This window comes from Littorina saxatilis, linkage group LG3 (assembly GCF_037325665.1).
Source record: "Littorina saxatilis isolate snail1 linkage group LG3, US_GU_Lsax_2.0, whole genome shotgun sequence".
NCBI lineage: Eukaryota > Metazoa > Mollusca > Gastropoda > Littorinimorpha > Littorinidae > Littorina > Littorina saxatilis.
In genome coordinates, this window is record NC_090247.1 from 13,470,489 (window position 1) to 13,542,577 (window position 72,089).

At 41.5% G+C, this 72,089-nt stretch overlaps 2 protein-coding genes and 1 long non-coding RNA gene across 8 annotated transcripts; 1 reads left to right on the forward strand and 2 right to left on the reverse strand.

Annotated features, from left to right (window-relative positions):
• Positions 1-7,935: 7,935 nt before the first annotated feature.
• LOC138961664 (uncharacterized) lies at positions 7,936-40,868 on the reverse strand. Of its 3 annotated transcripts, XM_070333338.1 has the most exons (4): positions 39,496-40,868; positions 39,177-39,322; positions 15,930-15,960; positions 7,936-13,436 (listed from the first exon to the last, which is right to left on the reverse strand). In XM_070333338.1, exons 3-4 carry the CDS (start codon positions 15,954-15,956, stop codon positions 12,099-12,101), a joined length of 1,365 nt encoding a protein of 454 aa, XP_070189439.1. In that variant the 5' UTR covers positions 15,957-15,960; positions 39,177-39,322; positions 39,496-40,868; the 3' UTR covers positions 7,936-12,098. The 3 variants fall into 3 exon arrangements, with proteins under 3 accessions (XP_070189439.1, XP_070189440.1, XP_070189441.1); XM_070333339.1 differs by lacking the exon at positions 39,177-39,322; XM_070333340.1 differs by lacking the exons at positions 39,177-39,322; positions 39,496-40,868 and adding an exon at positions 34,370-35,428.
• LOC138961665 (uncharacterized) lies at positions 25,719-30,430 on the reverse strand. Its single transcript, XM_070333341.1, has 4 exons — positions 30,221-30,430; positions 29,374-29,463; positions 28,824-28,920; positions 25,719-28,205 (listed from the first exon to the last, which is right to left on the reverse strand). The coding sequence occupies exons 1-4, from the start codon at positions 30,230-30,232 to the stop codon at positions 28,102-28,104; spliced, it is 303 nt and encodes a 100-aa protein (XP_070189442.1). The 5' UTR covers positions 30,233-30,430; the 3' UTR covers positions 25,719-28,101.
• Positions 40,869-51,583: 10,715 nt separating the features above from the next.
• LOC138961667 (uncharacterized) lies at positions 51,584-58,097 on the forward strand. Of its 4 annotated transcripts, none has more exons than XR_011454270.1 (7): positions 51,584-52,070; positions 52,402-52,577; positions 52,900-53,074; positions 53,693-53,899; positions 54,725-54,833; positions 55,770-55,882; positions 57,296-58,097. It is a non-coding gene; the product is annotated as an uncharacterized lncRNA (long non-coding RNA). The 4 variants fall into 4 exon arrangements; XR_011454268.1 differs by having other exon boundaries at positions 51,616-52,070; positions 53,785-53,899; XR_011454271.1 differs by lacking the exon at positions 54,725-54,833 and having other exon boundaries at positions 51,615-52,070; positions 53,785-53,899.
• Positions 58,098-72,089: the final 13,992 nt, after the last annotated feature.

The following is a 72,089-nucleotide window of genomic DNA, read 5'->3' on the forward strand; positions in this document are numbered from 1 at the left end:
CCCACTACAAAAACAACAAGTCGCGTAAGGCGAAATTACTACATTTAGTCAAGCTGTCGAACTCACAGAATAAAACTGAACGCACTGCATTTTTTCACCAAGACCACATACTCGTAGTTTCGGCAGAACACCGCTCGTGGCTAAGGCCCGTCCAGACACTCCCGGCCGACCCTGTCCACATTTGACTTATGCTCAAAACGGCCCACGTGGGAGCGCCGCAGCGTGCTATGATCGCGAAGCGTTATTTGCAGAAGAATAGCGCGTGTTCTAATTTCTATGACACAGACATAGAACGACGGAAATTTGACCAATCAGAGCAAACCAGAGCGATGACGTCAGCCGCTCGCGGCGCAGCAGTCGAATGCAACTGAACCTTCTTGTCAGCTGACCCGCTCCACTGATACCGCGTTGTGAAAAGAATCGTCGATGTGTGGCCACTCGGCAAATCCCGCGCGACGCACAAAACGGCCTGCGGCGCATAGAGCGTAAAACGGAGGCCAAGTCTGGACAGGGCTTTAGGCAGTGAAATCGACAAGTCAGAATAGTGCGGTAATGGTCGCGCTAAGCGGGATAGCACGCTTGTCTGTACCTCTCTTCGTTTTAACTTTCTTAGCGTGTTTTTAATCCAAACATATCATATCTATATGTTTTTGGAATCAGGAACCGACAAGGAATAAGATGAAATTGTTTTTAAATCGATTTTGGGCAATTTATTTTGATCATAATTTTTATATTTTTCATTTTCAGAGCTTGTTTTTTTTTTTATCCAAATATGACATATTTTTATGTTTTTTGAATCAGAAAATGATGAAGAATCAGATGAACGTAATTTTGGATCGTTTTGTAACAAAATAATTTAATTAAAATTTTCAGATCTTTAATGAGCAAAGTCATTAATTAATTTTTAAGCCTCCAAGGTGAAATGCAATACCAAAGTCCGGCCTTTGTCGAAGATTGCTTGGTCAAAATTTCAATCGATTTGATTGAAAAATGAGGGTGTGACAGTGCCGCCTCAACTTTTACAAAAAGCCGGATATGACGTCATCAAAGACATTTATCCAAAAATGAAAAAAAAAATGTCTGGGGATATCATACCCAGGAACTCTTATGTAAAATTTCAAAAATGATCGGTCCAGTAGTTTACTCTGAATCGCTCTACACACACACACACACACACACACACACACACACACACACACACACACACACACACACACACACACACACACACATACACACACACACACACACACACACACACGCACACATACATACACCACGACCCTCGTCTCGATTCCCCCTCTATGTTAAAACATTTAGTCAAAACTTGACTAAATGTAAAAACACCCGTGCACGTAGACGTTCAAAAATAATGCGCACAAGAGACCGTGAATCTATACAAAAAAATACACTGCCGCTGGCGGCAGTTACAGCCGTGTTTGTCTCACAAACTGTCAATGTATTATTACATTTGAAAAGTGAGGTCCAGCGCCATCACGAGGCGTCTGATTCACACGGGTCTATCGGCACGAAATACATTCTTTGAACAATTTCTCACAAAGCAGCCAGGATGTTCCCGAGCGGTAGAAATATGTTTGTACTGTATGTAAAAGCTCGAGGAGCTCTGTGATCAGAAACAAATGGTTACATCCTAGCAGGTACGGGGGGGGGGGGGGGGGGGGCTCTCTCTCTCTCTCTCTCTCTCTCTCTCTCTGAGAAACTAGTCTTCTGCCAGACTTATGAAATAGGATCGCTTTGCAAAAGTCAGGCAGAAGTCTAAATACAAATGGGATCTGTTTATATATATATATTACCGCTCTCTCTCTCTCTCTCTCTGTCTTTTCTCTCTCTCTCTCTCTCTCTCTCTCTCTCTCTCTCTCTCTCGCTCTCTCGCTCTCTCCCCAGACCATGAAGATTGTCTCTGCAAGTGCCATCCACGGAGAGTGTCAGAACACGCAGGCTGTCCATGTTGGAGAGAGAGAGAGTGAACATGGTTTCATCGTGACGAATAACGCATGGCTCATCGATAGCTCCCAGAAGGGTTATTAACGCAGAAACACCACGTGGTAATGCAGACATTCCTTCCCCTATAATGAAACACGGACACACACACACAGGCGCACACACACACATACACGCGCGCGCGCGCACATACACGCACATACACAAACACTCACACACAGACACAGACACACACACACACAGACACACACAAACAAACACATACACGTGGAGGAGTGGGATCACCCTGGGGACCTGATCGCAGATCGGTTGTTCTCGTACAGCGCGGAAGGCAGCACGTACAACGATTACGGGCAGAAAGGTCACAGCAATCGTGATACGAACGACCTTCCTAACCTTTGAATCTGCTGCATGTCAAGTTTGAAGGCCAAGATCTTGCACTAGTCTCCATGATGCCTGAGTGTGATATGGAACGAGCAGTCTTTTCTGTAGTTAGGAAGGTTTATTCCCACTTGTGAGACATCCATGATGCCTGAGTGTGATATGGAACGAGCAGTCTTTTCTGTAGTTAGGAAGGTTTATTCCCACTTGTGAGACATCCATGATGCCTGAGTGTGTTGGAACGAGCCGTCTTTTCTGTAGTTAGGAAGGTGTATTCCCACTTGTGAGACATCCATGATGCCTGAGTGTGTTGGAACGAGCAGTCTTTTCTGTAGTCTGGAAGGTTTATTCCCACTTGCGCGACATCCTCTGGAGATTTTGAAAATAACGCGCCAGGGGGGGTCGCGCTAGTGGGAGTCGTGCCATTTGGATGTTGAGCTATAGAGAATGTTCTGTGTTACTGGCTGTCGCGATGCATACGTGTACTACATGTAGCATGAACAGGTTTGAACATTGACGTTTTCCGGAAATAACTCTGTCAGGTATTTCAGCGGTCTGGAAGAGTAGGAGCCCCTTTACCTCGGCCAAGCTTTTCACAACAAGGCGGAGCATGTTCTACGCTTCCGATCGGCTTTCTCCTGCGATCGTCTATTCACGACTTGTAGGACCCCGTGACCCACATTAATGAACAGACCCAAGGTAAAGGCCATACGTGGTTTTTTTGTGTGGTGGTGGTGGTGGGGGGCAGAACTTTCGTTTAGAAAACACAAGGAGAAAACACGTTGAAACTTGCCTACAACATGGATCGCTTTGAAAGACTGATCAGCTCACATAAGTCCTGCACGCCGTGACCTAGCTGCAAACACTGACTGTGCACACGTAGGCCTACATCCCCAGTGAAACGTCCTCGCATACAATTATGCTCACCCGCTTTGGAAACATAATTATTCCTTTCCGATTATTATTACCGCAGAGACAGCGATAGAGTCCAAGTATACCAGTTTAACAGTTCCGGTGTAGCGATGTCAGATTTCTCCCGATTTCAGCTTCCTTACTCGATACAGTCGAACCTGCTCTGGAGACCACCTGTCCATAAAGACCACCTGCCCATGAAGACCACCCCAACGGATCCCCGACGGTTTTTACGACTATGTAAATCACCTGTCTAAAGAGACCACCTGTCTAAAGAGACCACTTTTGCTCAGTCCCTTGGGTTGTCTCTTTGGACAGGTTCGACTGTATATACTCGAGACCGAAATGTTGTTTCCTGGTCAAATTAAAGAAGTAAACTTATTTGAGGACGAAAAGTATGTCAGTTTCTTGCAAGTGAAGCAATTGGTGGTGACATTTAATAGATTTCACCGAAAAATCGATTTCTTCGAAAACGTGCACGAGTGGTTACGTCCCTTAAATGAGAAAGGACACATTTTAGGATGAATCAAATGTCTAAGTTTAAATTTTAAAAATTGGTTGGAAAAATTTGACCCCTTGAATGTTAAGTACCCTATGTCGATCGTCGGTACTATCGAAGGGTCTCTTTTTTTTTCAGTGTTGAGTTTATACAAGTTTAACGAGGCCGAATGAGAAAGCTGACATCGGGAGAAATCTGACATCGTTACACCGGCGCTACATAGATAAAAGAAGGAAACTCACGTGATACCTACAGCGATTCTGATTGGTGGAGACGTTTTCGTCGAGCATCTTCGCGTCGTCTGCACAGCTTCTTCTTCTTCTTCTACGTTCATGTGCTGAGACTCCCTCGTACACTCGTGTTTTTTACACGAGTGGGGTTTTACGTGTATGACAATTTTTACCCCGCCATTCAGGCAGCCATACGCCGCTTCCGGAGGATTAATGCTTGGTATTTTCGTGTTTCTATTACCCACCAAACTCTGACATGGATTACAGGATCTTTTTCGTGCGCACTCGGTCTTGTGCTTGCGTGTACACACGAAGGGGGATAAGGCTTTAGCTGGTCTACACATGTGTTGACCTAGGAGATCAGAAAAATCTCCACCCTTAATCCCACCAGGCGGTAGCGGCTGGGATTTGAACTCACAACCTTCCGATCAACAGGCCGATGCCTTATCCACTGAGTCACTGCGTCCGTCGTCTGCACAGCAAAGAATGGCGATAGTGTGAACGATACGATGCATTTTTTTTTTTATCAAGTTCTAGCATACAATTAAAGTTCAATCCATTTTGGCATATATACCCTTGATCAATTATTGGTTGCAGTAATGGAGATGACCGACTTCGGAAATGGGGGTCCACATTTTGCAGAATTCACAATGTTCCTCGGGAGTCGATCGAATGAGATTGCGAACCCAACATTCATACAGGCATTACTTTTGCTGTTGTGAGTGGCTGTGTGGATCTGTTTTGTCGTTGTTTTGTGATAAACCTTTATGACGAACGAATGGGGAAAAAATCTGTGGGGAAAGTTACCAGTTGTGTGTGTGTGTGTGTCTGTGTGTCTGTGTGTTTGTGTGTGTGAGTGTTTGAGCGAGTGTGTATGTTTGTGTGTGTGCTAGTGATTGTGTGTGTGTGTGTGTGTGTGTGTGTGTGAGTGTGTGTGTGTGTGTGTGTTTACGCGCGCGTTTGCAGTGTGTGTGTGTGTGTGTGTGTGTTTACGCGCGCGTTTGCAGTGTGTGTGTGTGTGTGTGTGTGTGTGTGTGCGTGTGCGTACAGCGCGCGCGCGTGAGTGTGTGTCTGTCTGTGTCTGACGTGTGGTTGTTGATCAGGCAAATATTTATCTCCCGCCCTATTTTACGCCCCAGACATTCTCATTTTCCTACTGTTTGCCGCTTGACATTCGTGTCCAGGTGTCATACAGAAATTTACGTTCAGAGAAGTCAGTTCATTGTCCATTTTGACTACCACTGTTGGTTACATCTTTAAGCCAAAGCCTATGCAATACCAAGAAGACACGTGTGTGGCACGTAAACGACCTCTGTCATTCTGCCATAACTGCATGTGGCTGATCATCCATAAACACGCAAACACTTGGGTAGCGCGACTCTCGTTAACTTCGCGTACCAACTACACTAATAACTTCACGCAACATAGACTTGAAACAATAGATTCGCGAGTCAAAAACATCTGAAGTTTTACTTTACAGGGCGGCGTCTGAAGATGGATGAAGAACGTCCGAGTGTTCGCCTGTTTCGATCCCTTCACACTGCCATGATTGGTTTCACACTCCTCCGATGTTCATGCATATGTCCATTTTTATTGGCGGCTCAGGCGGAACCGAATACACCTGGCTTGCCTGTTACCATGGAAACCACGCACACTTTACAAAACCTCAAAATCAATGATGGTGAAATGGTTTCCACAACTAAAAATGCAAGCGACCCAATTCGCACTCTTCCTTTACAAACAACTCCAAATGATGAAATGGTTTCTACCTCCGCTAAGGCAAGCGACCCAATTCGCACTCTGCCTTTACTAACATCTCTAAATGATGAAATGGTTTCTACCTCCGCTAAGGCAAGCGACCCAATTCGCACTGTGCCTGTACTAACATCTCTAAATGATGAAATGGTTTCTACCTCCCCTAAGCCAAGCGACCCAATTCGCACTCTTCCTGTACTAACAACTGTTAATAATGAAATGGTTTCTACCTCCGCTAAGCCAAGCGACCCAATTCGCATTCTACCTGTACTAACAACTGTAAATAATGAAATGGTTACTACCTCCGCTAAGCCAAGCGACCCAGTTCGCACTCTACCTGTACTAACAACTGTAAATAATGAAATGGTTTCTACCTCCGCTAAGCCAAGCGACCCAGTTCGCACTCTACCTGTACTAACAACTGTAAATGATGAAATGGTTTCTACCTCCGCTAAGCCAAGCGACCCAGTTCGCACTCTACCTGTACTAACAACTGTAAATGATGAAATGGTTTCTACCTCCGCTAAGCCAAGCGACCCAGTTCGCACTCTACCTGTACCAACAACTGTAAATGATGAAATGGTTTCTACCTTCGCTAAGCCAAGCGACCCAGTTCGCACTCTACCGATACAAACAACTGCAAGTTCACATTGCCTATTGCGATTATACGGGACAGAAAACGTGACGGGGGGTAACATTGCCTGGGATTCTGCCTCCAACGACTGTGACTCGGGCATCACGTGGATCATCCACGTCCCTGAAAGCCACGGTATTGTTGTGGATTTCCATCACGTGAAGATGGAGGCAGAAGACTCTTTGACGCTCTACGCCATGAAGGATGACTTTGCTGAAATTCTCGTTCGAGAATTCTTACCGGTAAAGGCATCCTTTGTATGGCTTCAAGCTGTGTGGGCGCGGGAAAGCAGCATGAAAATTGATCTCAGAACCCCAGACGGTGCAGGAGGGGAAAACTAGGGCAAAGTTCCCACTTCAACATCACCTACACGGCTCATCCCAAAGCAGGGCTGCCCTCACGTCTTTGGTACCCACGTTTTTCGGAAATAGTTGACAACAGGTATACGTACATCTGCAGTGGGATCACCCATCTTCCCAAAGTTATCACGTGTGACCGAATTTTTCAGTGCAAAGACGGGGAAGACGAGAAGGGCTGCGTGTATAGTGACGAGGGATGTGGTGCCTGGCTACCCTCCGGCAATCACTGCTACAAAGCCATCTTCGATATAGTTGCAGACGATCTAGGTTTACCCAAAAATCCGGCATCAGTAAGTAAAGCTGCTCGTTATTGTAAAGTTTATTTCGACGCGACTTTGGCAACTCTCCAGGAACCAGAAGTGAAGGAAACGGTGGTGAAAATGATACGTACACGCGGGTTTTCAACTGCTGTGGTAGGCCTCCACAGACACAAGCCTGTTTCGCCGAATTTGAAACACTTGTATAGATTTATGTGGCAGTGGAGAGGCCGAGGAGGCCCGATAGACTATGAACACCCACGCGTGCAGATGCAAAGCGTCTTGCTTGACTGTGTAGTTCTAAATGTGACGAGTGACCCTGTGTTTCTACCTGAGTCCTGTATTTTCCCATCCGTTGCTCCTGACGGCTTCATCTGCATGAGACCAAACCCAGCTCGTAGCCAAGTGAAGCTGACACTTTCAGGACTTGCTCTTCCACCAGCGTCTGATTTACGCTATGCTTTTCTCACCAAGGCGTGCCCCGATGGCTCCGTGGTGCACACGTTTCATCGGTGTCAGTGGGAACAGCGGGACGAGGACACGGACAGCGGGTGGTCCCAACACGGCTTCCCCTTGTTCCAGTGTCGGTACGGTCCGGCTGTCCACTACTCGCTGCTCTGTGACGGGAAGGGCGACTGTGCTGACCGCAGCGACGAAATGGACTGTCAACAACCGCAATTTCCTCCCCTGTTGGACGTTTCCTTCATATGCACAAACTTGCAGGCCATTCCCGCTGACAAACTGTGTAACGGTGTCGGGGACTGTTTTGACGAAAGCGATGAAGACTCGTGCCATTATTGTAAAGGAAACCTGTGTTCTGACAAAAAAATAATAGATCATTTAAAAAATGCACTTGACTCTATAATTGGAACGGTAACGCTTCCGCTCCTCAGGATTCCTCCTTTTCCTGCCAAAGTGTTCATTGAGGGTATTAAAGGTGCATACATATGGTTTAAACAAAACTTTATTCAATTTTAATCATGACAAGAACAATGCATGGATGATTACATACTCAAGCATATAATGCTTATTTTAAGCAATCATAGTAATTACAAAACAAAGGTTAGCATGATGGCGGAATAAATACATTAACTCATTTCAGGAAACGAAGAAACAAAACAAAAAACAAAACAGATACACAGACAAGCAGAAAATGGGAAGGGGTTGGTGATACAGGAGGTGGGGAAAGGGCACGAGAGAACAGGAATAGGAGTTAAGCCCGCCACCGACCACAGCCGAACCAGCTCGTCGAACGTTCGGCGAACATTCCACCAAACCAGTTCTGTGTACTAACTAATAGGGGAATCCCCTGATTTGATGACGTCGGCGACCGTTCGCCGAACCAGCCCGTCGCGGCCCGGCCGTAGCTAGCAGCTAGCTTAAGGGGAAAAGAAGAAGAAGAAGAAGACTTGGAGCGCCAACATTTGAGGAGAGTGGATCTCATTTCAATTGTAACAATAAGTGCACATAAGACACTCGCACAAAGTTAATGCATATTGTTAACAGAGGAAAAGTCACTACATTGCGCATAAATCGAGACATAATTAATAAGTCGAAAAACAACAAAAGAACATGAGAGAGGTTATGGGGAAAGATTTGTCAGGCAGCATGTCACATGACAGTGTCTAATAAATGTTATGAGTGAAATATAGAGGCTCAGTTACGGAACCTGCCCGTCTGTCTAATATAGTCCTATGTGTCTGTTAAGGTTTCTCGTGATACACACGTAAACGTAAGCACATTTACACGTGCGCATTATGTTCGTTTTTGCACACACACACACACACACACACACACACACACACACACACACACACACACACACACACACACTGTTTCGCTCTCAAGATCTCTCTGTCCTCTCTCTCTCTCTCTCTCCCGCTCTCTCTCTCTCTCTCTCTTTCTCTCTCTCTCTTTCTCTCTCTCTCTTTCTTTCTTTCTTTCTTTCAAAGCTACTTCCTTTATCCTATACGTAAATCTGCTGCTTGTAAATAAAGTCGTGGAGGGTCTTGAGCTTTTTGCACAGTTGAATACATTGATTTTGGGAAGGGTAACTGTTAGGGATTGTTGGCCCCTCTGAAGACCTATGCCAGGCCTCATCGTGGCCAGAGGGTGACACCAGAGTAGACTGAAGACCTATGCCAGGCCTCATCGTGGCCAGAGGGTGACACCAGAGTAGACTGAAGACCTATGCCAGGCCTCATCGTGGCCAGAGGGTGACACCAGAGTAGACTGAAGACCTATGCCAGGCCTCATCGTGGCCAGAGGGTGACACCAGAGTAGACTGAAGACCTATGCCAGGCCTCATCGTGGCCAGAGGGTGACACCAGAGTAGACTGGTGGCTGACTGGCACGGCACCGTTGCTTCTTCCCATTGCTGCTTTTCTTTTTGCTGTCCGTTTGTTGCTGTTACGGAATTCGTATGGCTTGCAAAACCCCCTTTGATGCAAAGCGAATTTAAATTACAGACAAATGAATGCGTGCATGCCAGAGCATTTTTATTGCATGTTGTTTTTACTAACATCAAGATTTATACAACGTTATGTTTTTGCTTGGTTGATGGTATCGAATTTACGCTTTCTTTCTTTCTTTATTTCTTTATTTGGTGTTTAACGTCGTTTTCAACCACGAAGGTTATATCGCGACGGGGAAAGGGGGGGGGGGGGGGGAGATGGGATAGAGCCACTTGTTAATTGTTTCTTGTTCACAAAAGCACCAATCAAAAAATTGCTCCAGGGGCTTGCAACGTAGTACAATATATTACTTTACTGGGCGGGAGAATGCAAGTTTCCAGTACAAAAGACTTAACATTTCTTACATACTGCTTGACTAAAATCTTTACAAAAATTGACTATATTTTATACAAGAAACACTTAACAAGGGTAAAAGGAGAAACAGAATCCGTTAGTCGCCTCTTACGACATTCTGGGGAGCATCGGGTAAATTCTTCCCCCAAACCCGCGGGGGGTGAATTTACGCTGTTTACTGTTGTATTTTGCTTCATTTGTATTTACTTTGTCGATTGTTTTATGTTAAATTAAGTTGGCCGGTCGACACTGTCTAAACGTTCGACAAAGAACGAAAAAAAAACCACCCGATTATCTTTTCATAAACAATCAAAAAACAAAACAAAGACAATGGATATATAGGCGTGTATGAAACGAAACTCATTTCGATGACGACATTTCTATTTACGTTTTTGTATCAAGTCGACACTTGACTAAATGTTTTGATATCGCTTCACGCGACTTGTTGTTTTATGCTGATAACTAGCTTGTTTTCTTGCGAAGAAGTTTCATTTCGTGTTTGGTAGTCCTTCTCTCTCAGGTTAACCGTTAGGCCTAATTAGAGTGAAATAGCTTTGACAGACATTCAGCAAAAATTAAATACAGAAAAGCCTGCCAAACGGTTGTGTGACGTGTCTAGTGTGTTGGCGAAGTGTCTTGTGCTTGTCACTTCTCACTTTCAGCCCTCACCGCTGGCTAGCACCGTCTGTCCTTTTTCGGACAATGCGAAAAGAGAGCAGAATGCGTCAGTCTCTCCTGCCAGTACAATAACCTCTCCACAACAAGCCCTATGTAGTGCCTCCATCGCGGCGACAGGCGTAAACTGGGTACCGCAAGGCCCCAGGCTAGACTACAAGGACTCGGAGGAGGTTGGCCCCTAGACGTGCGGCATGCGGGCCCACCGGTGTGTGGAAACGCCCAGGTGCCCACGAACCAACCTCCAGCTATGGGTCAAATAGCCGGGCAGGATAGGCTCGTCAACCCTGGCAGGCAGCTATCCTAAGAGAAGACCACTCTGAATTCAAAACGAGGGTAGAGGAGGCTCATCATCCATGGAAGGAAACTCGCCTAGGAGAAGGAAAACTCCGAAATGAAACCCACGCAGTCCCTCGAAGACGGAACGGCACTGGCCTTTTTTAGGCGGGGAGCAGACCGGGTGCCTACGCTACCCTCGACAAATGGTTGTGTCATCAACGAATCAACGTGATGGTGTCGTCTTCATGGGTCGCAGCCAGGTGAAGACGGTGCCGGGCCCTCAGCCTCAAAGGGGCCCACCCAATGCGACTGGCGACTCCCACCCATCTGACGTGGCCGGGGATGGGCGGAGTAGAGCTACCGGCTACCAGATCAAAGTCAAATACAGAAAAAATCACAAAGGGTCCATATTAGGAGCCTGGGCGCCCAATATGGATAAGTGAAGCGGCCTTCACGTATCACTGTAAAAAGCCCCCTATACTTCAAAATAACATGATACAACTTAGTGTACAAGTCAGACTAATTCAAATAATTATGCATTAGATTTATCTGTTTCGGGTTGATGAGATCATTATTTGAAGCACACCAGGAAACTAAAAAAGCTTATGAAAAACAGAGTGAAAATAAGTGAAATTATCAACTTCCACGAAAAAAAGACTTTTCGTTATATTTGTTTAAAATCTCGAGGGCTAATAATAGGTTATTTCCAGCAAGTTTCTTAATGAATTAATAAAACTAGCCTTTAGCTTTTATTTTCTTCGATTTGTTGAAGGTGGTCCGTATTAGGGGACTCGCACATACTTTGAGATTTTGCTATTATGTTTTGTTTGCAGCAGAAACTCGGGGTCAACACTGCTCAAATGTAACCAATGCGGCCTTAGCTGTCATAAATTGCAATTTTTGTGTGATAAAAAATTTGGCTGTGGACAGAAACGAGTCCGTTTTAGGCGGCAAATTTAGATAGAACGCTGCCAAAAGTGAAAAAAAGAGAAAAAGCCTAACGGTTTTGAGATTTGTGTTTCTGCAACTGTTTTGACATGTGCAAGTTATCCAGAGAGGGTGAATACAGCGAATACAACTTTTTTGAGCGCTCTAGCGGCGTTAGTTTGTCAGAACAGGAGCCGGTCCATATTGGGAGCCCTTCCCCTATATTAGTCCCTCTCTGGGCGAGGGCTGGCTCTATTTCTCTCTCTCTATCTTTCTCTTTCTCTATTTCTCTCTCTCCCTCTCTTTCTCCCTCTCTCATTCTCTCTCTTTCTCTCTCTCCCTCTCTCTCTCTTTCTCCCTCTCTCATTCTCTCTCTCTCTCTCTCTCTCTCTCTCTCTCTCTCTCACACCAATCCCACAGTCTACCCCATGACGTGATACAGCTGTCTGAGATGACGCCGCTGACACTGGATGAGCTGTCCCGTCATCAGGATACAGTACAGTCCGCTGTCCGTGCCCCGGATGTAGGCCGCCTGGCGACTCAGACCACTCATACTGACCACCAGCACGTCACAGCGAGCCAGCAGTTGCTGGTCAACCAGCACCTTGGTGAAGCCCTCGCACACCTCCTGTCCCCGTTGTCCGCCCTTCCTGTCCACGTGCACGAACTGACCGCTGGTTCGGACGAAGCGCGCGCCAAACACCTCCCCAGCCTGGTCAATGTACACCTTGGAGTCGGACGTGACGAAGAAACGGTAGTTGTCTGCCTTGGCGTAGGAAGGGGGTAGGGCAGCAGTGGCGGTGGCGTTGGAAGGGGGGAGGGCGGCGGTGGCGGTGGTGACGTTGAACAGGGGACTGGCGGGGTCGAGACTCTGCAGAAAGCGAAGCACGGTGTGTCCGTGGTCCGTGGTGTGACGCCTCACGCTGTCTCGCAACATCTCCGAGTTGCTGGCGAAGCGCACGTGCCCACACAGCAGCCTGTCGTCCGGGGAGGGTTTGGCTGAGGCGAGCGCGGACTGCAGAGCGCGGTCAACACGTGGGGCCGGTCTGAACAGCTGGTGGAAGATCCGCGCGAAGATCTGGTCGTTGGTGAGGGGCCGCATCCACTGTAACTGTCTCTCGTATCGCGCGTTCTTCTTCAGCAGGTCGAAGTAGTCCAGGTTGGCCTTGAAGAGAGTCACGCGTGCTGTGAAGACCTCGCTGAAGTTGACAGACGGCATGCTGTTGTAGAACGCCACCGACCCGAGCCTGTTGTACATCTTGGCGTCAGACTTCAAGTCCAATGAGTCGGGCAAGTCCCAGGGCACCTCAGCGGGCAACAGGAACTCTCTCAGCGGGCACGGGATGTCGTTGATCCGGATCCCGAACCGTCGATGAGTCAGGTTAGCGATGACGTAAGCAATGGCGATTCCCTTGAGCCGGTCGGCCCAGCCGCCGCATGCCCCCTTGCAGTCATAGATCATGTAGCGGTCAGTGGCCAGAGGGGGTTGAGACGGCTTGCCCCCCGCTGTCACGTTGTCTTCCTTGTGGGTCCCTTGTGACGGTTTACTCAGCGCTGTGACGTTGTCTTCGTTGTAGGCGCCCTGTGACGGCTTACCCTCTATGACGGCATTGTGTGATGACACCATGTGTCGCAGCGCAGTGACGGAGTCTATAGGGGCCAGTGGTGGTGCGGCGTTTTGTCCGGGGAGTCGGAGCGTCCACCACTGGGTGTAAAAGATCACTGTCACTGCCGACAGCACGATCACCAGGCTGGCCAGCTGAAAAACACACAGAAAGAACGCTACATGTTCATGGCTTGCTGTGTCAGACCAGCTGAAACACACACAGAAAGAACGCTACATGTTCATGGCTTGCTGTGTCATACCAGCTGAAACACACACACAAAGAACACTACATGTACATGGCTTGCTGTGTCATACCAGCTGAAACACACACACAAAGAACACTACATGTACATGGCTTGCTGTGTCATATCAGCTGAAACACACACACAAAGAACACTACATGTACATGGCTTGCTGTGTCATATCAGCTGAAACACACACACAAAGAACACTACATGTAAATTGCTTGTGTCATATCAGCTGAAACACACACACAAAGAACACTACATGTACATTGCTTACTGTGTCATACCAGCTGAAACACACACAGAAAGAACACTATATGTAAATTGCTTGCTGTGTCATACCAGCTGAAACGCACACAGAAAGAACACTACATGTACATGGCTTGCTAGCTGTGTCATGCCAGCTGAAACACACACACAAAGAACACTACATGTACATGGCTCGCTGTGTCATACCAGCTGAAACACACACAGAACGAATACTACATGTACATGGCTTGCTATGTCATACCAGCTGAAACACACAAACAAAGAACATTACACGCACATGGCTTGCTATGTCATACCAGCTGAAACACGCACACAAAAAACACTACATGGACATGGCTTGCTGTGTCATACCAGCTGAAACACACAGAAAGAACACTGCATGTACATGGCTTGCTGTGTCATACCAGCAGAAACACACACACACAAAGAACACTATATGTAAATTGCTTGCTGTGTCATACCAGCTGAAACACACACAGAAAGAACGCTACATGTACATGCCTTGCTGTGTCATACCAGATCTAGATTTACAGGCGTTTTTTGTTTTAAATATTGAAATGCGAGTGAAAGCGATACGACTTGAATGCCGTCATGTGTGTTATAGTGTTAGTGTTAATGTTAGTGTGTGTGTGTGTATCAATAAGACAGATAGGCCGGCGACCAAGGTAAATTTATACATCAAGGAAAACAGACAGGTACGTAAACACTACACATTTAATACGCATCTATATCTATATACGGTTTGTGTCTGTCTGTCTGTCTGTGTGTTCACGATGCACGGCCAAAGTTCTCGATGGATCTGCTTCAAATTTGGTGGACATATTCAGGTAGACCCCGGACACAATCTTGTCGATGAAAATTTTCAACACGTGCTCTCAGCGCGCAGCGCTGAATCGATTTTGGTTGTTATGGTTTTTCTGTACATCCATTCCCAGTAACTCTTCCTTATCTTCTCCAGTGTTTTGCGCGTTTATCTCCCTTCCTTCGTGCGGCGTCAATCGCGGGTACCCGGCGAAGCAGGCGTACGGTGCGCAACTCACCCGGCGAAGCCGGGTATTCGGCTCTACTTCTTCCCGGCGAAGCCGGGTATTCATACTCCGTCTCGCGATCATCCCGGCGAAGCCGGTACCCGGCGAAGCGGGAAATCATCAAGTGAATTCATATACAAGCAAACAAACAAACAAGTCGCGTAAGGCGAAATTACTACATTTAGTCAAGCTGTCGAACTCACGGAATGAAACTGAACGCACTGTACTTTTTCACCAAGACAGTACAGCCGCTTCGTCAATCCCCGCGTGAAGGAAATCGCTCACCTCCCACGTGCAAAACGTAGTGATATTGATACGCCAGATTAGCGCGGTAGCGTATTGTGCTAAGCAGGAAAGCGCGCTTTTCTGTATTCTTGTTAACTTTCTGAGCTTGTTTTGAATACAACCTATCATATCTATATGTTTTTGGAATCAGGAAATGATAAAGAATAAGATGAAACCATTTTTGGATCGATTTCTTAAATTTTAATCGTAAGACTAATTAATCTTTTTTCGTTAATTGTGATTACATTTTAAGAGTAAACATGACATATGTATATATTTTTAGATTCAGAATGTGATGAAGAATACGATGCAATCAATTTTAAATCTGTTTGTGAAATATCGATTTCAATGACAACTTTAATGAGCAAACTCATTAATTAAATGTTAAGCCTCCAAGCTGAAATACAATACCAAAGTCCGGGATTCGTCGAAAATTGCTTGACCAATTTTTCAACCAATTTGGTTGAAAAATGAGAGCGTGACAGTGCCGCATCAACTTTCACGAAAAGCCGGATATGACGTCATCAAAGACATTTATCATAAAAATGAAAAACAACGTCTGGAGGTACCATACTCAGGATCTCTCATGTCAAGTTTCATGAAGATCGGTCTAGTAGTTTTCTCCGAATCGCTCTACACACACACACACACACACACACACACACACACACACCACGACCCTCGTCTCGATTCCCCCCTCTACGTTAAAACATTTAGTCAAAACTTGACTAAATGTAAAAACCAATAATAAAACAAACCAAAGCAAACCAAAGAGAAACAAATAAAGAAAGCTTGGCAGTTCAACCTGTCGCTCTTACCTTCATATAATACAATGACGTGAGCATCCTCCTGAAAACAGACGAACACTCAAAATTACTATCTTCACTCTCACTCCCCCCCTTTCTCTCTCAGAAAGACACACACATACACACACACACACACACACACACACACATACACACACACACACATACACACACACATACACACACACACACACACATACATACACACGCGCGCGCGCGGTGCACGCACGCACGCAAGCACACACACACACATAGTCTTTGTCTCTCTCTTTATCTCTCACCAACCCCCTGCTAGTATATATATATATATATATATATATATATATATGACGGCCATACTGCCGTGTAAAGGCAGGAGGTAGCAAGTCCATGAAACATAGTTTCGAGAAAATCAACTTTTTCTGTTTGCATCTATGTATTGAAATGCAAAGCTTTAAATTATATCTTTTTTTTACTGATGAAATGCAGGGCAGTGTTTTGCGTTTCTGTTATGAATATAAAAACCCACATTTGATTCATCACTTAGAAATAATGATTTTTTGTGGACTTGCTACCTTTTGCCATATTAATACACAAAACTCATTCACTTAAAAAAAATTGTAAAAGGCAGTAATAGGACATACTGCTTTCTGCCAAATTATGTCCCAACTTAAATCTTGTTAAAAAAAAGTAGCTAAAGGCAGTAATGGACTTAGTTACTGCTTTCTGCCATTTTATTTTGGTCTGGCTGAGAAAAAGGGATAAAGCAGGAAGTGGACTTACTGCTTTCTGCAAATTTATTATAAAAAAAATGCAAATTTGGGAACATATTATCCCATACACACACATACCACACACATCACACACACAAACACACACGCACGCACGCATGCACCCACACACACACACTCTCCCTCTCATCCTTTTTTTTGTCGTCTGTCTGTCTGCCTCTCTCTCTCTCTCTCTCTCTTCCCCAGGGCCGGATCTGGGGGAGGGGGGGTGTTCCTGGGGTTCCGGACCCCCCCCCCTGGCCATCCAATGTACCTCTCAGAGAAAAGAAAGTGGACTTTTTAAGCTCTTCCCCCAACTCCCTCAGTTTATTTGGTCTTCCAAAACTATTTCAAATTATGAACAACATCAAGTCGACAACGGCCTGCCCTCCCCGTTATAAGTCCATCATCATAGTAATATTCAAAGTAAAGAGTCCTGTCAGACTTATTTACTAGGCATATATGTCTTTGGGATTATTCCACTGAACCACTATGGTAAATGAATATATGAAGTATTTTGTTACTGTTGAAAATGTGTAATTTTGATTCCCAATTGCAAGGAAAGACCAAAAAATGACCCCACAAATGCAAAATTTTCTCGGCTTCTGGGAGGCCCCTGGACCCCTGCCTTCAGTTGGAACCCCCCCCCCCCTCAAACGAACTTGGTCCGGCCCTGTTCCCCCCTCTCCCTCTCTTCCCCTCTCTCTCCCTCTCTCTCCTCCCCCTCTCTCTCCCCTCCTCTCGCTGTCTCGCTCTCTTCCCCTATCTCTTTTGCCCAGAGTTGTCAGTATTTTTCATTAATTGGTCTCTCCGAGTGTCTACACAGCGTGACTTGTGCCCAGCAAAAAAAAATAAATGCATAAGAGAAAATATCCCAAAGACATATATATACACGTATGTGCCTTCGGAGGTAAGTACAAGCTGTTCATTGTTGTGTTGGCTGGGGCTATCATAACCTAGCTACACTTCCATAATTTCAAAAAGCTGTTTCAGTAGTTTTCCTTTTTCGTTGTCGATTGCTAAGCCGCAGATGTTGATGTTCATGCAGCAATGCCTGACTGACTCCTTATTGCGCAACATCGCTTTTATGAAATCACAGCTGTTGTTCGTACAAAAACACGAGCAATTCGATTTATTTCATGTTTATTAAAAACTTAATTCGTTTGATGCTTTCACATGTTTTGAGGCATAGTCTCTCTCTCTCTCTCTCTCTCTCTCTCTCTCTCTCTCTCTCTCTCTCTCTCTCTCGCTCTCTTAACTGGAAATGTCACTTAAACAATATGAACAAAACGTTATCGAGAAACATGTTTTTGTTCTCGCAGCTACGATATTATGTTGACACTTCAGTTCTAAAATTGTTTTACCATGCACATATTTTGTCACATCTAAGTTAAATTATGCTTCCACGTTGTGGGACAACTGTAGTGATGTCCACATGATGAAACTAAATTCTCTCCATCGTCGTGCAGCTAAACTGATGGTACCTAACTCATCAGTCACTACTGACAAGAAACTAAAACTGCTCGACCTCCTTCCGTTAAACCAGCAGCTTAAACTGAATAAAGCATTGTTCATGTTTAGAGTTACAAACAAAGAAGTCCCTGAGCACATTCAGTCACTATTTCAAAGGGCAACCAACAGGTATGGTTCCAGTAAATTCATTCCACCTCGCCCTCGAGTAGATTTGTACAAGTCTAGTCTTGCATTCTCCGGATCTCCAGTATGGAATTCGCTTCCAACTGTACTTAAACATATTCCATCAGTCAAGGCCTTTAAAAAACAAACACACAGACATTTGTTCGAAGTCTGATTCAAAGTGACATTGTAACATTGTGGCAATTCGTAAATTGGTTTATTCCGATATCTTAAACCACCCTAATTTAATCAATACATAAACGTTATCTTATAGCTTCACATGTATATTAGCATGCGTGTATGCAATTTATGCATGGAAAAAGATACGGGATACGATTCTCTTTTTATTATTGTTGTTTTTCTACACTTGACTTGCTATTTGTTTGCTTGCTGTTGTTGTTTTTATTCAGGACCTCATGTTCTTATTGAACGTAACTTTGCACTCATTATTATCATTATTATTAGTGTTATTATTATCATTATTATTATTTTATTGTTATTAATCTTATTACCATGAAATCATCATCATTGCCTTCATTGCTATTATCATTGTTACTTTTGCTATCTTTATACTTCATAGTTTTTATTTAGTTAATCTATAACTTTTGATTTGCTTTTGAATGTTACTTATTACCATATGTATGTTTCGTCAAATTCGTAGTGTCCATATACTCTTTTCATGTGTTGTTTTGTTCTCGTCTTTGTTTGCAAGGACAGATTGTAAGACTTGGCAATGCCTAAAATCTCCATCCTTCTGTAATAAAGTTTAATCAATCAATCTCTCTCTCTCTCTCTCTCTCTCTCTAGATCTCTCTCATCCTTTTTTTGTCTGCTTGTCTGTATGTCTGTCTGCCTCTCTCGCTCTCTGTGTCTCTCTCTCTCTCTCTCTCTCTTCTCCTCACGTGACGAGGCCGTCGATTAATTTTCTGCTCTGAGATTTGTCGCTCAAAATGTCAATTCCTACTTGCAAAATGGAAGTAACTGGACTACCAGCTGCTCTTAGAGCATCACTCGACGCCCTGTTTGGGAAAAATGAACTTTCTTCATGGAAGATTAAATCGGAGGGGAAGTCAACCGTGGTTATACTTTGACTGACAACACCACAGCAAAACAACAATGGCGGACACACTACTGTGTTTAGAAAGAAAGCTCCGTGTCAAATCAGAAGAGACAGACAGAGGGCAGAGCAGCGTGCAGCACACAGAGAAGAAAAACATCAGACAAACATGAAACAGGCAAGTTCGGAATTGAATGTGAATATGAATGTTCAGTCAAGTGCGGAGAGCAATGGCAATTTAGTGTCAGTAGTTTCAACTTCTGAGAGTGGAAGGCCTGACATGTTGTTTGGAAACTTTGACACAAGCTCGTACACTGCTGCACGGCACGACATATCGCTGTTGCCTACACGTGAAATACGTGGAGCGCTTTATCCGAGCAGTGTGTCACTGGATGGCAGTGAATGTGGGTAAACTGGTCAGCTGTGACAACAACACTGAACTACATGATGTGGCTTGCAAAGACGATGCGTGTACAAGTGTCAGGTTTTCTAGAGGTGTAAGTTTTCCAAGACCAAAAGAAGGCTTTGTGTTTTCACCAGTCGCAAAGTATAAAGACCCAACAAGCCTCAGTGAAGCGGAACATACAGCTGACAATTGTGGTCACTGTGTGCAGACACTCGGGAACAAAGTTGGTGAGGTTTTTGACAAACCAAAACAAACACTGCTCCGTTACCACGGTCGTAATAACTGCTTGACGAAAGTCGTCCCTGATTCCAGAAACGAGGACATGCTGTATTTTAAGTCAGATGACTTGATCCTCGTGTATGACTCCTCATGTCAGGCAGTGACTCACTGGCATATCGAGCACTGCAGTCGTAGCAAGCTGTGGACACAGACGTAGTTGAGGGCTTGGAACTGTCTTTCACAAGGAGCCTCCCCTCCAGCCTGACCAACTGGTGGACATCAAGGAAAGGCTGACGCAAGACCTTCTCATCATCGCTGCTGCAATCAGGACCACGCTTGGTTGATGAACTTACTGTCGGTCGCATGAATGATCAAGTGTACAAAAAGACGTTTCGAGAAAAGCCTAACCGCGATCGATACGGTATTCGTGACGCGTTATTCCAACAGTCGGACTTTCCAACTATTGTGTTTTCCCCCCGATTTTTTTGTTTATTTCCCAAGCCCACTGTTCCCGTTTTGCAATGGGCCAACGGCCTACGCAGTAAACCATTCGTTCGTTCTCTCTCTCTCTCTCTCTCTCTCTCTCGCCCTCGCTCGCGAGACCTGCTGCCGACAGGAAGGAATTGGAAAGCTCTCGCTTGTTTGAAAGTTTTTCTGCTTCTATTCCACCATGTCTCCAGTTGTTGGCTTCCCAACAGCTTTGGACAACCTATTCGGCGTCCGGCTGGCAGAGAACACACTGACGTCGTGCAAATGCATCGCTGAAAATGAAAACACTACCATTGTTATCCGACTGTCTTCAACCAGCCCACCCCAAAATGGCGACCAACAACAACAGCACACAGTCAACTCGTACAGACGGAAACCTCCTAGCCAGCTTCGACGGAACCACAAACGAGCCCAGCAGCGACATGAAACACGTCACGTTGCGGAGAAAGAGGCAAGTTTATTTTCACTAGAACCTTTTTTTTCGCCACCATTCTCAAAAGCAACTGTTGAATCCGCCGATGAAGTAGGCCTTCACGATCAAGAAAGTGTAACGCAGCAGAGCGACACACCCCCTTCTCCATCTGCACGTGAAACGCGTGACCACGACAATAGGAGCAAGGACATCAACATTCCTGACCTTGAAACCACGAGTGTGACACGGTGTGTTCGGAAAGTGAGGAAAGTAAAGACGAACAATTTCTGTCGTTGGCTGAACATTCCGGATATGATCTGCACACCATCAAAGAAACTGTAGCTAGCAACAGAGACAGGTCCCTACAACGCAGACTGAAGGACTCCGACAGAAACAATTCTTTCAGGAAAGTAGCGTTAGACTCGCGACATGGCAAGAAGCATCTCCTCCTTGAGTCTGATGACATTGTTTTGATCTTGGATTGTGCACTAGTTGAGAAAGACCATGGAAAACATGCCATCGTGTACTTGTTTTTCAAGCAGGATGAAAGATACCTGCTAGATAAAGAAAAGGCAGTTCTCAGTAACATTCATACCTGGCGACCTGTGCAAAACAGACATTACAGTATTACCAAGAGATCGATGATGCACGCGTGTCGCTTCTGACTGTCATCAAAGTAGCTACTATCTACATGGGCTAACTCTGCGAGACAAATGTTGCTGGTAAATCCGCGATGTATAGAAAAGATCATTGACTTTGAGCGGAACTGTGAAGTAATTTTTACCTGGCATGGGTACCTTGCTAGAGAATGTCTGTAGATATTTCATGTAAAAATGTTCATTTTCATTATTTCATGTAAATACGTTCATTTCTAAGAGTGTGTATTACCAATTGTCGATAAGGCTTTAATTAGCTAAAGACATTAAACTATCAAACCGTCAAACCGTCTCTCTCTCTCTCTCTCTCTCTCTCTCTCTCTCTCTCTCTCTCTCTCTCTCTCTCTCTCTCTCTTACTTTTTAAAAGAAATAGGAGGCAAGATTTGACAATAAGGTGTTCAATTTCTCGAACCAGACAAAGGTTTTCAAGTGATACATTGCAAGAACAGAGAGCAATGAAACATGCATTCACGTAATGATGCTGGCAAGGAAGTAAGTCCAGTGCAAGGCTAACAAGTCGCGTGAAGCGATATAAAAACATGTATAGTCAAGATTTACACCACAAACCTATCATCGCCGAGACTACATTCAGATAGTCTCGGCTAACCATACCGAAGACATAGACCGGTCACGGTCGCCGCCGCGAAGCACGCGTCCGTAGTACTTACTGAACCTATATTCTTTCATTCTGAGCACATTTTTAGAGTAAACATGACATATCTATATATTTTTGAATTCAGGAGAAGATGTGGAATGCGATGCAATCAATTTCACATCTGTTTGCGAAAAATCGATTATAATGACAACTTTAATGAACAAACTCATTAATTAGTTTTTAAGCATCCAAGCTGAAATGCAATACCAAAGTCCGGGCTTTGTCGAAGATTACTTGACCAAAATGTCAACCAATTTGCTTAAAAAATGAAGGCGTGACAGTGCTGCCTCAACTTTCACAAAAAGCCAGAAATAACGTCATCAAAGACATTTATCGACAAAATGAAATAACGAAAAAATGGAGAACAAAAAACCAGGAACTTTCATGTGGAGTTTCATGAAGATCGGTCCAATAGTTTTCTCTGTATCGCTCTACATATACAGACACACAAACACACACACACACACACACACACACACACACACACACACACACACACACACACACACACATACATACACCACTCCCTCGTCTCGATTCCCCGTCTATGTTAAAACATTCAGTCAAAACTTGACTAAATGTAAAAACCAAGAAGTCCATGGACTTGCATCCATTTGCCATTTTTTTCCTTTGATTAAATTTGTTTTCTCTGAATCGCTCTACACATACACACACACACACAGTGTTTAAGTGGACTTACTTCTTTAAAAAATTAATAATAATTGATCGCACAACTTAGACATTTTGACAGAAGATGCCCCTTTGTTTTCTATGCAATATGATACGATAATCTTATTTTGACCAAATTTGGACTTACTGCCTTCTGCCAATACACGGCAGCATACCACGTTGAAAGCACCGGTTCTCAGTCCAACATGTAAATCTGAATGTTGAACTTAATGCCGCATGTACACTTTTGGAGTTCTGCTGCATTTACACCAGCATCTTTCAGACCAACACTCTCACACAAGGCAGCTTTGCAAGTGCATTCTGGTCACATTCAAGTCGACTGAAATTAACCATACTGAAATGTCCTCACAATGTTATTTGTCTGGCAGATGCAATCATAAAGCAAATAAAGATTGAAACACATACAATTATAAATACTCAACATCCAAAATTGTGAAGGACACTAAATGACAAACAGAAAAAATTCAGTTACATTATCAAAAGGAGCCAGTCTGTCCATCATACGTTTGATTGTATGTTTGATTTTACTAGTCTGATTGGTGTAAACTATTTTATGACTTATGCCACCTGTACCCCTGCCGGTTACCCGTGGGAGTTATGAGCAGCTGAGTGCGACTTGAATGCACCTCCCTCCCTAATATTTTGGACTTTTCGTGACTGTTTCAACTGAAATTTAGCTTGAACTTAAGACATATTTATCATGTTTGCTCCAACTTCCATACAAATTACTTATTTATTTTCAGAGCTATAAAGCCAAACAAAGCTAGAATGACCATTTGATCGCTAAGCCTAGCTGGCCTTTTTTCACCTTAGCCAAACACCATTGGGCGGATAGGCGTAGTGGTTAGTGTGCTAGCCTATAACGCTGACCCTTTGTGGGATCGACTCTCACTCAGTGTACCTGATACTAGTTTATTTATTTATTTATTAGCTGTTGCTTTTTGGGTCCAGCGGACCATATAGGCCAAATCAGGACCCCACAAGTTTAACATTACACAAATTTAAATTAAACCAATTTCAAAAAACAAAGTCAATGTATCACAGTAACATTATTATCACAGTAAAACTTATCACAGTCGTGGCACCATGGTGCCTCTTCTCTTTTAAGCAGGTGAACATGTTATATAAGTGTAACCAGTGTGTAACCTAGCCAAAACACTTTCTTTTTATCTACTTGAAGCCATCAAAACCATACAAGATACGCCCTGAGAATAAATGTGTCAGCCACTCATCCCCTGATCACACATGACAAACTCAGGATTCACAATATTTTGGGAAAAAAGGTGGAGGCAGGTTTCACAGTATTGTGTTCAGCAATTTACTATTTACACACTCAAATTCTACAAAATAAATGTTGGCACACAATTCAAAGGACATGTTTTTCCAACAAAGTGAGTTTGTTACAACTAAAAACAGTAAATTTTTTATAGTCCTGGTCCTTATTTATATCTAAAAACCAGGCGCAAAGCGGCATACCCTGAAAACGCAAAAAAAGCAATACGGTCATCCTATGCATGCATATAGCTCATATAGCCAAAACCGTTGAAGATAGAAAGACATTTATTGAACAAAAAATATGCCCCACATCATTCTTAACAAGTTTTGTTCTTGTATGTACATCAAAATATTGATTCTCAAATGAATGGTTTGAAAAAATACGACTTCCGGCAGACCTAGACCGTTTTGAAGGAAAAAACCGTCTTTTTTTTCAAACCATTCCATGGCCATCAATATTTTCATATACATGTAAGACCAAAACGTGTTAAGACTGGTGTTGTGCATCTAGTTTGTTCAATAAATGTCTTTCTATCTTCAATGGTTTTGGCTAGATGAGGTAACAAGAGAAGGATATGGGCATTGGAATTACGTCAACATTTCGAGCATTGTCACAGATGAAACATTTACTGCAGGGTGCTCCTGATTAACAAACCGAGAAAAACTGAAAATTATTGAAGAGAAGACATGTCTGAACAGTTTATAAAGAGACAAGTTTGCAATCATTTGTAAACACCATTATTGTATGGAGGAGTAACTGTTCCCCTACCCCCAAAGAAGGTATTTCTGTCCGTCAACCACGTGAGCGATCGCCACAAATCGAGGCATCACTCGCATTTCAGTTTGGACACACCGGCTGATTGCAAATGCACAGTACGTGTTTCGACACTGAAACGTGACGATTGAGCGTCAAAATAGTTTCTTAAAACAGTCGAAAATGGAGTTAAATGTGACTTTAACACTCAGTGGCGATCGCTAGAGTGGCGATTGTTACTAGACGGACACTAGAAAACCTCAGAAAATGTAATTACTTTGCGATTTTTTTAACTGAAAAACTGTTGCGGTCTTTTTCTGTCGAGCGCGAGCGTCAACGTAAAACAACGTGAGGTCACTTCCTCCCCAAACGGTTAGTTTTTGAATGAAAAGAAAAATGTGGCGATCGTTACATTGTTTAGACGGACAGGATCGCAACTTTGAAACTCGGGTCACCGTGCCTCGATCAAGGGCAAATTGACCTCGGCAACATTATAACTCACTTCAAGGGTGCACAAACTTGTATTTACAGTATACAAAATTAGGTAAACTTGTGTTTTTGTCAGGACTGTGAAATCACAATTAGTTTCGATGCTCTTGATATCGCTATGCGGACGGACAGATCCGAATCCCCATACATTTTTTTTGCGGAGCTAGTATAAGTTAGAATTTGTGTTATGGATATCGATTGTTGTTGAAAAACAATCATTTCAATGTGTTCTGGCACTCTCAACCACCACAGCATTGATACTTGTGCATGTGTGTGTTGGAATTTAGTTCTTTGTTTAGTGATGCTGTGGCAAAAGTAAATTCATCCGTCCGTATTTTGACGATCGCCACCATTCACACGCACATAAATAAACACATTATAAAAAATTTCAACTTTTATTTTCAAAAAAGTATTTAAACAACAACTAGTTTGCATGTTAATACAACAAATACAGCAGATTCTCACAGATATGGATTTAAAAGACTAAGCAAATCTGAGACTATCAAAATGGCCTAATACCATGAAACCTGCCTGGAGAATTTTATGGGTTAGAAAAGGTAAGTGAAAGGGCTTAGGGGAGGCAAAAATAGAGAAGAGACAAGAAAAATATCCTAATTAGGTTCACGGCATCGAGAGTGATGTGACCTTCTCTCAGAAGTTAGTAGAGAAGGCTCCCCCATCCACCACCCAAGCGACGCGCCTCTACGCCAATTAGGGGGCGCGAGGTGATACTAGTTTGAGCGCTGTGTAGTTTAACCAGCTCAAAACAGGTGGTTGTGTAATGTGTACAATAAAAACAAAATTAAGGGTCTTTTTCTCGGTAAAAGTGCTGGTAGCTGTTATCAGAGCGTGAGCTATAGAAAAGTGATTTATTATCATTATTATTCAGGGTCAGAGAGGGGGAAAGCAGCTAAGAAAAGGAGATGAGCATTGCCTTCTGAAAGCATGTAAACTTGCAAGGCATTGCTATGTGAATGCTATGACAACAACCGACTCTGTCAAGAGCATCTACTGGAGGGTGAAGATGCTAGTACATGTATATTGTATGCATAAATATGATTTATGTAGAAAAATATTTCTGATGTTTTCATTTTTTAATTTCTAGGATGACACGAACTGTAAGAATTTGTTTACAGAATTTTGAATGAACTTTTTCATGTTGATATTTACAAGTCGTGCATTCTTTAAACATTTTTGATAAATCTAATAGTTCATTTGTATTAATCTGGTGTGGAAACCAGATTTCTGCACCATATGTTGATATTGGTGAAATCAGACTATCATACAATTGTAACATAACTTTTATGTTGATATCAGTTTTACAGAACGTTCGACGTAAAGCATGAAGTGCTTTGTTTGCTTGTTTGCTCAGATGATCTTGTGCTCTATTTAGATTGCCGTTTTTATGTAGTACAACTCCCAAATATTTATAATCTTCAGCTGTTTGAATAATGTCTTCTCCACAATGAAAATATATTGGCACCTTTGGATGTATTTTTGAAAATACTATTACTTTGGTTTTGTCTCTGTTTATCTGTAATCCCCATTTTTGGCAATACTCATATAAGTAATCTAGTTTCCGCTGTAGGCCTTTCTTTGTAGATGAAAAAATAACTAAATCATCAGCATATAAAAGACATGAAATTCGATCATTCGAATGAGTTTCAATTTTGGGGGAATCATTATCCAAGAAGTTTTGTGTAATTGTACATTTTATTTTATTGTATTGTATTGTACTATGTAATTGTACGTTTTATTGTGCCTTCCTGTTTTTGTGGTTTTTTTTTAGATGCATATAGCATAGTCTTGTATGTCTGATGTTATTTGATGTTGATGTCTGATGTTGTTGTCATGTCATATAATGTACTCAAAAGAAATAAAACCATGTTAAAAAAAAGAAAAACGATAGTGACTTAATCCTTCCCTATTCAAATATAAACAATAATAAAGATAAGAATAAAAAAACCAAGAAAGGTAGGTTGTTGGAACATTTGTTATTGACAAAACAATACATTCAAAGATATTTCGACCCAACGGTCTTTTAAGTGAACAGACAAACACATATTCACACAAAACTTATCTTGATAGTTCTATTATCTTTAATAATAAAGATGATAAACCTTCCGGAAAACCCAACCCATCCAGTCCAAAAATTACATTAACACATTACAGCCGCCATTTCATGCATAGTAAATCCATAAGCAAGTTGATTAGGTAGCACCTGAATGGTCCAATTGTCTCCCTTGGCATGTCAGTCTATCATCCCTCCTCATTTACTTTTCCATTTGAACCTCACATATTATCTACAATTTCATTAACAGCAACCATAAATCTCAAACATTTCTCCCTGGTTTCCTATAGAATATCATTCAGAAAACAAACAAAATAAAGGTCTCAGAAATTAAAGTACGCACGTGTTATTTGTTTGGTTTTTACAAAATTCAAATCAAGAAGTTTTCTTACTTGGGTTAATTTTTGCTTGTAGACAGCTTCAGAAGAGCAAACATAATTTCCTTAACAACAATAAACAAAAGAGCCATTAAGAGATGTCTCTAGCTGTGACTCACAAAAGCTTGTGATCCATGAGTACCTTATTATGTCATTTGGGAAAAAAAGGTTTTGCTTGTTTTAAATTTACTGCGTGACAACAAATCCTGCAGGGATCTATGTAGAAATATTGAGAAACAGTCGTTTCTGTCAAGTAATTCCCTGCTGTGATGATCTGCAGTGTCTCTGCAGGTCACAGCTGCAGTTAGATCCCTGAGTTTCTTCCACTTTAACCTGACCAGGTCTTGGTTGCCCTTTTGACAAATGAGAAAAAATAACAGAACTCAACAGAACTTCTAAAAACAATTGAAAGAAAAACATAAGTTTGAGCTGAGGGAGGTAGAAATTTTCATAGTTGCACACTTGCTAAAACACACTCAACTGTCAAAGGAACCCACAAGTAAAACTGAAAGTCAAATTAATTGCGCTGTGAGTATGACTAAACGTTCAGTTTACAGTAGTTGATTTAATTATCGAGGCTGTCAAAACTGTAAGCTAGTATTTACTGAACCCTGGACAAAGAAGTAACAAGTAACAACAATGTGTATACAGTGAAGTCATTCTAAATAACAATAACAATAACAATAACAGCACTTTATTGTCCATTAAAATATTACATAAAAATGGAAATTTTTCTTCGGCACACCCTGTCTGCCTGTAAACGATTATAACAACAATTGTATAGGACGACACACATAAAACATAAAACATAAAAGGGATACAATAAAAGCTGATTCTTTTTTTTCTGGGATTGATCAGAAAAACACAAAGACTAACAAAATATTACCCCATGTAGAACAAGAAAAGAAGAGCTTTTGACAATTGTTTTTATTATGGGTTATTAAGTTAGTTTGATGCATCTGTTCACTCACCAAGCATTGAACCTCTGTGCCCATATAGCTGTTTTGGGTTACTGCTATCCATGATCCTCGTGAAGTTCTTGAACCAGGTTGCACAGTATATGGAGGTCTTGAAGTTGAACAAACAAAAGTGAACCTATAATTCATCTTGTTGAAAACTGTACAATGGGAATACACGTCTAGAAGCCAGACCATAAAGCTACCAGCTATTATTATTCTTTACATGCAGAACAAAGTGAGAAAAGCAAGTGAGCAAAACAAACAAAAACGAGGGACAGAGTTGATCTTCAAAAGAGTAATACCATGGTCGCTTAAATTTGTTTTGATGAAATAACACATTGATAATGATGGCTATATGAAACCATGTAAACCATTTAAGACTGATGTTCACTGATAAAAAGCACTGTTACAAAAATAAACAAAATAAAAAATCAGGTCTAAATAGTTATATATTTTCATGTTGCACCTTTTTGCTTACAGACATTTAAAAAAAAATTAAAACTAGGGTTTTTAAAGGTGGGTTCCATTGACAAGATAGACCTTAAGGAGTGCAGACACTTACCTCCTCGACCAAGAATGCTAAGTACTGTACAAAGACTGCAACCAAAGTCTGTTGACAGCATCTTTTGCCTGGTGTACAACTGTTCTGCAGCTGGGAGAATGGAACAAAAATACAAGTCCAATAAACAACAGAATATCAATAGACTGAAGAACATATTATACATGTATATAACTAGTTTAAAGGTTTACCCCTGAAACAACCACCCATAAAGCCGGGACCCTAAAATGTATTTCCACCGTCAGAACTGCCCAATCAAAGACTGAAAACCTGTTTATTGCTGTTGTGCCACGGACAGTATACTATTAATCTATTAAAAAAGTAACATGCCCAGGAAACCAGCTTTGTTTGAAATCAAACGTTTTCAAATAATAGTCTTGTCATCAGTCATTGTCTAAATGGAAATCAAATTCGCCTGAATTTAAACAAGCACCCACTGATTATATTTGTATATACCCTCCACCACGGGATGAGTCGCATGTCACCTTTGCATGATTTTCATATTTATACATTTTCCTAAAGAGATTTGTATGCTCTATCCAGTGGTGAAAACCGTTTTAAAAAAGAGCAAAAACTGTTTGAGTTATAAGCCTGTGACTAAAGTGACCCTCACACTGTTACCAGACACTCCCCGGACTTATATTAAGCCTAGCGCAGAACCGCGCGAGGTGACATGCGACTCATTTCGTGGTGGAGGGTCACATATATAATATATACATAGATCTATATGTATGACTAAAATAAGTAAAGTGAATTAAGAATAATTTATCTTTAAACTGTTGTACCAACCACAACAATGAGACCAAAATTGACACTGATTTTAGCGAAGAAACTTTTCATCATTACTTACCACAACTTTCATCACATCTGGAACAGAAACTGGCTGTGTTGGACATGTGCGATATATTCTGGCTGGTACTTGGAGATTTGTTGCATTTCTTTTTACTTCATTTTCCAGCTTGAGTGTGTACTTGACTGGCGGTGGCAGTGGCAGTGATGAGTGTTTTGTTGCTCACACATGACCTTTGTGTGTGTGTGTGTGTGTGTGTGTGTGTGTGTGTGTGTGTGTGTGTGTGTGTGTGTGTGTGTGTGTGTGTGTGTGTGTGTGTGTGTGTGTGTGTGTGTGTGAGTTGAGATTATCCAATGGTGTAAGTTTATTGTTACGTTATTTACCTAGAAATAGAATGTATAATTATGCATTTGATGTTTAAATAGTATGTTTTTATTCATAGTAAATATGTAAAGCGAGGAGAGCATAGGTTACTGTGATTCGCGCTTGATAATCTGTCATGATTATCATTATTATCATTATTATTATGTTTTCTTTGTAAAGTGAATAATTCCTGCAATATAAAATGTGAACACTGACAAAGGCATCGCTTACAAAATTAAATCAGCAGAAATATCCAATTCTACATAAAAAACAAACCACACAGCCAGATAGACAGTACATTTAAGTACTCGTGCAAGTGGAAATATATATTTATTACATGTAAACGGTTGGACAGATCTGTGAAGATTAACAACGTAGTTTATACGATAATGAAAGCATTTCTAAATGTTATGTTCCATCTTCCCTTTTTAAAAGGTTCTTTTTTATCATTCTGATTTGCAGCTATTTGTGTCTTGTTACCGTTTGAATTGAATTTCACGCTACTGTTTGACTGGTGTCAGGTTAGTTTGCTGATACGTATGAAGGTCAGCTGGTGGTTAGCTGTTATGTGCCATACACGCTGTTTTCTTATTGTATACTTTTGTACTACATGTATTTGAATGATATGCATTTTCGTTACTTTTACTGCTTGGCTGATCTTGTGTATTTTTGCGAGCACATATCACTATCAGTTGTGTTTTTAAATTTAGCTTGTAAGTAGTTTTTACTTTTTACTTTTTGATAACTTGACTGCTTTTGTGTATTTTTACGAATACATATCAAGAAGCAATGCACTGGCGGTGCGTCCTCTTTCTGCTTTTATTACGTTTAGACAAGTTTTGACTAGATCTTTTCTGGAAGACTGGGAATCGAGACGAGGGTGATGGTGTGTGTGTGTGTGTGTGTGAGTGTAAAATAGTACGGGGCTGATCTTATTAAAACCTTACATGTTAACTCTTCAAGATGGTGTCCCGAGACACTTTTTTCATTTTATTTCAACAAATGCCTTAAACGACGTCCTATCTTGCTTTAAAAAAATGATTGAGGCGGCACTGTGGTCATTTAACTGGTTAAGTCTTTGACCCGGTGCGGACTAAAGGATTGTATTTTTATCTTGGAAGCATATAAATTACTTAATAAGAAAATTAAACTCCGACATTCTGAACAGACAGATTAAACAAAATTATTGCATTGTATTCCTTATCTTTCCTTGATAAAAGGTTTGAGAGTGAAACATTTCGTTTCTATTTTTTCATGTAGCCAATTGTTTTTTTGTTTTTTTGTTTTTCAATAATCGGCTTTTGCTTCTTGCCTATATCAAGCAAGTAAACGATGATGTAATTTGAACTGCACAATTCCATTGGCGTGCGTCGTGTTCGACCCAAATGGAACAAGAAACTAAGTCCATCTCACGATGAACACGAGACGAAATCATTTGCACTCGACTTATGAAATAGAAAGAAATCAAATACGACGAAGAGAAGAAAAAGTTTGAAAGTACCATTGAACTTCCATGTCGGCGTGTGGCTGAGCTAAAAATAGGAATGTTGTTGCAATCTGTTATTTTTGAAAATTGTGGATAGTTGTTATGTATTATTTTAAGAGCAAAGGAATGATGGGAAAGAAGAAAAAAAACACAAATTGAGTAGTTTTTCCGTCCAAATCAGTTACGGTATTGGGCAATGCAGAAGATACCTGTTCAACATCAGTTGTATGTGTATGCATTGACGAAAAATGAACTGGGGTCAAATCAGTCAGGTTCACAAATGCAGTAGTTTTTCCGTCCAAATCAGTCAAGGTTTTGGGTGATTCAGAAGACATCTGCTCAACGTCAGTTGTATGTGTATGCATTGATGAAAAATGAACTGGGGTCAATTCATACAAACAAATACAAGTTGTATTGATTTGTCAAAAAAGAAAGCAAATCTGCATAACTATCAAACACCATCATTACTCCTGCTCCATCTGAAGTAATCGCACCAGCAGAATTTCTTTCATGAGAGTCAAAAATGTAGAAAGTTTGAGAATTCAGATCACCATAGATACCCACACTTGACTCGTGAAACATTGCAAGAACAAAATGTGACAATGCAAGAGCTTGCTGCAATCCCTCCGACAACGGCATTGTGGAAAAAGCATTGTCTGATACTACAGTCGAATTTGTGTGTCCTGAAAACGCATCGACCACATATTCAATGTGCACTGGATGACCGGCGACAGATGAGGGCAAATGTTCATGTCCCAAATATCCGTCAATACCGAGTTCAGCAGAAAGTTGACTGTACAGAGCAGATCCTTCGAACAAAACATTGTTCAAATCACTTGGCTGAATTAAATTGAACACATCATGACTATGCGAAATTTGCAATGGCGACTGCGAGCGTCTGCTGTTCGAGTCAAAAGTTGAAAGCAAAGTAATTCCTGTAAGCCTGCCACTTATTTATAAAAAGAAACGTTTGATACTTTTACCAAACAGTTAGTATAATGCACGCTCTACCTGTATTCGTCTTTAAATTCTGCAAGACTGAAGCGAAAGAGGTCTGTCTCAGTTTTGTGGTCAGTTTGTTGTGTACATTTACACACGCACAACGAACAACACATGCACAGGCCCGGGGGAAGCTCTCCTTTCTTATGTCCGACCATAGACGTATACATGTAGTTTACATGTTTATTAGTCATCTATTTGATTGATTATGTGTATGATATGACGGAGAGTCGCATCGGTTTGATGCCGTGAACCCAACCGTGGCTGTGGCTGTCATTTGAAGTAGCCTACTTCTTAATAAAGATTCATTTACATTCTACTTCTGACCAAGGCATGTTTGGTACCTACTGAATCCTTGTTGCGTGTAGTTTTACGTGGCACGTTGCCCAAAGTTGTATTCTTGAGGAGCATAAAATAAAACGTGTTACAAAGTTATCTCAAAACTCTGCAGTGACTGCTCGCGGAGCAGGTCAGCTATTTATAGCACGCAGCCTCCACAGACAGCTTTCGAGCCGAGACCATATGACTCGCCGCTCCTGCGGCTCGTCAATAAGTGCAGGAATATGTCACAGTGTTTATCACTAACCCGCTGGCGGGCGTGGATTTTGTATAATCGATTCCATACTCTGCAAAGAGGCACACAAGCGTTTCTCCCCGGTATGGTGGCGTGGGTAGTGTATAACACATACTTTTTACTTTGAAACCATCTTTGACAATACTGGGTCGTGCGTGACACAAGTCATTCCGACGAAGGTTAACTTGAGCACGATTCTTGCACTGACAATCGACCGTGAAATAAATTCCTCACGCGAAACCCACGAACCGGCTGTCGTGTTGGACTCGATCACCATCTGATCAGCCTTTAAAGTCTGTTGGAGACATCAGTTTATGTTGATATATATATATATATATATATGCTCTTCTTTGATCCTTATCTAGCCTTGAAACGTTACGCGTGTTAATTTGACAAATGTCCTGCACGATCAAAGAAAATCAAACGCAGTTGATGAACCAGAGGTTAGTACTATCCAAAAATCTGCCGACAAAAACACACAAAAACAAGCAAATAAACAGACCTTCAGAGGGCTCAACATTCAGGAATGAACATGAACTACAGAATCCAATTTTGCGGTGAGAAAGTTGCACAGGTATGCGTCCACAGTGTTGCGCCAAGGTCCATTCTAGTTTAGAATCCTACCCAATGTAATCAATGTCAACAGTTTCCAAGTGGTTGAAGGGACGTTAAAAATAAACCCAAAAAACAACCATGGTTTCTTGTCCCCTCCCTTCCACTCTTTCCCCCTCTTATCTAAAGTCGTGTATCATAGACTGACACGGAGTTGCACATGTGTGCTACTTACCTTTAGGTAACACCAGAAGCCTATCATGATAGAAACACCTTACTAATATTACCAGCAGTCGACACGCAATGATACATATGCCCTTTGATCTTTCCTTGGGGATATCCTGTACTAAACATAGAATACGGGATTGTGGGAAAGCTGTTCAATGGCACTCACGCCGAGTGGTAACGCACTTGCGCTCGGAAGCGAGAGGTTGCGAGTTCGACCCTGGGTCAGGGCGTTAGCAATTTTCTCCCCCCTTTCCTAACCTAGGTGGTGGGTTCAAGTGCTAGTCTTTCGGATGAGACGAAAAACCGAGGTCCCTTCGTTGTACACTACATTGGGGTGTGCACGTTAAAGATCCCACGATTGACAAAAGGGTCTTTCCTGGCAAAATTGTATAGGCATAGATAAAAATGTCCACCAAAATACCCGTGTGACTTGGAATAATAGGCCGTGAAAAGTAGGATATGCGCCAAAATGGCTGCGATCTGCTGGCCGATGTGAATGCGTGATGTATTGTGTAAAAAAATTCCATCTCACACGGCATAAATAAATCCCTGCGCCTTGAATATGTGCTCGATATAAATTGAATAAAAAAATAAAAAAAAATAAAATAAAATAAAAAATCCCTGCGCTTAGAACTGTACCCACGGAATACGCGCGATATAAGCCTCATATTGATTGATTGATTGAGTATATTCGATTTCCAATACACGACTCAAAACCTTTGGGATAAATCAATAAGAATAAAGTACAAGAATATATAGTTCAGAAAAGAAGGAACAAAAAGTTGAAAAATCATGTTTTGCAAAAGTCTTAGGGGACTCGAACTCGAGACCGCCGGCTTTGAAGGCAAACGTCTTACCACTCCGCCACAAGGCGCTCACATTTCGGCTCAGCGGTCCGGGACGCGTGCTGAAACAACGGCTGCAAAGGCGAAATTTGGTGTTTTTCACGTCCGGGCCGAACGAATGAATAAAATACTAGTTTTATTCTTAACTTGAGATGTTTGGATGGTGCTTTCTTCTCTGTTTGAGGTTCCAGTTTGTGATCGGCTAAAAAGCAAAACCATGTTTTTGAAGGGGAAAATAGTTGAGTTATAAGGGGTTGATCAATGACTCACACACACACACACATGCGCGCGCGCGCACATGCACACTCACACACCCACACACACGCGCGCGCGCACGCACACACACACACACACACACACACACACACACACACCACACACACACACACACACACACACACACACATAAAATGTATGGGCTAACACGCAACAGCTGTTGTTTTTTATTAGGTCACAGACATGGAAGACCCAGGTGCAAGACGAATAATTCATATCACTGAAATGCGTGTTCCCCACCACCCAAAACATGCCCAGTGGGGCTTCGCCTCTACAAGTCGTGTCAAAATCATTCGTTCGGGTGTCCAGGAGTTTTCTTCTTCTGGCCACTGGCGCTCGTTCTCCCCGCAAACGCTACTTGTGTCACTACGTGCGATGATGCCGAACGACACACCTGTCTCGGTTCAGTCGTCGTTGTCGGTCCCGTCTTCCCCGCAACGTCTATAGTATCCCTGGAAGTAAACCCTTGCAGCAGGTAGTCGAATTTCACTTAATAATCGAGTAACGCGGCGAGTGCGATCTATTCAGACCACTGCCAAGCAAACACGCAAGGGTCCGTGTTCATGCATTCAGATTTATCTTTTGTGTGCACCGACAGATCTGTGTCACTGTGTCACGTCGCTGATAAAGCGAGCTGGTCCGGTGTGACGTTTTCATCTTTCGCCGTGTTGATATTTCGCTTCTCGGCCTCGTTGATCTAGTATAAACTCCACACTGAACAAAAAAACACCCTTCGATAGTAGGGAGATTTAAAAGACAGCACGTTTCGTTTTGCAGCTCGTTTCGTTTGGTGAATGAGTCACCCCGCGAAACGGAACGTGAAACGAGACGGCATAGGCCGCAGACAAGATTTAGATGTATTCACGTTTCGTTTCGGAATGAAGGAAGGGCGATAAATCTTCAAGTGAAATTATCACGTCTGTCCTCGATCAGAATGGAAAAAAAACACCCTAGGAGGTGGTCCAGAATCGGGCATACTTTGATTATTTTCAGTCCAAATAAATCACACAGACTTTGTTTATACAAAATCACATACGAAGCCAGAATAAAAATTCGATGCGATGACCTACTTCTGCTTCGCCATTTGCTTTCTCACCATGAAGTTGGATAAATGTACCAGGATCAGCACCCTTCAAAATATTTCAGTTCACAACAGTTGTCTACCTCCAATGAACACATTCTCAGCGCTGAAAGACTGTGAAAGGGTTGATGAATCTAGCAATGCATAAAATGGCCAACAAATAAAACTGTTAGTGTGCAAAAATACTCACAAAAGTTGACGAAATATTGTTCGTTTTTTGGGGGTGGAAAACGTGACTGCGTTTTGACGTTCCACGTTCCGTTTCAGTTGACCTTCACCTTTCCAGCGAGAGACCCCCGAAATGATGACGTTTACCACAACTTCAAAACGAAACGTCCCGACGTTTCGTTTTTTAAATCTCCCTAACTGATGAGAGACCTTGTGTACCTTACATTCATGGGGCCAAATTTGTCCAACCAATTTGTTTTATTTAACTTAGAAATGTGATTCATCCTAAAATGTTTTCCTTCTTACTCAAGGGACGTAACCACTCAGTACACGTTTTCGAAGAATTCGATTTTGGGGGTGAAATCTATTAAATTGTACCACCAATTTTCTTCACATGCAAGAAACTGACATGCTTTTCGTCCATAAATAATTTCACTTCTTAATTTTACCAGGAAACAACATTTCAGTCTTGAGTATATGTCGAGGGTAAATATGTACACAGGCGAAAGATGAAATCGTGACACCGGCGCTCAAATATATATTAGCATGAACATGTGAAGGGGTGGGGTGGAGTGGGGTGATCAGATCAGGAAGCATTGAATAGAGACGCCAGTCAGGGGTTGCAGTAACGTGACTTTATTTTAACATGTACCAGAAGGTTGTGTAGTTTTCTCCTCAATATACAGCACAACACTTTCAGAACTCGTCACACAACTGTCCTCCGACGAAGACGGGTCACCTCGCTGATACATAACCAGCTCTAAAACGATTGTTCAAACAGACCAGTAAATGTAATAAAATCTGTGTTTAAATCGTATTTTGTTTTAAAGGCTCTGTATGACAAAGAGGTTCCATCAGCTGACATCATGTGCTTTATACAATATTAACAGCTATTGTGTTTTCAGCGTAGCAATAGGGTCCGATATTTAGACGAGACAAGTATAATGCCGACGAGTCGAAGACGAGTCGCATTATACTTGTTCGAGTCTAAATATCGGACCCTATTGCTACGCTGAAAACACAATAGCGATTATATAGCTGTTATGACCTTGATTTGTTGTTCCAAACTTACAAAATGACAGTTTTTGCGTCGATGCGTTGATCTCAGGTTTTGATAGCAGACAAACTTCTTACGCGCATCATGTTCGCGCAGACATGCACACCGCTACACGCTTTCTGACTTTGGAAGAAAAACTGACTCCAAGTGCATTCGACTTCACAACACAGTTGTTGAAACAGCTTTTTAGGTTGTCAGTGTATGCTGTTGTCGATAGAAACATCGCCGTGGTACAGATGGGTAAACCGGAATCATGCGTCGGCCATTTTTCTCAATATGCTTTTGGATATTGAGTAAAATGGCCGACTTCCGCCGCATTATGCTTTGATGATCGGAAGAGACCATCCAATCACAGCCCCCGAATTCCCCCACGTGTTCATTAGAATAGCTATATACACCTTTTTCAAACCATGTTTTATCAACAACAAAAAGAAAAAAAGTTGCCTTTCACTTTATCATTCTCATAATAAACAAATTGGCTTTAGCAATCATTCTTGAGGATTTTCACAACTTATTTTACTGCCAAATTATTTGGGCCGAAAAAACATTCTTCCAAAAACTGTTCTAATTTTTATCATCTGGGAGTCTAGGACCTAATTCACATAAATATTTAACTTTGGGACAAAGAAAAAATATAACATTTTTCCATTTATGATTGCAATTATGGTACTCCTGGCCCTCCTTTTTTAACTGTTCGAACAACTGTTTTTCTACTACAAATATATTTGTTATTAGCCCATATAAATTAAAATGCTGTTTTCTGAATCAAATGAAACATATGGTCATGTGGGTTAGGCAGCATCATCCATAAATGTGTGATCTTTGACAATATCAAAGATTTCAAAATAGCAACCCTGCCAAGAGGGGTAAGTTGTCTTTTCAACCATTTCTCTCTCTCTCTCTCTCTCTCTCTCTCTCTCTCTCTCTCTCTCTCTCTCTCTCTGTCTCTCTCTGTCTGTCTCAGCCTCTTTCTCTTTTTCTCTATTTACATATGTGATACTCCAAACATTTTTTTTTTAAATAAAGAAATCGAAAAAAAACTTTAACTTATTTTTCTAAAGTCCTAATGTACTTATTCTTGAAGTTTGAAGGGAAACGTCGAAACACCTAGTCTGTTTTGACCGGGGGGGGGGGGGGGGGGGGGGGTCATTCTGGGCTAGCTGATTTTGACCGGGAGGTCATTCTGGTAATATAATTATGCAGTGACAACTTTAGGTAAAGCTTGCAACGTGGAAAAACACAATAATATGGTGTAATGAATAAGACCGATACATAGCTGCATCCGGCGCCTGTTATTGCACACGGCGGGTACACCGTGTCCCCAATGTGCAGCAGAGCGGGACGATACAAGGGTCCGGGTAGGATTGTACCTGCCATCATGGCCTACCTTTTATGACAGCCGGTGTTGTGTGGAATTCTTTTCTCGGTGTCTCAGTGTACTTGTCATCATGGAATACCTTTTCGCCCACCAGTGTTGTGCAGACTTGTTTACTCTAAGCGCCAACCTACCTGTCGTACCCCTGTTGTCATTCACTGTGAATGAATGCAAATGCGTTAGTACGCTATCATACAGGAACAAACACAACTCCAAATGTAGGTTCCCTCCACTGTATTATTTCACTGTATTATACAGTTACGATAAACATACACACAAATACACACAATCATGAACATAAATGTTAGGTATTCAAAAAGTAGGTACTCACAGGTTTGGATGCAAAAACAAATCGAGATTACAATCCCGTGCACAATTTCACTACCAAAACCTTCTACCCTTCACTTACATAGAGAAATACACAAACAGTCCGTGAACTCACAGGCACACGATATATAGGTTACACACTCCGAGTTCTGATTATCTTGCATATTTTCCCGAGGGTCGATTTTCAGGTATTACCGAGCCTTTGGCGAGGTAATACCTGAAAATCGACCAGAGGGAAAATATGCAAGATAATTCAGGACGTGGCGTGTAAGCTATTTATCCCATTACTCCGACGTTTTCATTAAAAACACTTACTTTTTCCACTAAAACCTGCCCGTGCCTGTTTTCGAAATTCATATCAATGAATTCATGCGCAAAGCTAGTTCCCATTTGTCAGCATAATGGACGGCGTCATTCGACTTGTATGTGGACATTCAGTCATTCATATTGCTTATAAAAAGGTCTGCTATCTGCTTTTACATTTTGAAAGTCATTTTAGAATATCCCTGTGTATATTTGACATCGGCTTTCGTTATACTCAATTCGGCATACCGGGTTTATATTTTTACCAGAATTGCGCACAATAATGGCAGCGCAACAAATTCAGTTCGGGCCGTGCTGGTTTGATCGTTGACCCAAGTCAGTTCGCATGCAGTGTTACTGTTTGTCAGTCGGGGATAGACATGTTGGCTGTCATCGCGCTGTTCTGTTTCGGTTTTCACACGTGGATCATTTACATATTCAGTCGCCGGGTTTAGGTGAGCTAAAGCTTCAATACTTCGCCTGTTGTAGACGTTAAGCAATAAAGCTTGGAAGTTGTATGTCGGCACTGAGAGTCGGTCGCGGTACACTCGCTTTCTACTCTGTCCCGGTCTTGAGTTTGAACACCTAAGGTTGGCAACATCTAACACCTCACATCCTCTTCTCTTCCCCATATATCTATCTCCAACTTCTTTTCGTCTTCTTCTTTTCATTTTGATGCCACTCCCTCATTTGTCGCTGAACCCCGCAGTTTACTCGACTCGGATTCACACAAGCCCGTCTAGCAGACGACAGTTCGAACAGTCTTGAACAGCACGGTTGCAAGCAGATTCAGCTATCAATCGAAGCAATACACTTAAAGCCAAAGCAAATAACCAAATGAGAAAACCTAACGTTTGATTTGACTTCATGGTGACTCTTCTGATAATGTTTTTGGCGTTGCATGGATCTGAACGGGTTCCCAGCTCCGACAACTTTTCCAGACTGTTATGCACCGCAGGCATGCCTTCGACAATCGATGTCAGTTTCAGATTGAGTTTTCGAACTAGCAGGTGACTGGGGTGTTTTGATTGCTCTCTCTCTCTCTCTCTCTCTCTCTCTCTCTCTCTCTCTCTCTCTCTCTCTCTCTCTCTCTCTCTCTCTCTCTCTCCGTTACTTTCCGTTTATCTTCATTGCTTTACACCCAATTTTGAACACTATGATCTACAATGCTTCTACATAATGCGCTTCATGTACATAAACTTATATGTTCTACCATTAATGTTTTTATGTAACCTTTTTTTTTGTTTGTTTGTTCCCTAGTCATAGTTATAGTAAAATAGTTTAGTCCCTCTTTAGGGCGAGGGCCAGATGCAAAAAAGCATATCTATGCTTATTCTTGTCACCCTCGAAAAATAAAGATTTGTCATTGTCATTGTCATTGTCTCTCTCTAGTATCGTCCCTTGATCCCACTCGCGATACTCGTTGAACATGCCTTTGACCATGCAGTCGCTTCAGCCAGCGAAATATCTCGACTCCGCTCTTTAAATCCATGCAGAATGTGCGTATCGTATGAAGTATTCTTTATTTTCTCAATATTGACACATGTAGGCCTGTACCTATACGTGATATTGACTTTGACACCATAAAGTATTTCAGTCGTATGTTGAAAAAAAGTAGTCCATCTGTAAACTCTGAATATGCAGATGACCTCTATAAATTATTCAATTGTACTCTGAAATCAAAAACAATGACCAATGACAGTTGAGATCGAAACTCGGTTGTGATGGATAATTCATATGGTCGCGATGGATAATTCAGAATAATCACCTCCTCAGCTAACAGAGACAAAGAGGCAGGTCATGGGATAAATCTACTTTACTGGTATCGAATCACGGCTCGTGTGTGGTCAGAAAAACAGTTACAGTTCATATTCCGGCAGACTCAAATCACCGTCTGCTCTGCCTACTAAACACTCATTATATCTTATATAGGTAAGATCTTATAGACATATTTTAACTCTGTTAATACACAGACTTACACAGTGTCTATGGCCGTTCACTAGGAAATGTATCAGGATACTAATTCCTTCCACTGGCGACCTCGGTCTACTCAGTTCCTTTCGTCCTGTGACCTCTATGGTCCAACTATACGGACAACCATAACCTTGCAATAACTTCGCGAAATCCCGTCGAATTTCAACTATGCGGGTCTAGAGTTATAATAATTCGGCGGCTTCTCAGATCCGTCACACTTGTCATCTGGTTGCTATCTCCCTCTCAGACTGGTTATACACGCCGTATAAATAGTTACATCGTGTTTTGGGAGCACAACACAAAAGTTACGGGTCGCACTAGCTCGTGGGAAAAAACTTGAGGTGGGTGGCTGTATATTTGTTGCTCAGAGAGACGCCAAACTTCTTGCTCTTAACTTTTGGTAGATGAAGAATGTTCTGTGTGTATTTTTCTTTGAATCCACGATACTACATTTGCTTAAATGTGATTTTAACCGTTGCTTCAGTTTCATCAACTCTCTCAGGTACTTACTTTTTGTGGAATATTGGGACGTTTGACCTTTGCCCCGCGGCCCACGTATGCAGTTTGCATATACTGTAATGTTATTAGTAAGCTACAATATATCAAGGATTATGTGGTTTTCTTGTGTCTTACACAATTCAGGTTTTATGACGTTTTGTAGTATGATACCCACACATGAGTAGGTTACAGAGCGCACAACAACTGCATGAAAGGCTTGTTACGACACGCACTTCACTCATGTTACAGAACGCACTCCCACAGAAAACCATTTTGTCAAAATAAGATCAGAACTAACCACTTTTACACGCCCAAAACGTGAGTAGATAAGTGTAACAAGTCGCGTAAGGCGAAATTACTACATTTAGTCAAGCTGTGGAACTCACAGAATGAAACTGAACGCACTGCATTTTTTCACAATGACCGTAGTCCGCCGCTTGTGCATAACGGAGTGAAACTGACGAGCCTGTTCAACGCGGTAGTGGTTTTGCTGTGCTGCATAGCACGCTTTTCTGTACCTCTCTTCGTTTTAACTTTCTGAGCGTGTTTTTAATCCAAACATATCATATATATATATGCTTTTGGGATCAGGAACCGACAAGGAATAAGATGAAAGTGTTTTTAAATCGAGTTCGGAAATTTTATTTTGATCAACATTTTTATATCTTTAATTTTCACAGCTTGTTTTTAATCCAAATATAACATATTTATATGTTTTTGGAATCAAAAAATGATGTAGAACAAGATGAACGTAAATTTGGATCGTTTTATATAAAAAAAAATTATTACAATTTTCAGATTTTTAATGGCCAAAGTCATTAAGTAATTTTTAAGCCACCGTCGAAGATTGCTTTACAAAAATTTCAATCAATTTGATTGAAAAATGAGGGTGTGACAGTGCCGCCTCAACTTTTACAAAAAGCCGGATATGACGTCATCAAACGTATTTATCGAAAAAAAGAAAAACAAAGGCCGGGGATATCATTCCCAGAAACTCTCATGTTAAATTTCATAAAGATCGGTCCAGTGGTTTGGTCTGAATCGCTCTATACACACACACACACACACGCACAGACACACACACACACACATACACCACGACCCTCGTCTCGATTCCCCCTCTATGTTAAAACATTTCGTCAAAACTTGACTAAATGTAACTAGGAACCAACAAGGGGAGAGGAAGAGATAATAGAACAGACAATCCGTACAACGCGCGCTGACAGCGAAGTTTTCATTTTGGGTGAATGGCATTAATATTATACTTGTCTCGTCATGAAGCGAATTTTTCAAACTCAGTTAAAATACTTTTTTTTAAACGACCCCAGGGTCGATCATCAATACTTTAGAGGGGAGGTGGGGTATTCAGTGTGGAGTTACGAGGTAAGAAAAGCCGAATGCGAAAGTTTGTCTCAGTCGGCAACTGAGCTCACACAGGCACACAAAAACGGCTGTTCCATGAAATATTTGTCACCCCCCTGTTCGAACTACATCTTTTGACTTTTGGCATTTTGTGGTGTTTAGGGACAGACAATAATTGGTTTAGTCCTGTTTCATCGGGAAATTAGCAGAAAAGGGTATGTTATCGACATTTGTAAAGCTGAAAAACATTGCTGAGTAGAATTTCATTGTCAGTGTATGCTGTAGTCGATTGAAACATCGTGTGGAACAGATGGGTAAACCGGAACCATGCGTCTTTGTTATTTCTGATATGCTTTTGGATATTGGCAAAAAATTACCAACTTCCGTAGCGTTATATGCTTTGATGATCGGAATACGGATGTGTGAGACCATCCAATCACAGCCCCCGAATTCCCCCACGTGTCTATCAGAATAGCTATATGAATCTATATATAATAATAATAATAATTCTCTTTATTAATATAGCGCCTTATCCGAAGTTCAAAGCGCTTTTATGCCGTGTGAGATGGAATGTTTTACACAATATATCACGCATTCACATCGACCAGCAAACCTCAAGCCTGTTAGGCGAATGTTCACCTTTCGCGGCCTTTATTCCAAGTCACACGGGTATTTGATGGACATTTTTATCTATGCCTATACAATTTTGCCAGGAAAGACCCTTTTGTCAATCGTGGGATCTTTAACGTGCACACCCCAATATAGTGTACACGAAGGGATCTCGGTTTTTCGTCTCATCCGAAAGACTAGCACTTGAACCCACCATCTAGGTTAGGAAAGGGGGGAGAAAATAGCGGCCCGACCCAAGGTCGAACACGCAACCTCTCGATTCCGAGCGCAAGTGCGTTACCACTCGGCCACCCAGTCTGCAATAGCCTGTTATTGTGTACCTCTGCATCTAAAATACAACAAAGGACTGAAAGTGACACAATACGTGTGCACGTGGCGGCGTTTTTGAAGAAACTGTAACGGTTTCTTTTAGCCATGAGTCGTTTGATAGGAAAAAGTGGTAGAAAAAAGCAATAAAACACTGAAACAAACAAAACACAACAACAAAGCCATTAGAACTAAGACAATAAACATTGTAACACGTCTTCAAACAATGTAATCATCAGCGAAAATGACAAACACATTCCCGAACATATTTTGGAATATGTGAACAACGATAGGCCTGTATGCGGAGACCCAAACATCAGGCACGGAGCCCACTTACAATCAAAACGTTAACTTTGAAAACAAAAAACTTCTTACAATTACATCGAACGATCGCTTACAAAAAAACCGTCAACAAGGTTAACTATAAGATGCATAGAAAAACAGGGTTTCTCCTTAAACATCTCATTACAATTGAACAAGAAAACAAGACAATAAACTCAAGACAAATATTTAATCAAACTTACATTATGGCCGAACGAGGTGAACAAATCCTTCTCGAAACACTACAGAGCACTTCTTATGAAAACGTAGTTGTTATGGCGGTTCTGGACACACGTCCGAGCTGGGTGGGTATGCAAGAAAAGACTGACGCTAACCCGTCAAACAAAATACATCTCACAAACGATTGCGCAGTCTACTAACCGAAAACTACCCAAAGAACAAAATACAAAACGCGAAACACTACTCACAAAACTTGCTGAAGCACGGTACAGATTCGGTCAGATTCATGTAATAAGATAGACTTTCGCCGTAAGACGAAACAGAAACTCCCGCTCGACCCAGACAACGTACATGAAACTATGAAACACGTGAACAATGTGAAATAATACGTGCACAAACAAAACTCGTTACCTGCCCGCACATTCTGTCGTGTAAAGGGGTAGCAAGTCCATGAATCATAGTTTTGAGAAAATCAACTTTTTCTGTTTGCATCTATGTATTGAAATGCAAAGCTTTCAATTATATATTGTTTTACTGATGAAATGCAGGGCAGTGTTTTGCGTTTCTGTTATGGATATCAAAACCCACATTTGATTCATCACTTAGAAATAATGATTTTTTGTGGACTTCCTACCTTTTGCCAAATTAATACACAAAACTCATTCACTTAAAAATAATGGTAAAAGGCAGTAACAGGACATACTACCTTCTGCCAAATTATGTCTCAACTTAAATCTTGTTAAAAAAAGTAGCTAAAGGCAGTAATGGACTTAGTTACTGCTTTCTGCCATTTTATTTTGGTCTGACTGAGAAAAAGGCATTAAGCAGGAAGTGGACTAACTGCTTTCTGCCAATTTATTATCAGAGAAAATGCAAATTTGGGGAAAACGTTTTCCCATACTCACACACACCCACACACACACACACACACACACACGGCACATGCATGCACTCACACACACACTCTCTCTCATCCTTGTTATTTGTCTGCTTGTCTGTATGTCTGTCTGCCTCTCTCTCGCTCTCTCTCTCTCTTCCCCCTCTCCCCCCCTCTCTCTGTCTCGCTCTCTTCCCCTATCTCTTTTGCCCAGAGTTGTCAGTATTTTCATTAATTGGTCTCTCCGAGTGTCCACAACGTGACTTGTGCCCAGCAAAAAAATAAATGCATAAAAAAAATATTTCAAAGACATATACACGTATGTGCCTGCGGAGATAAGTACCAGCTGTTCATTGTTGTGTTGGCTGGCGCTATCATAACCTAGCTACATTTCCATAATTTCTAAAACACGGGGGATAACCTGATTAAGGCCGAGCGGAAGCCGAAGGCCGCGCCTGACACGTATTGTTTGATTTATGTCGGGATTTAAGGTAAGCTACTGATTCAGCGATGACTAAATTTGTTTCTCGATGCATAAAAAGTCAGGGAGCGGTTGATATTTGTCCGTAAATAGCCTTCAAAGCTGAAAATGTCGGCGATCGAGCACCGGAAATGGCTGTTCGATGGGTTTCGCAAGTAGAAATTGATCACACAACTTAGAAATTTTGACAAAAGATGCGCCTTTGTTTTCTATGCAATATAATACGATAATCTCATTTTGACCAAATTTGGACTTACTGCCTTCTGCCAATACACGGCAGACATACGGAAGCAGGACACGAGCTCATCCTGAACTCAGGTAAAATGAGTTACTTCCCTTTGGGTCTCATTTATCCCTGACAGGATGCCTCTGTTTTCTTTTTGTGAGTAAGAAATCGACTTTTTTTTATATACATATTTAGAGCTTTTCGTAATGTGTTATTGATATAAGCAGATTCGCGATCGTCAATAATGATTTTTCATGGTGTTGTGTAATTCTTTGATTACAAAGGAATTTATATGTAAGACAGTTTCAAGCGAGCTATCTTTCGCGGGTGTATTTACTGTGCAAACAACTTTAAATATGGCAAAAGTGTCACGTGATAATCAACTTTGGCTACGAAGCAGACGATACTTTTTTCGTAACCAGTTGGGAGTGATGCAACAATATCACGGTCTCCTTCCCACAGCAGCCTCAACATTTCGACTTGTTTTAATCTTGGAACGATGTCTTTATCATAACTGTGAAGAACAGAACGGAGATCACTGTCGAAGTCGGCCAATCTGCAATCACTTTCGTCTCAGTTCGTCTATTCTCAGAAACATTAGCGAAAAACATGGGAGATAGCTCTTGTCACAAAGATGTGAGTAGCATATTTGTGAGGTGAAACCACGTCGTGTTTTTAACCTCCCTAAATGTTGTACAGGCGAGGAGTAGAGACTAGAGAGCGTAATTCACGTGTTTCATGTGTTTCACGCAAAACTGGCTTTAGCTTGAGATGAGCTGTGTTTGAGACATGTAGCTGGTCAGGGGTAAATAACGTCACAGCGTTTGAGATTTTCAACCGGGGAGGTTGTCGGCGCGTGTCAGACTTGTTCTGGGAACAAGTACTCTTTCAAGAGACGGGTCTCTTAAGGTAAATGATTTACTATGTTGTATATTATTGACGTTGGAATACATAGCTGGAGCGTAAAGGTTAGTGTATATAAAGTGCACCAAATCTTAGTGTGAAGCGTTGAGAGAATTCTTGATGTAATGGTATCACGGTTTTTCATGGGGAATTTCTTGAACATAATTGCTGCGCATTTATGTTATGTTTAAGACGGTCATGCTTTGTATGGGGAGTGTTATTCATAGATTAAGTATTAGTTTGGATATTGAATGTGGACGGAATGTGAAAGTGGAATGAACGAGAATGTATGAGTGGTTCATGAACGTTTGGAAGAAGAGATGGTTTTAGAGAATGTTGTATTAAGACTTGGTTAAATTCTTTAGGAGTTTCCATGAGGGATTTCCATGGCGTATAAGGGAGGGTCCTTACACGGGAGAAGCGCGAGACGATGGTGGGAGCAAGGGACCACCTCGGCGCAGATGACTAGACGAGTGGAGTCTTCATCGATACCGGTCGTAGCTGACGACGGTTGTTTCCGCTACGGGCGGAAGGGTTTCTCGGGGAGAAACCTGGAAGGTGTGTGTTGGCATCTTCAGTGAGAGGTGTGTTGGCATCTTCAGTGAAAGGTGTGTGTTGGCATCTTCAGCGAAAGGTGTGTGTTAGCATCTCTGTGTGTTGGCATCTGAATTCATTATTCTACGAGGATTCAGCGAGACAAGTAAGTGAACTGGCGACATGCAGTGAGCCGTGATACGAACTCGTGAGTGTCTGTTGGTACCTTCTTGTGTACGTTAATCTATATTTGAGAAAGTATTGTTATAATATGTATTTACATGCATTGAGTGAAAGCTGGAAGATTGTGCGAACTGTGTGTCTAAAAGTTGTTTCGTATTGATGTATTTAAAGTGAAGAAGTATGTTGTTTTTTTGGTTGAGGAAATAATGAGCCTGCATCCTCCCAAATTCTGTTTTTGAAGTGTTTGGTGTGAAAAGGGTAGAGACAGTGCAATAGGGCAGAACACGTACATTTAATTCACATGCAAACCACTTCGTGACAGCTCTGTATTCTTGTTTTGATAGATTCCGCGCAGTAATTATGCACCCTGTCAGAGAGACATGGGCGATACGGCATGGACCGATGATTATCAGAATGAACACGAGCTACAACTCAACTCACTTATTCAAACAATTAGTACAAAATTGCAGTCCTGCAACAACAATTACAGACCCACTACAAAAACAACAAGTCGCGTAAGGCGAAATTACTACATTTAGTCAAGCTGTCGAACTCACAGAATAAAACTGAACGCACTACATTTTTTCACAAAGACCACACCCAGCTGAAAAAGTACCACACGATGTACTATAGTATACTATAGTAAACTATAGTAAATGTACCCTGTACTATAGTAAACTATAGTAAATGTACCATGTACTATAGTACATACTGTAGTACATGGTACTTTGTACTATAGTACTGTGTAGTAAATGTACCATGTACTATAGTACTTTGTGGTACAGTATAGTACTTTGTACTTTGTACTATGGTACTTTTTAGTGAATGTACCATGTACTACAGTAGTACTATAGTACCTAGTACTTTGTACTATGGTACTTTTTATTGAATGTACCATGTACTACAGTAGTACTATAGTACCTAGTACTTTGTACTATGGTACTTTTTTGTGATGTACCTTGTACTACAGTAGTACTATGGTACGAAGTACTTTGTACTATGGTACACTGTGGTACTTTGTACTATAGTACTACAGTACATAGTACTGCGGTACAGTATAGTAGTAATAGTATACATGCATTTTGTGTTTTTATTTTTATTGTTTTATTGATATAACTTATCAGCTAAGTATTACTTTTTTTGTTTAAATTTGATTAAAAAACATTGTTTTTAAAATTGTGTTTTATATCACCAGTTGTGCATGTAAACGTGTTGTGTGTGTTTTTACAAGGTAGTCATACATATAAGATTCATTATGTTTTGTGCGTGCGTGTGTGTGAATTAAGCCGTTTGTTGGAGATGACATGAGATATTTTCAAACTTGTTAACTGTGCATTTGCAAAATACACGTAGGAATACTTTGTGCTCACACACACACCACCACCACTCACACACCGTCACACATACACATACACACACACACACACACACACAGTCACACACACGCTCGCACGTGCACACACACAAACACGTGGGAACGCACATATTCACTTAGGAGAAAGGACTTTTGTAACGTCAGATGTACATAAGTATAGTTAGTTTTTTGTAAACAGTTAGCATCAAATGTGAAATTAATTTTTCATTAACGTTAGCTGGAAACGCTTCTCACAAAAAAGTTTTCAAAAGAGAATTTAACAATTGCTTTAAAAGTTAAAGGATAAGGATACGCGATAAGGATAAGATTTTATATAGTCCTGTGAGGTTGCCCTCATGGAAATTCGGGCTGCTTTCTCCATGGGGAAAGCGAGCTGCCATACAGTATACGGCGATACCCACACATTTTGTTTCCTGCATGCGTGTATTCATGTTTCCGTGCCCTGAGACTTTCGCTGTGAACTTGGGTTCTTTATCGTGTGCATGCGGCCACCGAGGAGAGTCTGCACGATGTTGACTCTAGGAAATAAATCCCTCGCCGAACGTGGGGATCGAACCCACGCCGATTGCGACAACTGGTTTTTAAGACAGCGCCTCTACCGACTGAGCTATTTCCCGCCCGCCCGAAACGCTTAGTAAAATGGTCTGCAGTGAAATTTTGAAACAATACCTTTTTTAGGTTAAATTTAACGTTTGCCAAAATAATTCTTCATGTAGGATCAAGTGCAAAGTTCTTGGTTTGACCTGAAGTTGACTGAATTTTGCTGTGTGTACAATATTGTTTCATTTTAAATAATTTGAGAGAGAGAGAGAGAGAGAGAGAGAGAGAGAGAGAGAGAGAGAGAGAGACAGAGAGAGACAGAGAGAGACAGAGACAGAGAGAGACAGAGAGAGACAGAGAGAGGGTTGTGGCATACAAGCATTACAAACAAGTGTTTTTTCACCCATGCAGAGAGGCACCCCTATTCTAATCACATCATATACACGGACATTCACACACACACACACACACACACACACACACACACACACACACACACACACACACACACAATATGAGATTTAAAAAAAGGTTATGGAATATGTACACATCGAATGCTTAACAGAGAGAGAGAGAGAGAGAGAGAGAGAGAGAGAGAGAGACAGAGAGAGACAGAGAGAGAGAGAGAGAGAGAGAGAGAGAGAGAGAGAGAGAGAGAGAGAGAGAGAGAGAGAGAGAGAGAGAGAGATCATAATTAACTTTGTTACGTCAGGATAAAGGTTTTAGGCTTAGCCTCAACTTCCAACCTGTCCTTGCAGGGCCGGACTACCGGGGGGGGGGGGGGTGTTATGGGGGTTGCGCAACCCCCCCCCCCCCCCTAGCCTAAACATGTACCTCACTTATTTAAAACATTTTTTATTATTGTTTATTTTATGCCGTTTCATGCAAGGAGCGACCATTTTCCTATCTCAGAATATGACCTACCCATCAGCTTCAGGGGGCTTTGCCCCCTGACCCTCACAAGGGGCTCTGCCCCTTGACCCCGCCAGGGAGAACATCCCCCTGGACCACCACTGGCAACCCCCCCCCCCCCCCTCTCTCTCCTCTTTGCCTAGTCCGGCCCTGCCTTGGAACATATACAGAGAATAATTGTAAACGTAAGCAAAAGACTGCACACCCACACACACACACACACGCACGCACGCACACGCACACGCACATGCCGCACTCACGCCCACACGCATGCACACACACAAACCGCTGACTGATATTCGCTTACCGAAACACACACACACACACACACACACACACACACACACACATATACCCCCACGCCCCCCCCCATACACACATCCCCCATACACACACATACTGCGTAAACTCACACACCGTCACACACACACACACACACACACACTTGTGTGCGTTGCATATCTATGCACATGCTAAAATGAACAGAGCAGTACCTAAAAGGAACTGTAACTCATAAAATTAAATAACTAGTAAAAACATTTAAGTTTTGGTTGAGTATATATATACATAAAATATTGGACTAGCAAAGTCATCAAACACAAGACCAAACAAAAACAAAAACAAACTGAGCCGGCTACTTTCGATACGAAGAAAGGGTTCGCATGCGAGAGTTATGTCCCTTAAAAATCGAAGAGGAGACCACTCCGAAGTAAATCAAGGGACAGCACTAGTAACTGATTTTCAACGAACGAACGAAGAAAGTGTTTGCACCAGGGAGATTGGAAAAAAGCGGGCTACAACATCACGAAAGGAACCCACCAAGAGAGTGTAACCATAATTCAGAGAGCAGAAGATGGATCTGGACTGAGAAGTAAGCCTTCAAGAGTTTTCCACGTAATCGTATCCAGATTCGCTCAGGAGTTATCGAGTGATTTGCAACTGTAACTGCCAAGTCATCGACTATCGAGTGAGGAGTACGTATAATTATTCTTTACTCCCACAACTCTTTTTCACTATCACTGTCACTACCCGTATCCGAATATTTTTGAGATTTGCAAAGTTTATACCATTGTGAGAATCTGAATCTGATACAATTACAGTGACCATTGGGCCGTCAGGTTGGTTTTTTTCTCTTTGAGTTTGAGTTTGATGTTTTTACTTTGAGTTTTACTTGTTTGTTGATTCTGGATCTGGCTGCCCCACATGGTGGTGTTCGTGGGGAGTACGTGACAGAGGCGGACTATTTCGTTAATTTGTTTACTTGTAAATTCCCATTTTGAAAACATGTATACATGACTTTTTCAGATTAAAAATCTGTCGGCAATGTGGAAAAGAGGTTGAACTGGTAACAGGAACAGTGAGCTGGTTGATCAACTTGATGGCATGGCTGTACCAAATCATTCAATTGGAACGGAACCGACAAAAACACCAATGTTTCCATTCTTCTTTGTGCTGAAAGTTTACACTGACAGGGACAACAAGTAAGTGACATTTTAAACTCTTGTCTTAAATTACCCGTACCACTTGTATAACACACACACACACACACACACACACACACACACACACACACACTGACACACACACACACATATTTAAACATCAAGTTTTTCTGTTCACTTTCAGTGATGGACGGCCTATCTGGTGGCCTGTAATTATTCCAGTGTCTTGGGGGCACAAGAGGCAAAACTGTTTGATGTTACTTTTTGTGTTTTTATTTCTGCATGCTTTATTTGGATTACTAGAAAACCTCTTTTTATTCCTTTGTGCAAATCTATTTGACCTTTATTCTTTTACTTTTAGTGAAAAACAAAACTGCCTGAGTTGGTGGGGAAGCTTCTGGACTCCAGGTCAAAAAAACAGTCGGCAGGGTGATGACAGATGGCTGTACCAATGAGTCATTCAGATAGAAAAGGAAGCAGACACCAAGGATTCCATTCTCTGTGCTGAAATTGTGAAAAGTTGTACTCTTTAACCAGTAAGTAAATTATTAACAACAAATTATAAAATTTCATTTCAAATTTAATGTAATTTGCAATTATATTGTACTAGCATAGCTGAATTTGGTATTTATGATCCACTTTTGTGTAATGTTTGCAACACACACACATACATTCAAATATAAACTGCGTCTGAATCAGTGATGGACATTTCTTGTTTGATTCACTGTCTTGGAGTTTGATCAAATTTTCAAACAAATTTTGCTTTTCTTGGGTGTGTGTTTGTTTTTGTTTAGCCCTTAATTGTGATGCACAGACAGACACACACACTTAAAGACACACTCCCTTTTAGGACCTTGCTTTTTTCATATTTTCTGTGAATAACCTTTGTGAATCATCAATCAACGGCCTTTTTAAGACACCCAGGGGTCCTTTTTAAGGCCTATTTTTCTCAGATATTTTGAGGTCTAACAAGGGGAGTTCCACTGTATGAGCAAGCCTTAGTTCTATGTTTAAGTATAACAATGGGTGAAGTGCATCTGACTTTATATTTGTCATATCATTTTAAAAGCCCTTAAAAAGTTTTGTTGATCATCATTATCAAAATACAGTCATGAAATTTCTGGCTGGATACTCAGTCCTCTCTTGTGTTACAGATGCTGTGAAGCGACAGGAGGTGCTCCTTCAGCAGATAAGGACAACAACAAAGAGTTTTGTATCACTTTATGGAACTTGTTATATCTTTCAGGGTCCTAAATGGAGGGTTTCACTGGAGCAGTGACTGTTGGACAACAAGTGCAGGGTGTGTTTGGACCTCCTGGATCAACATGTGTGCAGAACTGCTTAGGGCTTGAACTTCATGGGTGTGTGTAGGAAATTTCATATTAGATTTTGATATTAACATATTCCTGTGGTGCTATATAATTTAAATTATATGAGTAAATGAATATGTCTGTATGAATGTACGTATTTGCTGTGTCATTGTGGCATAGATATATAGACCTATAGCAATAACAAGACATACATGCTGTGAATGTATGCTTTTATGCTCTCCTTGTACAAATCTGAATTAACTGAAATTTTTCTTAATGGCCAAGCACAGCCAGCTCTTTTCGACCTTTACATAGGGCCACAGTCAGAGATTGTAGAGTACACAGAGACCATTCATACTTCTTTGCGCTAAGGTAGGACTGCAGGTTATGTTTTTATCACGGCTTTGTCAACATACTGTCATTTCTGTCCGGCTGACAGTGCTGCAAACATTCATTGGATTGAAAATGTGTTTGTTATTGTTTGTGAACATCCTTTTTTAAAAGACCTGGAAAAAAGCCCCAGAACAGATTATATATATAGTACATAATAATATGTAATTGAATTTAAATTTTCTTTTCAAATCAGTGTCTTTTTACAAACTAGCCTTTGTTATTTTTGTGAGTTTAAGTCAGATATCAACACATACTGAATGCATAGTTCAGTCTTAGAGTGGGAGAATGTTTGAGGCATAAATTGCTTTTGACAACAACAAAAGTTCCCGGTTGAATCGAGAAGCTCCCCCAAAATAATTTTATTACACATGCCTAAAGCCAGCATAGTGCAAGCAGATTTATTTGTGTATGTGCTTGTATAACATGTACAAAGACAGATAATTTGTACAAGTGTTGGCTCTTCATTTTTAATTATTTTTTCAGGATCCTTGGGGGGTTCCACTGTATCTGTGACTTTAGGACAACATATCGAGTTCTGGTGGTTTTTTGACCTAATGGATCAACATATGTGCAGACCTGCTGAGTGCTTGAGGTAAATTGGTGCATTTAGATATATATTGTTTTGCCTACCTGAGAGATACCACCCATGTGTCATGATGTGATAAATGAACCATCTCTTCACAGGCGTGTCTATCATGTAAATGAGGTTGGTTCAAACAACATGTCTGTCAGGGATGTCATTTTCCACTGCTTATGCAAAATCTCAGAGACAAACTTCATTCTCAAAACACTCGCGAGAAAATGGCAAGCCCAAACGTGTTACGAGAATGACTTTGCATCTGTGACTTTGTAATCATGAGCAGTGGAATATATAAGGTCCCTGCCAGACCAGCTTGCCATGACCTCAATGATATGCCCATATGTGCGTGTATGGTTTAGTTACTACATGGGTTATCTCTCCGGTACGTAGGAATTGAAAACAGAATACTTCATGGCTTGCTGTGTGGCACCAGATTTACACTTATTGCTTTTCAAATATTGAAATATTCACGACGGGCGCATTGTACACGCAAGCACAAGACCAAGTGCGCACGGAAAAGATCCTGTAAACCATGTGGGAGTTCGGTGGGTTATAGAAACACGAAAATAGCCAGCATGCCTCCCCCGAAATTGGCGTATGCTGTCTGAATGGCGGCCATACACGTAAAAATCCACATGAGTGAACGTGGGAGTCTTAAGCCCATGAACGAAGAAACAGAAGAAGAAATAATATTCACTTTTACTTGTGTAAACCCAGTAACACACAGTAGGCTATGTAGTGTTCTCTATTTGTATCATTGAAACGCTTCTGTCCCGTCAATCACACTTTAAATTGCCTTATATTTTGGATGACATATGCCACCCCTTTGGTATTCCACTGATAATATTTTAATGTTTTAGCTAAATAGTTTCAGCTAATCGCTATGGAGTATGCAAACACTGGAATTATATGCGATGAAACACTCAAGCTGCTTTCTCTTGCTTATAGCTGAGAGCAGCACTGTAGCTCAGTGACTGTCGGGTGGAGGATCCAATTCCTGCCTGTTTCCGACATAATGGATCAACATGAGTGCAGACCTGCTGAGCGCCTTATCTTCTTGGGTGTGTATAGATGTATACATTAAAGGCACAGTAAGCCTCCCGTAAACCATCACAGAGCTCCCCGAGCGTCTACATACAGTACAAGCATACTTCCATTTGAACGCTCACCGAACGGGAACATCCTGGCTGCTTTCTGTCGAGCGTGAAAAATTTTCAAAGAATTTATTTTCGTGGACTTGGTCCTCTACAACAATGGCGCCTCGTTTTGGTGCTGGACGGCTGTTATGAATATTCAATACCGGAAATCACGCCCGGACAGTAAGCCTCCCGTAAACCATCACAGATACTGTCAGGCTTTTACACACAGTACAAACACCCTTCCATTTGAACGCTCACCAAACGGGAATATCCTAGGTGCCCTACGTAAAGAGCGAGCAATTTTTAAAGAATTAATTTTGCCGATTGAACTCGGGTCAAAAATGAGTTACTTCCCTTCGGGTCTCATTCTATCGATGTAAACTGGCGATAGCCGTGGATCAATGATTATCAGAATGTTTTTGGACCGTGGTGCGTTTTTGCGCTAGACCTAACTTTTAAAATCTAAATAATAAATTGACAGCTTGTCACACAAACATTCTTTAATCATAAAAGAATTCTTTTTTCATCAAGACAAGATCAGTACAATTCGAAGTTGTGAAAGTTTGAAAAAAGAAAAGCCCGGAAGCAGGGTCACGCAAGGGTCGTAGCAGACGGCGGTTTATGCATATATCACCGTTCCTCTCAACAGTCAAAAACCATCGCTAGAGTTTTTGTGAACCACAGCCGTTTGTTTCGTGCATAAAAACGTGCTATTGTAGATAAGCTCACATGGAGTCGCATTCAAATGACTAACTGACGACTACATTGTGAAAAAAGGGAAACTGGATCACACTGGTTCACGATGGCTCAGGGGTAAGATAAACCACGCAAAAATAAATTATTTGAAAATTGTTCGCTCTTTATGGAGGGCACCTAGGATGTTCTCAATCGGTGAGTGTTTAAATGAAAGGGTGTTTGTACTGTAGTCTGTGTGTAAAAGCCTGACCGTATCTGTGATGGTTTACGGGATGCTTACTGTGCCTTCAATTGTATTCATAAATTCACACACACACACACACACACACACACACACACACACACACATACTGACAAAGACATTCATATTCATGCCTGCACACATGCAAGCACAAACATACACGCACCAGCACGTTTCAAACCCCCACCACCACCACCGTCTCAGTCGGTGCAGCTGTTTCGGAGCCTTTAGTCATCATAATACACACACAGACGGACACAACTTTTAAAAGTTAGATATATATATGCACTAAAAGCCACGGCACTTTAAGTTAGGTTTCATTATCATTCTCTTAAAGTTTGGCCCTCTTTGCTTCAGTCTGCATGCTTTCTCATAGTCATACTGCTGTGTCATTGCAGGTTTCATTCCATGCTCTGGTGTGGGTGTCATAAGCAAGAGAGCCTCCTGTTCACTTCCAGCAGATGACTGCATGGTGAAGGACCTTGATACCACTTACAGACGTCAAAGCAGCTAGCTAGATGCCATTGGAGAACAACCAAAACTATTCAGCGGGTGCCATCGGCGAACATAAATACAAGTTACAGAACAGGAAAGCAGATATCACTGGCAAAGGGAACCGGACAGCAGCTACAATAAACTTAATCAGATGCCTGTAGCAAATAATCTGGACACCAATCACAAATCAAACAGATGTGGAGGACAGAGAACATTTCATGTGATTATTGCCACATATATAACCCTGTTTTGAAAAAAAGGGACATAACACCACACTATATACTTTCTGGTTGCATGCTGAAAACTCTCCATTGGACATTTAGTGAGTTTTGACTCACCAGGTCAGGAGAATGTCACTGATGGGGAGCATAATTAGGCTGACTTACAATGGGTAGACAGAATTGAACATTGTTGTTTTCTTGGATGGTTTTCGGGATAGACTTTACAAAGTTAACATACTGCTATGGTTTGATCAATTTCAAACATGACCACATTTGGCATTTTTTCAAAACCACATTTTTGACAAATATCAAGGATGTGTTGCGAAAGCATGTGTTCTTATTTTTCTGAAATGTTTTGAAAGCTAGATTTTTGATACTTTACAGGCTATTGAAGTTGGATGACCTGTAGATGTGACCCATGTAAAATTGACCCTCATAAACTTTTAAGTTCACAGAAATTAATAATAATAACAGAGAAATGGTATTATTTTGAATGTGTTTGAAGCAAGATCGTTGTAACTCAATAACCCCCCGCGGGTTAGGGGGAAGAATCTACCCGATGCTCCCCAGCATGTCGTAAGAGGCGACTAACGGATTCTGTTTCTCCTTTTACCCTTGTTAAGTGTTTCTTGTATAGAATATAGTCAATTTTTGTAAAGATTTTAGTCAAGCAGTATGTAAGACTAGACATGTTAAGTCCTTTGTACTGGAAACTTGCATTCTCCCAGTAAGGTCATATATTGTACTACGTTGCAAGCCCCTGAAGCAAATTTTTGATTAGTGCTTTTGTGAACAAGAAACAATTGACAAGTGGCTCTATCCCATCTCCCCCCTTTCCCCATCGCGATATAACCTTGAATGGTTGAAAACGACGTTAAACACCAAATAAAGAAAGAAAGTAACTCAATAACTTTATCTGTGTAAGGTCACACACATACAGGGTTAGATGACATCAAGTCAGCTTGATAGTTTGCATTATTCAAGTTCAGATTGGGGTAGAGTTCCGGTCAATAATAGGGACAATCATTGTCTCCTTTGATTGTTCACAGAGTTTTCATGTACTGATGTATGCATGGTCACTTTCAAAGCTAATCATAGAAATTTAACTTGGCTGTAGGGGAGATAATTTTGAGAAAATATGTGTTGTGCTAAAGATGAATTCCCACAAAGAAGAGTGCTATAATAAATCTGTTTCGTGCATTTTATTATTACTTGTTCTGGTTAACAGGGTTATAAAAAAATTGCATTAAAGCTGTTTCTGCATTTGGACATTTACCAAAAATCAACAGCTTGGTTACTCACTGTGCAAGATGGACACCTTATTTAAAATTATCCAAGCGGAGCGCGGGCGGAGCCCGCGCGTAGCGAGGTAGTTTTTTTTTTCATCTCCCAGCACTGAAAATTTTTTTGCCAAGTGGTGTCTGTCTGTGAACATTGTTCTAGAATTCATCTTTTAGCACAATATTAGCGACACTGTTTGGACAATTCTATTAAAATTAGGCGTACAAACTGATTTTGTTTCGGGGAATCCTCTCAGAGGATCAGAATTTTCATATAATATCATCGGAAGCTGTTACAACGGGAAAATGTGAAACTTTTGTCACTTTTTAACATGGAATTTCATCTTTGAGCGTTTCAAGCGGACTTTAATAAAATAGTTATTTGCGAATTAAGCAGCGGAAGACACTCACCGGTTCAACATGTGTATGGTCATTAAACCTCAAAACATTTCAGTAAGTGGTTTAGACAAACACCTCCGACATGTGAGGGTGACTGGTTTGTAGCTGAAGAGTTTTTTTCTAAAGTGTGTTCTAAATACAAATGACGTACTGGTAATGATGTAATGAGTTGTTCTAATCTTGTTCTTGGAACTCTTGCTGTTCCAAGCTTGTTCTTAGCAAGTCTTGGTGACGAGAAGAAAGACTATCAATGAAATCTTTAGAAATAACCTCTGACAACGACGACGATGACGACGACGACGACGATAACAACAACAACAACAAATGACATCGACGACGACGACGACAACAACAACAACAACAACAACAACAACAACAACAACAACAACACGAGAACAACAACAATCACGACAACGAACATGACAACAACAACACCAACAACTACGACGACAACTACAACGACTGGGTTATGATGACATCACCAATGATTTATCAAATGTTCAGTGTCAAGGCTGTTAAAAAATCGTTAAATCCTATTTCTTCACTGATTCTTATGAAATTTTAAAGGTAGGTTTGTTGTCCCCAACTTATTTTCACTCCATACTTTTCCAGAAGAAAAACATAATTTTGGCAGTTAAAAACCGTTAAATTTCAATTCTTCACCGATATTTATGAAATTTTGTGGGTAGGTTCGTTGTCCCCAACTGATTTTCACTCTATACTTTTCCAGAAGAAAGACATAATTTTGGCAGTTAAAAAACGTTAAATTTCAATTCTTCACCTATCTTTATGAAATTTAGTGGGTGGGTCCGTTGTCCCAAACTGAATTTTAAGACATACTTTTCCAGACAAAAAACCTTATTTTTGGCAGTTAAAAACCGTTAAATCTCAATTCTTCATCGATATTTATGAAATTTTGTGGGTAGGTTCGTTGTCCCCAACTGATTTTCACTCCATACTTTTCCAGAAGAAAAACATAATTTTGGCAGTTAAAAACCGTTACATTTAAATTTTCACCTATCTTTATGAAATTTAGTGGGTGGGTCCGTTGTCCCAAACTGAATTTCAAGACAAACTATTCCAGTCAAAAAAACTTATTTTTGGCAGTTAAAAACCGTTAAGTCTCAATTCTACACCGATATTTATGACATTTTGTGGGTAGGTTTGTTGTCAGATTTGACATGATGGCAGAATTGAAAGTGTGAGATATCCTGATGTTTCACAATTTATGCTGCATAATTCAGCCCCATAGGCGCTTGAATTTTAGGTGGAGTTGGGTTTTTTTCCAGCCCAAACCAGTAACCCCCACATGGTTTTCATGTCCCTTTCTGAGAGACTTCAAGAAGTTTCAATTTGACGTCATGATTAGCCTGCCGCATTAGCAAGTATGAAAACACGTCATCGATGACACATTTTAAGAGAGAGAGAGAGAGAGAGAGAGAGAGAGAGAGAGAGAGAGAGAGAGAGAGAGAGAGAGAGAGAGAGAGAGAATCATGTACACACAGATGGACGACTTCGCTTGGGGTATGTACTGCCCGGCAGTACACATCTACTTTATTATTTAATTGGGTCTTTTACATGTTAGTGGATATTTTAAAATGTTCTTACATAAGTTTGACTATTAATGCTCTGCCGAAAAATGAAAATAAAATTTAAAACATGTGATGAACCTTTACTTTCCTACCAAATGTGACAGATTGACTGCAGCGAGTGGCCTGATCGTGCACACACACATTCAATTCACACAAAACAATTGATTCAGCAAAAATTGGGGCCACATTTACATCCAGTGTAATTTTTAAGGCTATGGTACTTTTTCAAGAAAGTACTGCAGTATACTATAGTAAACTGTAGTAAAAGTACTATAGTACAAAATCTACAGCAACAAAAGTACCACACTGTACTATAGTAAACTATAGTAAAAGTACTATAGTACAAATGTACCATGCCAAAAATACCACGCTGTACTATAGTAAACTATAGTAAAAGTACTATAGTACAAATGTACTCTACGAAAGTACCACGCTGTACTACACTTTACTCTAGTAAACTGTAGTACATGTACTCTAGTAAACTATAGTTTACTATAGTTTACTATAGTATACTATAGTACATTTTGGCAAAAAAGTGCTCAAAATACTATAGTACATTTAAATGTACTATAGTTTACTATAGTATACTATAGTACATGTACCACAATGTACTATAGTACACACTAATGTATTGTACTATAGTACTTTTTGTACTATAGTTTACTATAGTACTAGTACTATAGTAAACTATGGTACACCATAGTACAATTCAATGTACTATAGTACTTGTACTATAGTAAACTATAGTATACCATAGTACAATTCAATGTACCATAGTACTTGTACTATAGTAAACTATAGTATACTATAGTACAAGTACTATGGTATACTATAGTACATAGTGTAGTACTTTTTTACTTGGGCATACTCGTAGTTTCGGCAGAACACCGCTCGTGGCTAAGGCAGTGAAATCGACAAGTCAGAATAGTGCGGTAATGGTCGCGCTAAGCGGGATAGCACGCTTTTCTACCATCCCTCCATCAAATTCACCTTTGATATCTCTCCTTCCGCAGTCGTCTTTCTGGATCTGAACATTTCCCTGTCTGACGGCATTCTGTCCACCAGTGTTCATTACAAAGACACTGATGCTCACACCTACCTTATTTTCCATTCCTCCCACCCTTCTTTCACCATCCGGAGCATTCCATTTTCCCAGTTTCTCAGACTGCGCCGCATCTGTTCTGACACAGATGACTTTGAAGAGAAAGCAGCAGAAATGTCTGATTTCTTCCTTCAACGTGACTACCCATCCAGCCTCTTGAATGTGGCCTTAAATAAAGTTCGTCGTATACCGAGACAGGAAGCTCTGCAGCCATCATCCACCTCAGACAGATCAGACAGACCTGTGGCAGTTCTGACCCACCATCCCCACAACCTACCTGTTCGCCACATTCTGAAGACTAATTGGTTCATCCTTAAGTCCAGCCCCTCGGTTGGTGACACTTTCAGCCTGCCACCCTTGTTGGCCTCCCGACGGGACTGCAACCTTAGAGATTCCCTGGTTCGATCCTCTCTTCGTTCGCCAGTTCCCCTACAACCCGGCACAAACGCATGCCAGAACCCTCGTTGCCACACCTGCCCCCACATTTGCCATTCTACCACTCTGACCGGCCCCCCAAAAGATTTCAAAATTAAACGCACGTTCTCTTGCACCAGCCGCAACCTCATCTATGCCATATCCTGTCTCAAATGCCCCAAAGTACTCTACATTGGTGAGACCGAAAGAACCCTCTCTACCCGCTTCACCGAACATCTGGCAGATATTCGGCATCGCCGCTGTAGGTCTGTTGCCCAACATTTCAACAGCAGTAACCACACCTCCCTGGATGCACGTGTGAAAGGTGTCTGGCAAATGTACAGCACCTCCACAGACAGAAAACAAGTAGAGTCGAATTTCATTTTATCCCTGGGCACATCCACACCTGACGGTTTGAATGCAAAAATGTGATGTACTTGTATTCCCCAAACATACTGTGGATTTACGGTACGTGTGTGTGTGTATTTGTATCTGTGTGTGTGTTGTGTGTGTTTCTTTCTGTGTATGTTTATGTGTTTGGTTTTGTGTGTGTGTGTGTGTGTGTGTGTGTGTGTGTTTGCGTGCGTGCGTGTGTTTTTCCTCCTTTTTTTTCCCCCTCCCCACTCCCCCCCCCCCTTTATGAGTGTGTATTACTTTTAGTCTGTATGCCTGTGCCCTTGACATCATCCAACCACTTCTCTCCCCTTTCATTCATTTCCGTTCCTAGAGTTCCTTCCCCTTTTTGCGTGTTTCCCCTCCATTTTCTTTCAAACCCTGTTCGTTCCGTGTTGCGTCTGCTTTTTGTTGTCTTTTTTGTTCTTTTCCTGATGAAGCTTCCAGAAGCGAAAATTCGCAATCATCTTGTGTCGTCTTTGTATTGGTGAGTACAGTAATCCTTTGTTTTTTTAACAACTAAAAATGCAAGCGACCCAATTCGCACTCTTCCTTTACAAACAACTCCAAATGATGAAATGGTTTCTACCTCCGCTAAGGCAAGCGACCCAATTCGCACTCTGCCTTTACTAACATCTCTAAATGATGAAATGGTTTCTACCTCCGCTAAGGCAAGCGACCCAATTCGCACTGTGCCTGTACTAACATCTCTAAATGATGAAATGGCCTCTACCTCCCCTAAGCCAAGCGACCCAATTCGCACTCTTCCTGTACTAACAACTGTAAATGATGAAATGGTTTCTACCTCCGCTAAGCCAAGCGACCCAATTTGCACTCTACCTGTACTTACAACTGTAAATGATGAAATGGTTTCTACCTCCGCTAAGCCAAGCGACCCAATTCGCATTCTACCTGTACTAACAACTGTAAATAATGAAATGGTTACTACCTCCGCTAAGCCAAGCGACCCAGTTCGCACTCTACCGATACAAACAACTGCAAGTTCACATTGCCTATTGCGATTACACGGGACAGAAAACGTGACGGAGGGTAACATTGCCTGGGATTCTGCCTCCAACGACTGTGACTCGGGTATCACGTGGATCATCCACGTCCCTGAAAGCCACGGTATTGTTGTGGATTTCCATCACGTGAAGATGGAGGCAGAAGACTCTTTGACGCTCTACGCCATGAAGGATGACTTTGCTGAAATTCTCGTTCGAGAATTCTTACCGGTAAAAGCATCCTTTGTATGGCTTCAAGCTGTGTGGGCGCGGGAAAGCAGCATGAAAATTGATCTCAGAACCCGAGACGGTGCAGGTGGGGAAAAACTAGGGCAAAGTTCCCACTTCAACATCACCTACACGGCTCATCCCAAAGCAGGGCTGCCCTCACGTCTTTGGTACCCACGTTTTTCGGAAATAGTTGACAACAGGTATACGTGCATCTGCAGTGGGATCACCCATCTTCCCAAAGTTATCACGTGTGACCGAATTTTTCAGTGCAAAGACGGGGAAGACGAGAAGGGCTGCGTGTATAGTGACGAGGGATGTGGTGCCTGGCTACCCTCCGGCAATCACTGCTACAAAGCCATCTTCGATATAGTTGCAGACGATCTAGGTTTACCCAAAAAATCCGGCATCAGTAAGTAAAGCTGCTCGTTATTGTAAAGTTTATTTCGACGCGACTTTGGCAACTCTCCAGGAACCAGAAGTGAAGGAAACGGTGGTGAAAATGATACGTACACGCGGGTTTTCAACTGCTGTGGTAGGCCTCCACAGACACAAGCCTGTTTCGCCGAATTTGAAACACTTGTATAGATTTATGTGGCAGTGGAGAGGCCGAGGAGGCCCGATAGACTATGAACACCCACGCGTGCAGATGCAAAGCGTCTTGCTTGACTGTGCAGTTCTAAATGTGACGAGTGACCCTGTGTTTCTACCTGAGTCCTGTATTTTCCCATCCGTTGCTCCTGACGGCTTCATCTGCATGAGACCAAACCCAGCTCGTAGCCAAGTGAAGCTGACACTTTCAGGACTTGCTCTTCCACCAGCGTCTGATTTACCCTCTGGTTTTCCCACCAAGGCGTGCCCCGATGGCTCCGTGGTGCAGACGTTTCATCGGTGTCAGTGGGAACAGCGGGACAAGGACACGGACAGCGGGTGGTCCCAACACGGCTTCCCCTTGTTCCAGTGTCGGTACGGTCCGGCTGTCCACTACTCGCTGCTCTGTGACGGGAAGGGCGACTGTGCTGACCGCAGCGACGAAATGGACTGTCAACAACCGTAATTTCCTCCCCTGTTGAACGTTTTCTTCATATGCACAAACTTGCAGGCCATTCCCGCTGACAAATGGTGTGACGGTGTCGGGGACTGTTTTGACGAAAGCGATGAAGACTCGTGCCATTATTGTAAAGGAAACCTGTGTTCTGACCAAAAAAATAATAGATCATTTAAAAAATGCACTTGACTCTATAATTGGAACGGTAACGCTTCCGCTCCTCAGGATTCCTCCTTTTCCTGCCAAAGTGTTCATTGAGGGTATTAAAGGTGCATACATATGGTTTAAACAAAACTTTATTTAATTTTAATCATGACAAAAACAATGCATGGATGATTACATACTCAAGCATATAATGCTTATTTTAAGCAATCATAGTAATTACAAAACAAAGGTTAGCATGATGGCGGGATAAATACATTAACTCATTTCAGGAAACGAAGAAACAAAACAAAAAACAAAACAGATACACAGACAAGCAGAAAATGGGAAGGGGTTGGTGATACAGGAGGTGGGGAAAGGGCACGAGAGAACAGGAATAGGAGTTAAGCCCGCCACCGACCACAGCCGAACCACGCCGAACCAGCTCGTCGAACGTTCGGCGAACATTCCACCAAACCAGTTCTGTGTACTAACTAATAGGGGAATCCCCTGATTTGATGACGTCGGCGACCGTTCGCCGAACCAGCCCGTCGCGGCCCGGCCGTAGCTAGCAGCTAGCTTAATAGTCCAGGCATATTAGAGAACAACGTTGAAGTGACAATGACTAGGTTTAAAATGTCCCTTATCAGAAAGTTCAACCTCATTCGTTTGATGTTTATTAAGCACATTTTCATATAAAGTTGGCGCTTCATACGGAAAAATGGCTTTGAAATTGACCCAAATCCTTCTTTGGGCTCTGTAAATGTCGTTTGGGGGTATGGTTGTAAAATGGTATCTACTGGTCACCCCAATGTATAAACTGAAAACTCTTTCTGCACCAGAACACGCAGAAAGGATTGTATCTGCCTGATGTCTGATGCTTTTCAAAATCCCCAACCACTAACACCTTCAAAACGGACTTTAACTGACACTGTTGTTTTTCCCTATATAATCCTTACTATTTTTCCGAGACGTCGTCGTGTTGTGTATTTAGCTTGCCACAACCTCATACATGGTCCTAAAAGTTAAAGTTGAAGAAAATACTAAAGATAAATGAAAAAGCTGACGCAGTGTCATTCGCACCGTGAATCCCCCCATGGGAACATACTAAAGTCTGGTTCCAAATAGGCTCAATTTCCTTCTATTTCTTTGTATTTCTGCCTCGTAGGGGTAGGGGTGTTCAAACCAAAGGCACCTTTAAACCAAAATTCAAATCACACATCTTACAATACTAAGACACTCAGCAGTAAAAGGGTGTCTGCTGGTAAAAAATTCCAAACAATCCTAAAAGTACTTCACTACTAAAAGTGCTTTTAAAAAGAGCCGTTATTTTTCCCTCTATATTCAGTATTGTGTTTTCTGCGAACATGTAGTCTATTTAGATGGTTGTCGTGTGCACTTGAGTTGCTAAAGCGTTTTCAGTTGGGCATATGTCGAAAAGCAAAGAATTAGCCCTTTGAAAACCATCAGAACTGTCACACAAAAATAACATTTACCTATCTCACCAACTGACCAAACATAGGGCTTTTCCTTATGTATTATGTATTGTCGTGTTTTTTGTAGCATACTTGTGAAAACAGCCACCACTGTTGTAAATGATACTTTAAAGAGCATTATTTCATTTTTACAGTTGAAGGACAACCTGGACTGCCGTATATTACAGCTGTTTTACAATCAGCCAAAATTTTCTTAACAAACGTATGTTAAGAACAACTCCCATAGTGAAATTGAAGGAAAACAAATTGAAAATCCCCCTGCCATAGAGGAGCTAAAGAATCAACAATAAACGACTGCATGGATAGCTTGATGCACGAATGCATTGCGGACATGTTTGTCTCCAACCAAGAGAAAGTTCCAAAAAATCCCTTTTGTGCTTCTTATTATACAGTGACGTCAAAGACAGCCTTTTCTGCTGTTCATACATTCAGGGGTTATGGTTACACTAAACGACGTAGTTGTAGCCATACTGCCATCCAGATTTATTTTTTCCTTGCGAGCAGTCACAGGGTGTTTGTGCTGTCTGCCAACCGTTAGATGACCCCGCCCAAGTCTGTTAAGGGACCGTTTGACCGTTATAGAACGCGTCTTTTTGATTTTTTGGCACAGTTGGAAACGGTTGATTTTTATCCCTACCATTGTTTCCAAACATTATATAGGAATGTTTTGTGAACAACGGATAATAGCCGCTACTCGCATGTGTAGCAAAAGTGAGCGTACATACTCACCCTGGTCGTCCAGCCGTTGTCCGTTGCCCGTCTTTATCTGTCTGTACTGAACATTACCTTTGGATATTTCTCCAACGCTATGAAGTGAAGAAACACCAAATGTTGCAAAATGTTGTATGACCCCAAGAGCTCAAAAAAGATACTTGAGAACCTTGACCTTACCTTAAGGTCAAGGTCACAGGGAGAATGAATGTGGTCTAAAAACTGCAAAATTTCACATTGTGCCAGTTTTCTGGAAAACAAATTAAAAACAGCGGGCTTAGTTTTGTATGGTATACAAGAAAAAGAAAGCCTTATCTTCTGATACCATTTTGGTTGACCTCGCTTCAATGTCAAGGTCACAGGAGTCCTTCAAAGTTGAATTGTATACATGTTTTGAAGTGACCTTGACCCTGAACTATGAAAAAAATCTTTCAAACTTCATAATTGTGTGGGGCACATGTTATATACTGATATTGAGCCACATTTAGTCACATATCATCAAGGTCAAGGTCACTTTGCCCCTTATGAAATGTGACTGAAACGGGCAATTGAATCACTAAAAGTGACAATGTCTCTTTGTAGAAAGTGCCAATAAGTATGTTTATGCTTCCTATGTCTTGAATTGATAGCCTTGTGATGTGTGACCTTTGATGATCTTGACCTTGGCCAAAGGTCATGTGTAATTTGGTAGGAAAAATCTGTAAAACAGTTCTAATAGTGTACAATGTCCTTGCCAGCTTCAGTTGTTAGACCTTCACCTTCAAGGTCACCTGAAGGTCAAGGTCACTTTAAGACAAAGGTCAAGCATGAGAGTCGCATGGGCTTTGCTTTGTTAAGATTTTTTACCAAGACACATGGATTTCTTTACCCGGCTTGGTCACATTTTTCATAGGGGTCAATGTGACCTTGACCCTAACGATATGTGACCAGATGTGGCTCACTATGAAATTCTAACAAACGCCCCACTCAGTGTTTAAGTTTGTAAGAGATATCGTCCATAGTAAAGTTAAAGGGGCAAGCTCACATCAAAATATGTCTACAATTCAACTTTGAAGGGCTCCTCTGACCTTGACATTGAAGCGAGGTCAACCAAAATGGTATCAGAAGATAAGGCTTTCTTTTTCTTGTATACCATACAAAACTAAGCCCGCTGTTTTTAATTTGTTTTCCAGAAAACTGGCACAATGTGAAATTTTGCAGTTTTTAGATCACATTCATTCTCCCTGTGACCTTGACCTTAAGGTAAGGTCAAGGTTCTCAAGTATCTTTTTTGAGCTCTTGGGGTCATACAACATTTTGCAACATTTGGTGTTTCTTCACTTCATAGCGTTGGAGAAATATCCAAAGGTAATGTTCAGTACAGACAGATAAAGACGGGCAACGGACAACGGCTGGACGACCAGGGTGAGTATGTACGCTCACTTTTGCTACACATGCGAGTAGCGGCTATTATCCGTTGTTCACAAAACATTCCTATATAATGTTTGGAAACAATGGTAGGGATAAAAATCAACCGTTTCCAACTGTGCCAAAAAATCAAAAAGACGCGTTCTATAACGGTCAAACGGTCCCTTAACAGACTTGGGCGGGGTCATCTAACGGTTGGCAGACAGCACAAACACCCTGTGACTGCTCGCAAGGAAAAAATAAATCTGGATGGCAGTATGGCTACAACTACGTCGTTTAGTGTAACTATAACCCCTGAATGTATGAACAGCAGAAAAGGCTGTCTTTGACGTCACTGTATAATAAGAAGCACAAAAGGGATTTTTTGGAACTTTCTCTTGGTTGGAGACAAACATGTCCGCAATGCATTCGTGCATCAAGCTATCCATGCAGTCGTTTATTGTTGATTCTTTAGCTCCTCTATGGCAGGGGGATTTTCAATTTGTTTTCCTTCAATTTTACTATGGGAGTTGTTCTTAACATACGTTTGTTAAGAAAATTTTGGCTGATTGTAAAACAGCTGTAATATACGGCAGTCCAGGTTGTCCTTCAACTGTAAAAATGAAATAATGCTCTTTAAAGTATCATTTACAACAGTGGTGGCTGTTTTCACAAGTATGCTACAAAAAACACGACAATACATAATACATAAGGAAAAGCCCTATGTTTGGTCAGTTGGTGAGATAGGTAAATGTTATTTTTGTGTGACAGTTCTGATGGTTTTCAAAGGGCTAATTCTTTGCTTTTCGACATATGCCCAACTGAAAACGCTTTAGCAACTCAAGTGCACACGACAACCATCTAAATAGACTACATGTTCGCAGAAAACACAATACTGAATATAGAGGGAAAAATAACGGCTCTTTTTAAAAGCACTTTTAGTAGTGAAGTACTTTTAGGATTGTTTGGAATTTTTTACCAGCAGACACCCTTTTACTGCTGAGTGTCTTAGTATTGTAAGATGTGTGATTTGAATTTTGGTTTAAAGGTGCCTTTGGTTTGAACACCCCTACCCCTACGAGGCAGAAATACAAAGAAATAGAAGGAAATTGAGCCTATTTGGAACCAGACTTTAGTATGTTCCCATGGGGGGATTCACGGTGCGAATGACACTGCGTCAGCTTTTTCATTTATCTTTAGTATTTTCTTCAACTTTAACTTTTAGGACCATGTATGAGGTTGTGGCAAGCTAAATACACAACACGACGACGTCTCGGAAAAATAGTAAGGATTATATAGGGAAAAACAACAGTGTCAGTTAAAGTCCGTTTTGAAGGTGTTAGTGGTTGGGGATTTTGAAAAGCATCAGACATCAGGCAGATACAATCCTTTCTGCGTGTTCTGGTGCAGAAATAGTTTTCAGTTTATACATTGGGGTGACCAGTAGATACCATTTTACAACCATACCCCCAAACGACATTTACAGAGCCCAAAGAAGGATTTGGGTCAATTTCAAAGCCATTTTTCCGTATGAAGCGCCAACTTTATATGAAAATGTGCTTAATAAACATCAAACGAATGAGGTTGAACTTTCTGATAAGGGACATTTTAAACCTAGTCATTGTCACTTCAACGTTCCCTTCACTAAAGTGGCTAAGATGCCTGGACTATAAGGGGAAAAGAAGAAGAAGAAGAAGACTTGGAGCGCCAACATTTGAGGAGAGTGGATCTCATTTCAATTGTAACAAGGAACTTAGTCGATAAATATCGACAGGGGGCGGACAAATGGTTTACATGTGAAATGTGTGTACAGTGGAACCCCTCTCTAGCGACCTTGAAAATGTTGACAAAAATCGGTCCTTATGGAGGGGGGTCCTTACAGAGGGAGGGGGCGGGGCCACAAAGAAAGTCACCTCGGATTTTCTTAAAAAAAGAAAACAGAGAAGTTTGAGTTGCTGACGACCGTTTCCTCAAGCAAACTGTTTCGATTTCATGTTTGACATTGTCGATGGTGTCCACCAGTTCTGGTGCATGTTTCAATGCAAAAAGAGTTAGTTTCTGAGCAAGCATTTCTTTACAGCAGTCCCTGCAATGATGAAGGCCCTCCGAGAAAGAGAGTGAAAAATCGGCCACCGTTCTCAGCATCGCGTATCTGTGTGTAACCTCTTTCATTGACAAGATACTCTTGTTTCCCTGCAGCCTTGACCAGTGAGTCGGTTACCTAATCTGTGAACCCTTCAGTTGTGTTGCTTTGTCAAAAGTTAGACACAGTCAACTAGTTTTGCTCTGAGTGAACAGTGCAGCTGGCCTCAATTAGCCGGTGACACCTCTCTGGCCACAGCACCAAACAGTACATGGCTGGGGGGAGAGAACTCAGAACTCAGAACTTTATTACATAAGGATAAAGGTTTTAGGCTTAGCCTAATCTTCCAACCTGTCCTTGGAACATATACAGAGAATAATTGTAAACGAAAGCAAAGACTGCGCACATACACACACACACATCCACGTATACACACACACATGCACACATAAACTCACACACACACACACACACACACACACACACACACACACACACACACATGCACACACACATGCACACACACACACACACACACACACACACACACACACATATACACACACACATGCTCGCGCGCGCGAGCGTGCGCTCGCATATCTACACACAAGCACATGCTATGATTTCATACCTAAAAGGAACAGTATCTAATCAAAGTATTAAACTAGTAAAACATCAAAATAATGGTCGAGTATAAACATAAAAACAAAACACTTAAGAGCATTGCATACATTATCCGAGTACACAATGGAAACTAGACATCAGGGGCAGTTTATAGTGTGCTCAAATGTGTGTGCAACTGCCTTTTAAAGGCCTTTAATGATGCGGATCGTTTGATTTCTATTGGCAAAGAATTCCACAGAGATGATCCTGAAAAAGCTAAGCTGGATTTATAAAGATCTATACGAGGAATTGGAGGAAGTAAATTTTGAGACCCATACCTCTTCGTAACATGTGTAAAATAGGATTGCACATAACTGGGCACATCACCATGAACTACTTCATACATAAAGACAGCCTTATTGTATGCAAGGTGGGTTTTTAGGGGAAGGAAATTAAGGATGTTTAACTTCATTTCTGTAGACATGTGCGATTCATACAGGATAAGTTTTGCAGCACGACGATACAAAGAATTGAGTTTTAATAAGTGAACATCGCTGCAGCCAACCCACAATGTCGAAGCAAAATTAATATGAGGC

Bases quoted from the DNA above. Each gene is read 5' to 3' on its own strand.
- LOC138961665 (XM_070333341.1), bottom strand. The intron at 28,921-29,373 runs GTAAGTGTCTGC...TTCAACTTCAAG, and splicing joins TAGCATTCTTGGTCGAGGAG to ACCTCCATATACTGTGCAAC. The intron at 28,206-28,823 runs GTGAGTGAACAG...ATTTGTCAAAAG, and splicing joins GCACAGAGGTTCAATGCTTG to GGCAACCAAGACCTGGTCAG.
- LOC138961664 (XM_070333339.1), bottom strand. From the start codon at position 15,956: ATGCTCACGTCATTGTATTATATGAAG. The intron at 13,437-15,929 runs GTAAGAGCGACA...TGTGTTTTTCAG, and splicing joins CGTCATTGTATTATATGAAG to CTGGCCAGCCTGGTGATCGT.